Source organism: Leptosomus discolor, chromosome 7 (genome assembly GCF_034619465.1).
Source record: "Leptosomus discolor isolate bLepDis1 chromosome 7, bLepDis1.hap2, whole genome shotgun sequence".
Lineage (NCBI taxonomy): Eukaryota > Metazoa > Chordata > Aves > Leptosomiformes > Leptosomidae > Leptosomus > Leptosomus discolor.
The window spans coordinates 30920350-30991805 of NC_141397.1; the positions used below are offsets into that span (position 1 = coordinate 30920350).

The 71456-nt window shown below is 42.6% G+C and overlaps 3 protein-coding genes and 1 long non-coding RNA gene across 6 annotated transcripts; 2 read left to right on the forward strand and 2 right to left on the reverse strand.

The window, feature by feature from the left end:
- The first annotated feature begins 30980 nt into the window (after nt 1-30980).
- On the forward strand, nt 30981-33247 carry LOC147415099 (uncharacterized). The gene is made up of 3 exons (XR_015183566.1): nt 30981-31010; nt 31235-31498; nt 33194-33247. It is a non-coding gene; the product is annotated as an uncharacterized LOC147415099 (long non-coding RNA).
- A 4290-nt stretch (nt 33248-37537) lies between these two features.
- C7H7orf25 (chromosome 7 C7orf25 homolog) lies at nt 37538-40539 on the reverse strand. 3 transcript variants are annotated; one of them, XM_009956779.2, is made up of 2 exons: nt 40511-40539; nt 37538-39102 (listed from the first exon to the last, which is right to left on the reverse strand). In XM_009956779.2, exon 2 carries the CDS (start codon nt 39084-39086, stop codon nt 37818-37820), a length of 1269 nt encoding a protein of 422 aa, XP_009955081.1. In that variant the 5' UTR covers nt 39087-39102; nt 40511-40539; the 3' UTR covers nt 37538-37817. The 3 variants fall into 3 exon arrangements, with proteins under 3 accessions (XP_009955081.1, XP_086324297.1, XP_086324296.1); XM_086468171.1 differs by lacking the exon at nt 40511-40539 and adding an exon at nt 40400-40489; XM_086468170.1 differs by lacking the exon at nt 40511-40539 and adding an exon at nt 40437-40461.
- Nucleotides 40540-44911: 4372 nt separating this feature from the next.
- Nucleotides 44912-51248, reverse strand: PSMA2 (proteasome 20S subunit alpha 2). Its single transcript, XM_009958339.2, has 8 exons — nt 51202-51248; nt 48839-48915; nt 48094-48226; nt 47564-47686; nt 47076-47157; nt 45913-45986; nt 45399-45456; nt 44912-45316 (listed from the first exon to the last, which is right to left on the reverse strand). The coding sequence occupies exons 1-8, from the start codon at nt 51240-51242 to the stop codon at nt 45200-45202; spliced, it is 705 nt and encodes a 234-aa protein (XP_009956641.1). The 5' UTR covers nt 51243-51248; the 3' UTR covers nt 44912-45199.
- A 402-nt stretch (nt 51249-51650) lies between these two features.
- MRPL32 (mitochondrial ribosomal protein L32) lies at nt 51651-53454 on the forward strand. Its single transcript, XM_009958338.2, has 3 exons — nt 51651-51774; nt 52048-52229; nt 52810-53454. The coding sequence occupies exons 1-3, from the start codon at nt 51651-51653 to the stop codon at nt 53062-53064; spliced, it is 561 nt and encodes a 186-aa protein (XP_009956640.1). The 3' UTR covers nt 53065-53454.
- The last annotated feature ends 18002 nt before the right edge of the window (nt 53455-71456 follow it).

Below are 71456 nucleotides of genomic sequence, written 5' to 3' on the forward strand. Positions count from 1 at the left end.
AGAGGAATTACAGCTGCCTTATTCATTAGTAGTGGCAAGGGCTCATTTTCTCAAAAAACATCTTGACAATTAAATCTACTGGAAAAATATACTTACCTTCCTGTAAAATATTACCTTATACATTTCCATGAATTAATCCACCTTGTGAGGGTTAGAGACCTTACTCTGAAGGCACTATTGTTTTAAATCAAGGGCTTTCAGTCTGTGCTTGATGGACTTATACTCTATGAAACCCAAGACAGTTGACTAAAGTTATTTCATGTGTGCTGCTCAGCCATCTATAGATGCAAAAGTTTATCATGGGAAACATGTGAATCTGATAACCAGAAGAGTAAAACCTACTGATTTATGCCATCAACTGGAAGTGTTAGTACAACTTACAAATCAATACAATCACATTAGTCCCTGCCACATCAGCGATAGTTATTCGGTAAAACAGACAGTACAGCCTCCATCAAGTCATTCCAGCATCACCATCTTGTGTGTTAATACTACATGAGAACAGGATATCAGGAAATGGGGAAGAGAGACAAAATGGCAATGAAAGGCAGCGTCCTGTAGAGGATGTCCTCTCCGACCACATCTCAGCTGTTACCAGAACTGGGGAAGAAGGTAGCAGAAGAAAAAAAGCAGTAGGAACCACAGCCCACATGCTTCAAGGAAGAAGCATTCCCATTTCATTCATTAAGTGAATGGTGATCTGTCAAGTTTGTTATCTTACTAAACTGCAGCTATTTTGTTACCTTCATCTCCTGCTCCCTTCCCTAACCCTGTTTTTGCTGGCTTTCATCCACATGTCACAGTGGTTACACCAGGAGTGCTCCTGACACTGACTCTCCCCTTTACCCACTGAGCATCTATGCTGTAGAGCATCATGGACCTGCCTGTCTCAAAGGGGATCTACGGGAACAACCCTAGGAGCAGCAACACGTAATACCTGCCTTGCTAAAAAGACTCTTTCAAAGCCAAATACAACCAAACAACTGCCTGAAGTATTAGCACAACCTTAGAGAGTTTCTACTAAAGAGAAGAGAAAGAATACCTCTTCTTGGCAGTCTGGCTTGTTATTCATACAGTCACATCGAAGGGATACAGTGCAGTCCCTTGCACTAGCTAGTCTGCACTCACAGCTTCTTCCAGAAGTGCATGACCACGTTAAGCAGAGATCCAACACAGGCTGTAACACTCATCTGAACTCAGTAATTATGGTAGGTCTTCCCACACTCTCCTGGTACTGCAGTACGTTATACAGTACAAGCACACCAGGACATCCCCTACCTCACAGGGCAAATTCTGCTGCTGGACCTGGACTGGTAGATCCCAGCATGCTCAAAAGAACTGTGCCAGTGAGGAATTTAAACTTTGTTATATCTGTTTTCTCCAAATCTCAGTTTGAGAACAATTCCCTGTTTTCATTTCAGAGTGGTGCATGTTCCACACAAAACCTGTCGCCTTCTTGCATCTCTTGAAGCTGGAAGAAGCATTATTTACACCAAACAGACAAGCCTTGGGCATTTTACATCCCCTCCATTTCAGCGTGAAGTTCCTGTTAAATAGTGCAGATCCTATTTGGGGCTGGACAAGTTTCTCCCTGCAACTAGCTGCTGAACAATGGCACTTCTCCCAGTTCAACTCAAAAAACAAAGCCAGTGCAGGAGTCACCCAGAAACACACTTGAATTCCACAAAGCCCTTCCCTGACAGATAGGGGACCCAGAGGCTCACAAAGGAAATATCAACTACTCAGTCCCAAATTTTTATACATGTATTTGCATCTCGTATTAACAACATCCAAAAGAAATTTCCAATCATTCCGAGGGCTGTATTTCTTAAACAAAAAACAGAGAAAAGGAAAGAGAATATAAAATACGAAGCGATTGTTAGCCTACAGATAAGTACCCTGGGCAGAGCTGTTTCCCCACGAAAAAAACTTCACCTTTAAATACCATTGTTTCTATGCATCTGTCATTTGGATGCTTGGAGGGAAAAGCTTAATAGAAAACTGACTGAAGTTTGCCCCTTTTGCCTCACAGTGAACAAAAAATATCACTGCCTGTTATCTTTCATGTCTGGCTAGTCACAGGCATACAAGCATCAGGAAATAAATGCAATAAATCATGAAGTTGGCTTAAAACCCACCTGATTCCTAAATTCCAAGCACAGTAAAGGCAAGTAGGATTGTCTGGATATTTCTATTTTCAATTCTTGTTCTTTTGACCTCTAGAGTTCTTCACTTCTCACATTGTTCTCCGCAAAGCTGAGGACTAACCATTTCTTTAGCAGATCTGGACGTCTAAAAGGCCAGTTTCCTATGGGTGCAAGAGCTGCACTACCACTCAGTTAAGCTGATACAACTATTTCTATTTCCAGGGTTGCACATTTTTGCGTTACAGAGACCTGTGATCCTGCAAAGATTTGTTATAAACCCCCTGTGCACTTCCAAGTGCTCTAAATGGTTTGACTGAATTTCTCATCGGGGATTTCTTACAGGGCATAAATTCAGCCTCTGCAGAGGCAGTGTCAGGGAGCAGCATGAGCAGGGCTGTGCCATGAGCAGAGACAAGCCAGGAGCCACCAGCGACCCAGCACAGGCCATGCCTTCACCAGCAGGGTCTGAACACAGGGCAGAGCCAGGTGGTCATAGCAATGAATCCTACCAGCAAGGCGAATCAGCCAGTTCCAAGATCCATCGAGCAGACAAGGGCAAGATGTAGGACTGGAGACAGGACTACAGCATGGGTCCATCCAGCAGACAAGGTCAGAGACAGACATGCCCCCAGCACAGCTCAGGCAAGGACTGGGTGCCAAGCCCTGAGCTGACGCAGGGCTGCTGGGCAGAGGGTGGAAGCTGGTCAGGGCCGGTAAGGCTCATTAGTGAAAAGGACCCTGGCAGCCATGGGCTTTGGGGGAAAAGGTCAGGCACAGTCCTGACCTCATGAAATAAAATGCTGCTGTTGACTTCCATGAGGTCAGGATCCACCCAGTGTCTGTCTTTTCGAGGTCCTGTGGCATGCACCTCAAAGGCCCTTGGGTCACATATCAAATAAATAGGTAAGAGCGATGAAAGTTAACCAAAGCCATGCAACACTCAAAACACCGCATAGTCACAGCTGTTAAGAATATTAGCACCGTATCAACCACAAACAAAATTAAAATTGCCATCGTGTTTCTGGCCAGCACTGGAAGGTTTTGAAGCTTTTTTTCTCAGGCTAGCTGCCAATAGTGCCATAGGACCGCTAACACACTGCCATTTCATTTCAAGGCTAATATTGAAATATAGTAAAAATCTGCATTTATACAGAGCTGTAAAGGCCAAAGAAAAGATTCCTCTGGCTTTTGGCAAGTTTTGGATCCAGTAGCATAGGCATCATCTTCATGTGCGAGAGCGATGTTGCCCTCTGCTGGGTAACCCACGGCCAGAGCAGAGCCCTTGCTCTTGAGCAGCTCAGCAGACTCGAGCAGAAGCAGCCCGCATTTTTTGATACTAGAATCTTTGCAAATACCAGGTGATTTAGCTTTGCTGCACCCCGAGGAGGGAGTAGACTGTTAGCTTCTTTTTAGAAGTGAAGAGACAGGAAGGATGCAGTTTCAGTTCTCATCTGTTTGTAGAATATGGCCTGTTGACTTCCAGTGTAGAATCAGCCCCATCCAACTTTTCCAAGGTCATGTAGAAAATCTGTAGGACAGTTAAATCAAAAGAAAAACAAACAAAGACAGAAACTACATGTTTCATGACTCTCAAGTTTTAACCACAAGATTGAAAGAAAAAGCATCCCTCAAATATTTACATTTAGTCCTTAAAACCTCTAGACACCAATTATTTATTGCTGGCTATGTCTACATTAATTTTCACCTATATTCATTTATTTCTTTTTCCTCCTTTCATGGAATCAGATTTAATTTTTCTTAAGTAACAGATAAATTACTAGTGTCTATATTATCAGCACCCTATTAAGAGCAGGAATACAACTCGATGCCACTGGGACATTGTAACATTCCTATCTCATCAGCGATCAGACTAAGGTCTAGGGAGTGAAATTTATCAAATTCCATTGTACAGTGTATCGGGAAGGATGATAAACATGATTAAAATTCATTTCACCAACACAGTTGCTTATATGTATTTGATGTCCTTTTCCTTGGAATGGTTAGACAAATTGCACAGTTCCCTAAAATGAAATTCAGTCTTAGATTGTGTACAATGTGCCCTGATAATACAAATCAATATTTTGACAAAACACATTTTTGCCTGAAGATGAAGTATAATGTGTAATGAAACACATTTAAGTACTTTATAATTTATCCTGAGAGCACAATGCATTTGACCAAATGTCATACATCATTCCATGGAAAACTAGGTGGAATATATAATCTATATTCCTTTAAGAAGCGACTGCATTGAGACAGTGCACAATTAAACACTCAATATTCAGAAAGCATTTCAAATTAAGGATCTCTGTGCAACCTCTTAAAGATAATGCATCGTTCTACACAATTTAACTCCAAGATCACAGTTTTTTCTCAAACGCAGTATCACGTTCTCTAATTACTTTCATTTTTAAGATAGAGTACATTATCTTCTGTGTGTCAACTTGCTTTTGCCATGGACCTCACAAAGCTTGTTTACACATATGGTATAAGGGGAGCCAAAAACCCCAAAAAACTTCTGCAGACCTTTCACGTGCTGTGTGACTCTTGCCCTATATCTGTAAGAAATGAGATTGTTTCCTCTGGCATTTCCATGTCATAGGCCCATTTGACTATTAGCTCTCCAAGAGCCCTCCTCCTGCAGAGCATATAGCAAGAATTTCACAGGCAGCAGTGGCACAGACAGAAATTTAAAAGTTGGTAATTTAACATATGCCAGTTCCTAAATCCAGTGCGGCCCAAAGGCATCAAGAAAATTTAGGAGCCTGATTCCTTCTCCATCATTTTCAGGCAGATATGACAACCTACATATCTTAATGGGTCTTGGCATCTTGGGCTTGATGGACTTGATGATCTTAGAAGTCTTTTGTAACCTTAATGGTTCTATGATTCTATGATCTGGTACTATCTGCATGGTCAGGTACATACAGGAGTAGCGATTTAGCCTTGGACTGAAGTATGAGCCAGAGGAGGTAGTATTTAATAGAAGACTCAGTAACTCACCAGACAAGACTCACCGAATCACGAAATAAAACAAGCCATGTATTTTGCTTATTAAGGTTTGCTCCATGTAATAACATGTCTTATTGCAGTCTCATTTACTGCTCTCCTGGCCCAAACAGCCTGGCCTTTAGTCTTTACAAGGAGTTTATCAGAATTCAAGACCTAAGTTCCCAGACCATGATCATTACACATAAGTTGTTTTCATCGAGGCCAAGACACAAGCCTGTTCAGGCAGTACACAAAGATCTGTTGCTAAAACATTTCCCACTTGAAATGTAATTGTTCTCCAGTTAGGAAGTAATCACTGAAAAGCAAAATCCTACAGATGACGCACTGAGTTTTATGTTCACAGAAGGTTAGTATATTTTCCATCCACAGCGGAACTGTTTGTAATTTATAGGCAAAAATTCAGCCCTGGTGTAAGCAAGTGCAATTCTTATGGATCTCAATAGGAGATGCACTCATTTATAGTGGGGCTAGTTTGGGCGTTGTGTCTGTTTAGTACTAGAATGAATAATATTACAAGACAGGGCATAGGTTCAGTGTGTGTTGAAAGCTTTTGCATGTGAATATTAAAATAGCCTGTCTCCACAATACCAACTATTTTGGGCTGGAGAACACATGTGCCAATCTAAGTTGCATAATGCTTTGCATATCTCAGGGTTCTCTGCTCTGAATAGTTCCATACTGAATGGCTGCTTAATCTCTCTGGTACAGTTACTGTATAGATCCTGTACCTAACAGCACGATGCAGCACTTTGCTCAATAGATGAGCCCTGTATTCACTCTCAAAAGCACAAGCCAGCCTGTAGGAGAGACTGAGGCAGAGCTTTGCTTGAAGAGCCCAGGGGCTTACGCTATTTTGGTATGAGTTTAAAGAAAAACAGTCCTTTTTTTTTCCCTTTTTTTTTTTTTTTAATACACATTTGGTTTTCATTTGTTTGAAACAGTTTTGTAGCCTAATAAAAAGACGTACAGTTTCATAAAAGGAAGTTAACTGGTTGTCTTTGAGCAGTAGGAGACTTTTTCATTTATTACTGAGTTATTTTAAGGGCAGTAACTGCAAGTCAGCCCATAAGCTCTGTTACAGAACTTACTTGATTTAGGATTTTTTTTAGTTACACTATTTTTTATTAAAAAATCCAAATGTCAGTGTGAAAATACTGGATCTGTAGCCTTTCTTATTACACTGCTCTGGCCCAGAAGGTGGAGCACAGCTTGTGGACTGGCTTGTAAGCCATCACATTGTCCACTGCCTATCTGCCTCCTGGCTGGCAGCAAACGTACCCAACAGGAACAGAGGTTCAGGGTGCTGGTGTTCCCATTCGAGCTCTCCTTCCAGCAGCAGGAAGGTATCTAATTTACCAATACGCTTTCATCTTCCAGCAGAAAGAAATCTGACAGCCTGATCTCACCTTCTAGCACTCCAACCCAGGGGGAAGGCAATTGGACTGTCTAACCTTGTGCTTTGGCAGGGGGACAGGAAGGGAAGTAACCTGTCCACTACTGCCTTCCCACTGATAATGTACGGACCTCAGGATGGCCATAACTTACCCAATTAGCCACAGTGCCTGCCATCCTTCAAGTATACTCAGAAGACTTTTCTGAAATGGATGATCACAGCTCAGGAGTAAAACACATGCATTTTTGTAAAGCTCAAGGAAACACACATATACTGTGCTCTAAGAAAGTTTGCATTACTGTTCTTCCTCAAGACAGCACGAACAAGCCACTGTGTGTAGGCATAAAACACTGGCAGCTACCATTCACCTCGTAGGTATTACAAAGAATAACAAATATATTGGAAGTTTAATTTCCAAGAACGTAGTCTATTCCTTCCTTTTTTAATTAGACTTTTCCATACAATGTACACTATCTCAATAAATTCACTTTACAGTTATGACTAGAGTGGCTATTCAGTGTTGAGCTGTATTAATTCAACCGTGCATCAAGAGACAGATTAAGATGAGGACACAGCCCAGATAAGTAGAGTAACAGCCCTGGGAAGGTATATGAAAAGCTGAATGCTTTGCTCAAACCATAAGGAAGAGAAAGAGGAGAGAAAAAAGCAGAAGAGAGAAAAAGAAAAGAGCAAAAAGAGAAGAGAGAAAAAGAAAATAAAAGAGGAAAGGGAGAAGAGAGAAAAAGATAATAAGAGAGGAAAAAGAAAAGAGAAAAAAGACAAAGTCGCCCAGGGTCTCTTTAATGGGGGGTTTAGCCATCGAATCCACAGTCATGGATCTTTTTGCCCCTGCCTAATATAATGCATCTTTTGGTGCTGCTTTCTCAAATCCTGTCCTATCATGCAGTGTCACTGTCATATCTTCTCTCGGTGGCATTCAAGAAAGCTGAAGAGATTTATCTCCTAAGCAAAACTCATGCCTTTGAATCACACTGGAGTTGAGTTTGGAGGAGCACTGTAGTAATGGCGTAAAATTATACAAATCTGGAGCTACTCTCAGCTATACCTAGATTTAAAAAAAAAAAAAAAACAACAAAAAAAAACACACCCAAAAACAAACAAACAAACAAACAAAAACCCCAAACAATGGGGTTTTGAAGTCTAAATTTTACCCTGGACTATGTGAAGCAGGGGAGAAGGTCAGAAAGGACAGCACAGAGACACTTTAGACAAGAAATTGAAGAGCTGTTTGCCTTAGTTTTGACTGACAATTTTTTTTTTTTTGAGAAGTTACTTTAGCTAAGTAAAGGGGCAGAAGGCATATGAAACTCATACCCAAAATCTGTGACCTCCATTGAGTGAACAAGCAACTATAAGGCAGATTATCCTTGATACTTCTGTGGAAAGAAAAAAAAAAAAAAAGTAAAAACATGAGTGACAGGACTCTTAGTTGGTTACCAGAGGGGTGGACCCCAAACCTACTCCAACTTGCCCACTACACCAAGGGTGATAGGACAAGGAGTAGACTCTAGAGAACTGCAAATGAGTATCAGCCGAGCGCCAAAATCTCAGCAGCTGGATATTGATACAAGTAGGGCAATTAGCACTTCTGGCCATTTGGGGCTGTTATGGGCAGGTTAAAAAGTGAGCACAGCAGACATGACAAATAGCACACACAATATCCAAAAAGGTCATTTGGCTTCAGGGTACTACAGATGGGTCTTGCTCAGAGCTAATTACTCATCATGTGGATCTGAGGGAGATTCCTGTATAAACATTGTCTGTTATACTGAAGGGCCTGCTCCTTGTCCCATCAAAGACAACTGCCAACTTCACTTGTCTTCAGCCAAACAAGGACAAGGACTTTGATAGCTGCAGGCACAGGAAGGCTTTGCTGTGAGTGAAAATCAGGACTTGCTGTATGATATACTGAGCATTGGACAAAAAGATACTTTGTTTTGCAGGATAATGGAAGCCCTTCTTTTATAAGGAACCAGTTCCATATCCGAATATCCAGCCAGAGTTTTAAAAAAAACCTCACACATGCATGTCAGCTATTGAATGTTATTGTTTAAAGCTAGAAACTGTGAGCTGTTAGTCTTTAAAGAATAGGCAGACAGGCAAGAAATTCCACCCAGTGATTTATAAGCAGGTAGAAGAGAAAGTGGAAACTTCTGTGAATCTTGGTCGCCATCCAGTTCAGAGCCTTATTTTGATGGAGGGCTCCCTCTTCTGGATTTTGATTGAAGCGTATTTCCTGAAGTCCAAAGCAGTCTATTTTTTCCAATGCAGCTCAACGGTGTTTTCAACTACAAAACCCATCAGGGAGAGAGCCTCTATGTGCTCTCATAGTCCAACAGTCCCTCTGCCGCACACACGGCAGGGATCTGGGCTCTGGGCAGCACGTCCAACTGCGCCTGCCCCACAGACCTGCTCGAGGTACTGGGAGCTGGCACTGAGGTTTTATTTTTTAATTTGCACATTCAAGTTAACAGCTGCCCGTGGCACAAGGGTGAGGGTTTACTCTAGCTTATGATTCTTTATTTTTCTTGCTTTCTAAATGCAAGTTTTGGAGAATTAAGAAATAGCCTTAGTTGTGACAATTCCTGGGAACTCTACTTCTGGACAAGAATGCCTTCAAGTTAAGCAGCTCAAAAAGAAAAATATCTATTTGGCTGGAAGTTCTCCAGTGACATGAAAAATAGCCTTTTAGTCCCTTATACAAATCAAAATAGCCTTACACGAAAAATCCTCCCTAATCTGTGGGGAATTTCCTGCCCCACAGGAATTCCTTCTGAAAACAGACACTTCCTGAACGGCAGGTGGGACTGCTAGAAACTGAAACTGCAGCTTTGAGTAATTTACATTTCTTAAAGAGAACAACCTTTTCAGGCAGAAACCTGCTTCAGTGAAGATTTTCCTTTGATACAGCCAGAGTTTAATACCCCAGTGCAAATACATCTATAAGACTATGCTACAAACTGTTATCGTGGCCAGAGGGGAACTGATGATTTCACAATAGGATAGGAATGCAAGCAAAACTGAGTTTTGCTGAAAACGAAATAATAGTAATAATAATACATATTGCTTTGTGGCCTGAGAGTCACATCTCTCTGATTTTAGAAAACGAACACAACCATGCGTTTTGTTCAAACGGAATAATAATCCAATTTGAAGGAAATTGTTTAAATTTAGCAACAAGGATGTGACAAAAGCTATACATTCCTTTATCAGAAAATCATACGCTGTTCTTCCAGATATATGGCAGATCTTTGCCTTCTAATGTTGCTACTGCCCACAAGAGAGCATTCACCTAGACCAACTATTCCTTGGCTTTTTTTTTTTTTCCCCCTGCAGATTAGCAAATAGCAAGCAGCCCTGTCAACATTTGGGGCCTATGAGATCCACAGGCCACTCACAGTGAGCTCCCAGACCCACCTGCAGGCCCTCAGACCTCAGTGTGGGAACCACCAACTGGAAACACCCCAGCTGATGCCAGGTGCCTCCCTGCCCTAGGTGCTCTGCAGCCCCATCGAAAGAAAGTGTGCCAGCCCCAACAGTTTGTCATTCAACGAGAGGAAATGTGTAAAAGGTATGAGGAAAAACAGAAGCAAAGTGAGCTGCTTAATGCCAAGCAGCAGACTGGCTGGAAAGCCAGGAACAGAGCCCAGGCTTCTTGGGAACAAGCTCAGTGCTCTCCGAAGAGCCACAGCCCTTAAACTGAGGCTACGCTCACAGAAGAGGTCATAAAAAAGCATCCACTGGAACACAGCTACTTCAAGCTTGCGCAGAAATTGATGCTTGGGGTAAGAGTCCCCACAATTTCTATCACTACAAAAAAATACAGCCAAGAACTATAAGCTGAGTTCCCAACTTCTAACTAATGTCATCACTATTAATAAAGATGTTCCTAGCTCAATTTTCCCTCTTCTGCTGAGCTGGACAGCTATAACTCTGGAAGGACTTGCCCTGTAGGTTTGGGGGTGTGAGGGGTGTTGTATGCTTTTTTATTCCTATTGTCATAACAACGTGGAAGGAGAAAAGTTGTGCTGTACACTCAATTCCTATTGCTTAGCTTTGCCAGGAGAAAGATCACAGCAAATCTGACCAGCATTATAAGAACGTGGCTCTTGATTCTGAGAGAATAATAAAACAAACAAACAAAGCACCCTACTGTTTTCTTACTACAGTGCTGCAAATAAATAAATAAGTTCATTTTCAGACTCATATAACTTGGTGGTGTTACAACAGACTGTTTTTGAGAAAACAAAAGAAGTTTTTAGTTTCTCCCAGTGCACCCTAATTTATCTTCAGTAAGGCTTTGTGTTCATCTTTCCTTGGAACAGAGTTGCACAATGTTCACTTTGGGGCTTTGGGCTGCAGTCCTGCCGTGTTTTAAGAGTATCTTCCTGGGATATGTGGATCCTGCAGTTGGCTCCCTCCAGAGCAATGACAACTGTAACCATTTGACAAGCTCTGTGACACACAGTATTTAAAAAAAAATCCTATTAAAAACAATAGAACAAACTAAATGGGCACCAGTCACATGTTCGACTCTTCCCACAGAGGAAATCTGAGAGGACAGTCTGCATTTGCTTTCTCACAGAATGCCTGCCTCCATCTGTATCTCAGGTCAGCCTGTCGGCTGGCAATGCCTGGTGACACACAGCACGCAATAGGAATCAAGGCAGTTCTTAACATTCAGCAGTCTTCTCTGCTGGTAACTCCAACTTCTGACCAAACTGAGTTTGTGAAAAAAAAATATTATTTTCAAAAATAACACCCATCCCAGATCATCCCTCTGGGAAGATATTATGCTGCTTTCCTCCTGCGCTTCCACACAAATGGCCAAAGCACTGACATGGGAAAATCCCATACCATATTCATTAGATTGTTACCACTCAGGGTTATCATCATCATTATTCCCAAGACAAACATAGGAACTCCACCCTGTCACACCTGTAAAAACCTCATTCAGGAATACAGTGTGGGGATTTTGCTGGAAAAATGCTACAGGCTGGCAAAAAGGCCCTATTAGCTGCAAGAACACCTGTTGAGCTGTCCCTCATTCCTTCCAAGGTTCCCATTAGCTGTAAGAACACATGCCAAGGGTAGGTTGTTTTTCCTTCTTAATCTCTTCACATATCCTCCTGCTTCCCTACGGCTGTTACGGATGTTCATTCCCACACCTGCCCTTGGGTGGGCTCTTGCTTATTCCTGTACCATCCTTGTAATACTTTTTTCAATTCTTCTGTTGTACCCTCCTATGACAACCCTTACCAACAGTTCCTAATTTCCCATGCTTCAACCTGACTTTCCCCACTGTCTTTCGTTGGACCTCAGCCACCACAGAACTCACTTAGCAATTTGCCTCCAATATAGCAAAGAACACTGAAGGACAAAAAGCCACGAACTATTGCGTGATCTCCAGGAGGGGGGAAATAAAGGCACACAAAACCACAATGAGGTTTGTTACAATTCCTAAGAGAGATTCTTTAGCTCACCGTTATAGAAACTTGAAACAAAGAATTCACACAGTCCATGGACAAAACGCAGGCAGAGAAGAAATAGCCAGAGTCACAAAACGTAACATTTTGGAGACATGTGCATTTTCCATTTCAGACATCAGCATTAGAAAGCACTGGGCAGAAATCTCAATAGCAGGGTAGAACATGGAAACGTGCTTTCATTACAGGAGTACCTCTAATTCTGGAGATAAGGGCTAGCTCCTTCATCCCTGCTGTGATCTTGGCGTTGCAAAACCCTTCTGCTGCCTGAAGCAATTGAACTAGTTTCAAAAAAAGAAATACATGCTCTCTTTTTCTTACAGCTGATGTATTGGTGCAGTTGACTAATGGATGAATCCAGCATTCAGCGCCAGACTGATCCCAGAAGAGGTGGCTAACCTCTCTCATTGGGTATGAGAAGTTTCCCTTACTTTGCTCATATTTGTGTACATTAAGAATGAGTTCAGCTAGGGACCTCAGCATGCTCAATAGTAGCTAACAAGATCGGACTTACTGTTTTCAACCCTTGCCTGGTGGTGCTACACTTTAATTCCCGTTATAATGGAAAGAAAGCAAAATTTCCTAAGCAAGATGTGAGATGGAGAAGGCTCACCAGAACATTAATCGCCAGTAGTCACCCTTAATTTCCTTAAGGTGGCCTGCATCAGTTCTACTAACCATAGAAAATCTTGAGACTTAGTCCCTGAAACTGTTCCTAGCCACTCTGCTGCTTTTTGCCACCCTGCAGAAAGCCCTTTGGGACACCTAGGCCAGGCCAGCTCCTCTGAGCTATGTATCAATATCCCTGATCACCTCAGAGTCAGGCTTTGAGGTGCGAGTATGACAGCACTTAGAACAGACATTTACTCTTTACTGTCTCATTTCCCCTGTAGGCAGTTACCCACTTATTTCAATAGAAAGCTTTTTTCTTAATGGGTTAAATGAGGAAGTCACGTCAACAGTACATGGTATAGTAAATAAAGCAGAAAAACTCTCTGACTTCCATTTTTCTTCATCATCTCCACGTTTTGTGGTTTTCAGCTTTAAAACCAGCTCATGGGAGTGCTTCTGGACATCTGTCATGCACCCAGACATCTATCATTATGTCTATCATACACATAAAACTACATTCAAATATTACTGTGGACATTGCATAGTCAACTACTCCATCTTTAGAAAGTGGCAGATCTACGATTTTCCTGTGCAATGTTTATACCGGTCCTCTGAGCCACATGACCATATAACAGAGCACATGATGGACTGCTGAACTAGAGAATGGCTACTTGGTTTTACCATTATTATTCAGTTTGTGATGTTAAAAGCACACCTTTCCCCCTGCTGACCTAAGCACAGAATTATGGATCCTAATAGGCTTTTCTAGTACTCATCACTCCTTTGTGGGAGTCCTCCAGCACATCATGAACTTACATAAAATACTTGCAACGTGCGTGTTCATCTCAGTTCCACAGCTGAGAAATAGGGAGATGTAGAAAATGTGTAAGTTATCACACAGATCCAGAGTTGTGAGTACTGGATACAAAGCACAGACCCCTTTCAATCCAAACACTTCTTTAGATGTGCTTTCTGTGCGTTTGAGGGCTTTCTGCAGATCAGCCTTCAAAGGTACCTTTGGCCAAGGCAAGGAAAGAACCTTAGTTTGAGACAGATTCAGCTGTGTAGTCATGACATCAAATTGTTGTCTTCCTCATGTTCCTGACAGTTGCTGCAACAAATTCAACAAATTTCATACAGGTTGCAAACAACAAAATTATTATTCACACCCCCTGCTTCCCATCATGTAAAAAAATGAGGTCAATATCCCACAGTAAAAATAATGTGTATCATGTATTTAAATGATTGCATTACAATCAGAAGTCAAAGTGAAGTTGCAAGTATAAATTCTGACATCTCATAACTTCTGACTTTGCAAACATATTAATATTTTCTGAACACACTTTTCTATTTATAACTTTACTACAAAATGAGCAAGGCAAGAATGCCAAAGCTCCCTTATGTAGCACCATACCAGTGCTTGTAAGAGCACAAAATCCAGATGCCTCACAAGCCACTCTCACTTGAGCTACCTAAGGGAGAGAGCAGCAGTAAGGAATCACCTCCTGCTAGTGCTTTGGGAGAATGAGAATGTGAGTTTCTCAGCCATTTCCAAAAGTCAAAGGTAGGAGTTCTGGGTTCTGCCCTGGATGCTAATCCAAGAGTTCACAGACCTCCTACCTGGGGTCTCCCACCATCCAAGTTCAGCTCTTCCACAGAGTTACGTCCAACCTCTCAGTCCTTTCCGAGATGGGGACATAAATTATTTTTCTGGGGGTGGAGGTCTGGTCTTTGCCAATCCATGCCCTCCTCTTTGACATTTTTCCCAGTTCTGATTCAAATTTCTCCTCCAAACCCTCAGCCAGTTGCTCTCAGTTCACTTCCCTGGACCTCCAGTAGGTGAAATCAAAAGATGGATACAAAAGACGTAGCAGTGAATCTCTGACTTGAGAACAAAGTTGCTTAATTCTGCCCACATAACGATGAATAGTCTTTCAAGAGGAGAGCAACAGCAAAGGTAAAGGCTGTGATTTGGGCACCTTCTGGACAGCCAAAGAGGGAATGAACTGGAGACCAAAAAACCACAGTAGAAAGTTTCTGATAAACCTGAACAGGGAAGGACAGAAAGTCTCCACTGCTTTGGATGAATCAGATGCTTACACATCAGATACAATCCATGAGTGCCCCAGGGTATCACCCTAACGTTTATCATTTTTAGGTTATTAATCACAGAATTTGTCTCCAGAAAGCCCCTAAAGCTGTATTTCCCAGATACAAGGCCTCTGATCCACATGGGTCTAAAGCAGCTGTTTGTAAAGGGCAACTCTACAGAAGCAGCATGTCTACCATGTTGAATGCAAATCAACAAGACCAAGAAAACAGTCTTATTCTGAAACCTACCCCTCACTCATATTTGCTTGATGGAGCACACAATTTGACAGTGCAGCTACAGCAACTTCATGGCTGGCTACTGTCCTTTTGTCAGATACTGTCTCTGTCCTACCTGTGTGCTCCCACCATCTCATTGGCACTGGCAGCCTTCTGTCTGTTTAGTTCCCTGAACAGTTTCAATAGAGGATCAGACAGCCTTGCACTAAGGCGAGAGTAGAAACATGCCTGTGATGATGGGAAACAGGGGAAACAGGACTGCCCGACTTGGGAGCACCTTTTTATTGCATCTGCTTACAAACATGCTATCAGACCCAACCCTGAGTTCCATTACAGTGCCTGAGTGCTTAGCATCTATTTTGTGAAACCAATAATGTAGGATTATTTCAAACTATATTTTATAGATATTTAAAATGGGGCTTTTAGAGATCTAGTAGAATGCAAACTGTTTAAACTGATTAAAACACCCCAAGGAGTCCTATGTCTAAACCTTCTATGTCTACTTCCTAAATGGTTACCACGCTTAGCCTCCCCAGAGGTCAGCACAGTATCAGAAATAAGAAGAAAAATTAAATCCTTGTTTGACTGTTCTGTGTATACAGTGGACTTCATCGAGAAATGCTGGAACAACCTTATTGTTGGTAAATTTTCACAGAAAAAAATGCAGAGCTTTTTTATGTAATATGAAAAAGATTGAAGGGATGGTGCCATAATTCCCACTATATGATATTCTAGAGGAAGCAACATTTTTAAAGCATTTGTTTGTAGTTCAAATTAATTTGTTTGAATTAATAGTGCCTATACTGTCCTGTTTACCCAACTTAAGTGTCCTTTTCTGTTAAAATACTGGTGCCATTAACACATAATCAAGACCTGTCACGGAGTCAGATCCTGAAGACCTTATTCCTCTGTTTTGTTCACATTCAGGGATATTTCCCAATGAATTTTTCAAATTCCAAGAATTTCATTGGAGCATAATTGCAGCAAATTATGTAACAAATTCCCCTCTAGCCATGTTAGGAAAAGGTTTAGTAAAACTAGAACAGTATCCACGGTTTGGCTCAAAAAGAACAGGTCCAAGTATAGGCAAGAAAGTCTTCCTATAGAGCTGCAAGGAAAAAAAAATAAAATTTAAAATTAAATCTAAGAGTTTAGCCAATTAAACATTTGTGTGACAAACCTGACTTCATGGGGGACTCCAGATCTCCCACCGATGTCAGTGAAGCAGGCAAAGCTGCTAGGCTGGGACCCTCCAGAAGCAAATGCTGTGCACAATTTTTGCTTCAGTATTCATTTGTTCTACAAATCTGTTGAAAACGTCTGGAGTTCTACATTTCCCCTGGTACTTCTGAGGAGGAAAAAAAGGGATTCATATTTTTCCAGCACAGACAGGAATCATAGGATTTTAATCATATAAAGCAATTGATGCTGTACAAAAAATTGTATAAATCAGGGAAACACACAACCTACACACCACCTCCAAGTGCAAGCTACAGCTAGCCATGGTACTTCGCCCCTGGTAAAGAGGCTCCTAACACACCGGAGCAGGTGTAGTCAGGACTGCCAAGTTTGAACTTAAGTGTCAGCCCTGAGCCCTGACACATTGACTCATCGTGTTACAGAAAGGATCATCCTTATAAACAGCTTTAGACTGTCTTTTATGTACATGTGACCAAGTGTAATGGAGTGTCAGTAGAGCAAATGCAAACAGCACAGTCTTCCATTAAAGCAATCACATACCCAGACACAACATCAAGGACTCCGAGACCTCATGTGAATCTGAGAGTCCCTGGAGAATTTGGGTTTGACGAGAAACACATAAATATTATAATCTGTGACAGATACAATCTTGCTCCAATGTTTTCCACTTTATTTTAAAGGAAAGATACCTATTTTGTTCAGCCCCACAGTCTGGAAGTTACAAAGATAAAAGGACCTCTCAGCATGAGCAAACTGCAAAACATATTTGAAAATAAATTCGTAATGACAATTGGCATTAAAGAATTTATTTTCAAATACATTTTGCAGCCTGTTCATGCTGAGGGGTGCTTTTATCTTTTGAACTGGATGCTGCTAGGCTGAGTAGAGATGGAGTTTCCTCTTAACTCTTTCAGTACCTCATAAACAGCAGAAGCCATCAGGATTTTCTTACAAAGTACTTATACCTGCATTAGACAAACATTGCATTACAGGGGCTCAGTTTTTAGTCCCAAGAAAAGCAGCAGATAACCACAGCTCTCCTGGCTGATCATCTGACACCTACTTTTAAGTCAAAGAATATTTCTTCCTTTATATAGTCCCTTAATGTTTTTTCTCAACAGAAATCCCGATTGCTGTGCTAACAGTACCTTTCTGGTTAGCCACAAATCACAGCTTTACCTACCAAGTAGCAGGCATGCTGCGTAGGACCAGAATTTCCTGTCTCCCGGGTGGGAGTCAGCATCTTGAGTTACAAGTGGCTCCTTTGTTGACAAGGGTAAGGCAAGCTCTGCCTCCATTTCTGGCATCCGTTCTGCTTTGTGTGCCTCCATCTTCATTACAGCTCAGTTGCTTTTAAGGTCACAAGATAAAGCCAGATCACTGCTGAACAGTATAGTCCATCCTCCACACCTTGGCATTCCTACAGCCACTACTATCCTTTCCCCTTGGGCATTTGCACAGCTGCACAATCAGCTAGGATGAGAAACAAATCCAGCAGAAATCAACTGCTTTGTTTTGAGTTCTTTTTCAGCAAAATAGTTTCCCTGACTTGTCTGACTGCATAGACAGACAAATGTCACAGAGGCAAAAGTTAGAGGGTGGGAAAAAGAAGTCAAGCATAGGAATGTGCCAGAAAGCTATTTGCAGCATTGTATATTTACGCTGGATTTAAAAAGTAACTGCATAACTGCAGGCTAAAATACAGGTGTAATAGGAGCTTCAATATCAAATTCTAAGAGCCTAAAGAAAGTTGTGATGGGAAGGAATATACATTACCTAGGAGTATGAACCACCTAGAGGCTTGTGGTGATGCAAACCCACCCACTATTTCCATTCCTGGCCTCATGCTGTTAAACGAGGAAACTGCATGTAACCAAACAATGGAGAACAAGAATGGCCTAGAGAGAGACAGATGCTTCTCGATGTCATTGGAGTTTAGATCAGGCTGTAAAATGCAATGCTGCCTCTGTGAAAACATTTCTTTTCCTCTGTCGGCAGGATGAGGAGAAAGGGAAATCATCTGAAGATAGGATGTAAGTAGTAAAAATTACAAGAGGAAGTAATTTTGAAATACTCATTTTTGCCCAGTTTGCTCTGTCTCGGGGGGGGGGGGGGGGGGGGGGAAGTACTGGAAGGAGTACTTTGGATCACTGCATCCAGCTCCCAGTTATCCCCATCAGATCACATAATCCCTTTCATACACTATCCAGTCTCATCTTAAAAAAATTTTTTTCTTTTGGTTCACTATTCCCCTCTGAAGGCTATTTCAACGTTGTCCTCCCTTTTGTAGTCTAAATGTACATAAAGCTTTCTGTCCCTGAGCCAGCACCTGAAACAGCTCTTCAACTGCAGCATTTACCCTCCTGATATGTTTATGCATGGCAAAACAGGTCACCTCCTGCCTTGTATTTGTTAGGCTGAACAAGCCAACCTCTCCTAGTCCTTTCTCACAAGATGGACTCCTCAGTCCCGTGATTTACCAGGACAATCAGGAACTGAGGGAGCTGGGCTAGGAGGGCTGTAAGTCAGCAGCAGGTTAGCTGCGTGCTTAGGCAGAAAGGCTCTTCCAGGGAGCCAACGGGGTGCAGGCTGGCAGGAAACCACAGAGGCTGCCCAGCCTCTCTCCCTGGTTTCTGTCAAACATTTTGACACAGTAACACAGCAACGTTGGATGTTTCAGTGCTGGCAAGTTAATATTTTCCAGCAGGAAAGTATTCCACCCCAAAAATTCAACTGGCTCCACAAAATTTTAATAACATCTTCATCCCAAAGGGAAGTCAGATAAGAGGGAGTGACATTTATGAGCTCTACAACTCCCCTCTCTACTGACGGTAGGCAAATAGTAACAGACACATTTAAAGAATCAAGACTGATACAACCAATACCTACATTTAAGGCAGGAACAAGCAACAGCAATCTCATTGAAAACCTTATGACTATCCAGACCAAAGCTAGAGTCAAACAGACAGACCTCAACACTGTACAGAACCTATTATTGCCTTAGCATGGCCTTTTTGGTAAATATCCCAAGAGATGATCATTGACTTCTTTACTGAAACATCCCTCCTCTCCCCAAATAAAAAATAATCTTTCTTGAAATACAGTGCAAATCACGGCAGTGATTTGAAGATGGATGACCTGCATCTTACAAGAACACCCTGACAAGAATTCTCTCACTCATGTGCTGACAGTGGCAAAGGTTCAAAGTGATCCTATTCTTCCGACGGGCTCACTATGGATTAACAAGGTTTCACAAAACACACGTTGAACGTGTGCAAGCCATCCCTTTGACTGGTTAAACATCCTTCATACCCATCCAGACCTGCATTCACAAAGATAAACAGCACTTACCATAACTAACTTACCATTACTTACCAAACTGAGCAGGATCCATGGATATTCAAAAGAATAATCAAGATGCTAAAGAAAGCTCTTGCTTGATCCATCCACAGCTGCTGTGCTCAAGGGCTGTTGATATGGAAAACTCACCAAGAGTGATACCAACGATGAAGTTATGAAGTTGGTGCAGAGGCATGTACCAAAAAGGTATTCATGGAGAACCAAAAATGCTGGATGAACCCAATTTACTGCTGTGATATTTGCCTCAAGAGGAGCATTCTAGAAGGGGAGGAAGATGACTTCTTTGCTCATGTAAGATTAAAAAAGGCAGAAAATATGAGCTCTGGCACTCCTCATAGGTGCTCATATTGAAGTTGATAACACAGCTGCCACTAGCTTTAGTAATATTGATTCCTAAAAAAGGGAAAACAATTCATAGTAGAGCATGTTTCCTTGGTATAAGAAAGATCCTCCTGTACATTAAATCTATGATGTTATTATGCTACTCACAAACCATTTTTAAAGCACACAGTTTATTTCTGAGCAACACTTCTGTTTATTCCTCTCATGAGTTGAAATTGTATTCTTGCAGGCAATGTTGCTGTGCTGTGTTAATAATTCCAGCACTTGGTGTGTCATACAAAAGCTTAAAAATGACGGAGAGCTGCAGAAACTTGAAACATTTTGAAGAAGTGACAGAAGAAAATAATAAAATAATTTTGCTTTGCATCTTCCACATTTGACTGCAATGTGTTCTCCATGGGTTCTGCAGAAGAGCTGACGTGCCTCTGCTAAGCACTCTCCCATTTTCTCAGAACCTGCTGGAATTAAGATACTACAGTGAACACCCTTTAAAAAGCAGGTGAGCTCTGGTATCTGTGGCACTATGGCACTTGTTTTTTCATAGATCCTTCCCTAAATGAAGCACTCCATTTTAGAAAGGCTGTGGGAAGCCATGAAGTTATGGGGTCAAATATGCTGCTTGGTAAGCCAAAGATCTCAACAGTTGAATAAGGTCACATTATCTCTGAGCAAGCATTTTTGCCCTCTGGCAGAAAGCTGAGAGCCTGACACTTTACAGATAAGAAAATACTTCTATCTACTCCATCCTGGCAAAGTTCAGGTGAGCTCCTTCCCTCCTGACCTCTTTCAGATGACTCTCTGTGGAAGGGAGACTAAAGCTGTCTTATGAAATAGTGACAAACATGCATTTAGAAAACAGTGACAGGAGAAACAGACACAGAAAGGGAAGGCTGAAAGGACATCATGCCATTGGGACATGAAAGGATGTGGAACAAGAGTACAAAGTAGAGCATGGAAATTACTGTGTTGATAAAAGCAGGAAAAATACCCAAGCCTGCACCTCCTACTAAACACACTACCAAATCAATGCATCAGCTAATCCCATTTGTCTGTCTTTCCCCAGCAGGTTACCACTGCAAACTGCACATCTGCTTTGCTGGCCTGTACTTTCCTGCCTGCTCTCAAATGCCAGTCCCTGGCACCGTCAGTAACTATGGACAAGGCTGAGGTGGCATGAGAGTTTCCACTAAAACAATGTGGCTTAGGGGGAAGCCCCTAGTGCATTTTGGAGCTGTAACCCTGCAATCCACAGCTCTGATGCTGCCAGGCCCACTAGTGCCAGAACCTGCACAGGGGCTCTTCTGAGACAGCATTATTGTATCTGGCCTAAAACCACCATCAGCTCCATTTGGACTAATTACTGCCAATTTGTCCTTACAGAGACAAAGAAAAACTACAACCCATCATTTCAATTTATGTCTTTCCAGTGAGATATGGAGCAACAAGATGAGATGAGATGAGGTGACCAAGCAGCTCACTGCCACTGACATGACTCTGTTCTCAACTGTGTGCTGCCAACTGCTTCCCTACATCAGTTCCAGTCTCATCTGACCTCCACTGAAGTGTTTTAATTCTTCAGTCTAGCAGGAAAAGAAAGTTTTCTGCCACATCAGCAAGTTGAATCAGCTCCCCAGGAGGCCGTTAAGCACCATTGGTAACAGAAAAGAAAGCACAGGGGCACAGAGCAGATAAGGAGAATGAATCAAGGCTGTCTTTTTGGGTGACGTCTCTGTTTTGTTAATTAAGCTGGTTGAATGATCTTTTATTATTTTCCCAGGTTCAATCCATGGAAGGCACAACCCAATCCCATTTAAATTGTATCAAATTACACCTCTCAAACTTAAATAGGAGCTTCTGTAAAGGCTTTTATATCACTTCAGAGATAGGAATTCAAATTTCCATCCAAATCCACATAGCCAAAATTAGAGTACCTCCCAATAAAGGGCAGGAATAGTAAAGAATCACATGCTTGGTCTTTTCTTCACTCCTTCGGTTGGTACAATTAACAGGAAGTCAAAGTGAAGTGCTTAAGCAATCTGGTAGCTTTCTACAGAAGAAACAAGGGCTGCACAGCTTCATACTCTTCCCAGCTTACCATGTTCTTGTACACTGAAAAACTGAGCAGAAAAGGCAAGGTATAAACCATCTTCTCTGTCCTTACAGCTTTAGAGAAGGTGTCTCTTATTTATCTACAGTATTTTCATTACATTCATCTACTAACATTACATTATGTTACATTACCTAATGACTAGGTGTTACAGTACCCTGTTGTTAAACAGATGGCACACAATTCTCTTTGGAAGTTGCACAAACCACTTCTAGATGACTATTTAAGTAAAACAGAATTAGATCATTCTCTTCTATGTACTGAAGAGGCTCAAAGCTGCCTTATTTGAGCAGCTGGATATTCTCCTTACACAGTGGACCTCTGGGTTGATTTAGCCAGCTCTGAAATGTCCTTAGAAATGAAGACACATAAAACAGGTGACTTCTGACAGCTTTTCTGCAAAGGTCATTTCTCCACCTCGCTATTGGCTGTGCATCATGGGTTAATTTCTCAACTTTTAATTAATTTTTCCATCATTAGCTCATGGAAATCACTGTCATCAGATTTTAATAAGGCTAAAAGTGTAATAGGATTCCAAAAGCATTTAATGCTATTGGAGAGAATGAGACAACCCAAATAACGCCTACAACGACCAGAAACAAGCATGGGATTTGGGCCTTGCCAAACACCTCATTAATGACAACTAGAAAGAAGGGCTCTCTGTGGGCAAATTGTCCAGTAACAGCTTACTACATGGCTTCTTTATCCTCCCTGTGATAAAAGTGGACCTCAACTTTGCACAAGGCTCAAGTGAGGACAGCAGGACCTGTTTCAACTTTACCATTCCCAAGTTATTCTACATTGAACTGTAGGCCTACAAAGAACACACCCCCAAAACACATCAATTCTTTCTGACCTACCACAGGTATCTTAACTTTCCATAACATCTTTCTCTTTCTCATGATCTCCTTCATCTCCTCTTCATGGCTCCCCACACCCTCATCTCTGGAAAAACTGAGATAAATACTTTCTTTTGAGACATCCCTGAGAGGCAGCAGGTTACCACTCATTCAGTCTTGTAGTCTTTCTGTGCCTCAGTATCCCCAGCTGTGAAGTGATAAAAACTTATTCAGCTTCCTAAATTATATTGGACTTCTGAGGAAAAAAAGTGGCTGAGTCTCCAGTAGTGCTGAAAGTCTGGCCTAAATCACAAACCATGATTTCAGTTATATTTAGAACTTCTGATATGTAACTCTGCATACCCTTATCTATACACAAAAGATCTTGACTTTATATTTTTTCCCAGATTCTCCAGAAAAGGCCAAGATTTGCCTCATTACAACCCAAAATAACAACAACATAAAATAAGCTCCACGAAGCTTGCTGGAACATTAAGCACTAAGTACAGTCCACAAAACTCTTCTTCTTCCTGCGGAATTTGGCTCTGAAGAAACAGAATCTTTGACTTTCCTTTTCTCCCAAGCTAATCTCCATGAAAGAGAAGAAAACTCTTTGCAAAATACAAATAAAGTTCCTGAAGGGACACTACTACAGATGCTTTTCCCAAAACAAATAGTTGCACCTGACACAAGATGCCCTAGGGCAGTTACAACCCTCAGCTCACAAGGAAAGAATGAAATAGTCTTAGCATCCTTCACCTTTCCTGAAAATCTGGTCCTTGCTGCTAACAAAAAAATAGCTTGTTTTTAAAACAGCAGTTTCGGTCTCCTGTTGTGCAATCTTATCTCACAAGTCTTTAGCACTGAGTCTACTTCTGTAAATTAAACAATTTCCCAAATGATCTCCTTTGGTAAGATCGTAAAACTAAAAGTAATTCTGCCTAAAAAGTATTCTGCAGCACCTTAAAAAAAAAAAAAACCCAAAAAACACGACCCCCAAACCACAACAGTATAAGAATTTGCTTATTGTTCAAACAGCAATGAAAATAACCAGCCACATTTGGGTTTAAGTGTTCTGCAGCTGTTTCAGATAGGATCAACATCTTTCCCTCCCACACTACTCCAACAAAGGGTACCAGTCAACATGTTTATCATAACCCAGTCCCACCAAGGATGCATCTAGTCTAGTGCCCTGTTTACAAAGGTGGCCATAAGCTGATGCCCAGAGAAAAGTAACAATTTAGAAGTCTTTAATTTATATGCACATAAAAACACGTAATACGTCAGCCTCTAACTAATACTCTCTTGCTTTTTTCTCCAGCTATTTGTGAAGGTTATCAAAAGCCTGGCTTGATAGTGGTACCTAATGGGAGGACGAGAGACACAGGCAAAAGTCAAAACAAGGGAAGTTCAGACTGAATATAAGGAAACACTTTTTCACCATGAGGAGTGTCAAGCACTGAAGCAGGTTGCTCAGAGAGGTTGTGCAGGCTCTGTCCTTGGGGGCTTTCAAAATCGAACTGGATAAAGCTCTGAGTAAACTGGTATGAGCTAGGTGGCCCTGCTTTCAGCAGGATATTGGACTAGAGACTTCTCAAGATCCCTTCCGAGATGAATTATCCTTTAATCCCATTTTTCATTTGAGGATCTCTTGGGCTGGATGTTGCATTTAGTTACCCTCAGTTTTACCTTAATATGCAGCCTTCTCTTGAGCCTGCATAAACTTCTGACAACTAGTTCCTCCACCATCTGACAAACAATGTCCCTTGCTTTGATCCTAGCTCCACTGAGCTTCATTTCATGACCCCAGCTTGCTTTCAGGTGAAAGAAATATAAAAAACACCAGCTAGGGAAGAAAAGAACCACATTTTAAAAAATCACTTTAGTATCATTTATTCACAATATTCTTAGTACATGAAAACCTTTTCAATAAATACCCTGCACAACACTTGCCTATTTGGAGGTGAGAGGGAAAGGAGGCTACATATCACAATTGCAGCACAACTCACTGCAGTTACCATTACTTGCTGTCAAAACCTCTTAGCACTGTGCCTACCTGCACAGCTCACCTTTGGAATACTTGCACTGGATTGTTAAAATGCAAAGTAAGTTTTCACCTCCAGCCATTGCATAGGCACAGAAGTGTAAGAAGAAAGAATTGCTTGTCTCACACCTACTGGAGTTCCAGGTGCCAGTCTCAGCCTCAATCAAGGCATCTGGACCGAATGGGTACAGAGAATGAGTGAAGTTGTCCCTCCACAGAGATAGTATAAGACAGCACCATCACAAGCTATCCTGCTTCAGGGATTAGCAAACAGTCTCAGTCACTACCAGATTTCTATCAGGTGTCCTTCAAAACTCTAATTCGGTTAAGGCAGAGTTCACTTATATTCTCCTGATTAAAGATGCCTCGTGGATACTTGCACAGCTTTCCATCTTCTGCACACGAGTGAGACAAACAGTCTATGAAGTTTGTACAAATGTGCCCGTCATGCTGTAATCTCCTGCATTTTAACAGTGAGATCAAACATCTTCCACCACCTCACAGTGGAAGGCGGCGATCCACCTCCATAGTGATAAAGTCATATATGCTTCTCCCTAGAAGTCCAGTATCAATACATAATCTGGAAAATTAAGACTCAAGAGAACACAAGGCTAAGAAGAACCACTGGATAATTGTAACTAGGGTTATTTTTAATCCATCAGCTTTTTAAATACCAGTAAATCCAGTGATTAATTTTGTTTTGGCATCAAGACACGGTCTCTAGTTATGCTTCTGTCCATGCCATTAGTTACTGCTTTAGGACCTAGCATTTTTTTTTCCCCTATGAAACTATAAACTGCAAGTTACTCCTGTATCCTTCTTTTTGATAAAATAAACAGATCAGGCATCTGAAAGGATTGTGCTCTTCATAGGGAGGGATTTTTCCTAGCAGTAAACATTATGGTTTATTTCTTTACCCTCTCTAATTCAGTTATATTCTGTAATGGATGTTAATATTTTGACTGAGGTCACGTTCAGGAATTTGCAGAAGGAAACAGCTGGAGAAAGACCGTTTCCCAGGATGCAGCCTCCACTGCTTAAGTATGGCTTTTATTCCTTTATTGTGTACATGTAACTTGCCTTGTTGGCTGGGGCCTATTGAAAAAAAATGTCGCTAAATGAAATAAACCTGTAACACACCTCTGTCCTCACCATTATTTATTCTTTAGCAATCTGATCTCATTTCATAGAATTATAGAATGGCTTCAGTTGGAAGGGACCTTAAAGACCACCTAGTTCCAACCCCCTGCCATGGGCAGGGACACCTTCCACTAGACCAGGTTGCTCCAAGCCCCATCCAGCCTGGCCTTGAACACTGCCAGGGAGGGGGCAGCCACAGCTTCTCTGGGCAACCTGCGCCAATGCCTCACCACCCTCACAGTGAAGAACTTCTTCCTAATATCTAATCTAAATCTACCCCTTTTCAGTTTGAAATTGTTACCCCTTGTCCTATCACTCCACTCCATGATCAAGAGTCCCTCCCCAGCTTTCCTGCAGGCCCCCTTTAAGCACTGGAAGGCTGCTCTAAGGGCTCCCTGGAGCCTTCTCTTCTCCAGGCTGAACAACCCCAACTCTCTCAGCCTGTCCTCTCAGGGGAGGTGCTCCAGCTCCCTGATAATCTTCGTGGCCTCCTCTGGACCTGCTCAAGCAGGACCATATCCTTCTTATGCTGGGAGCCCCAGAGTTGAACGCAGAACTGCAGGTGGGGTCTGAGGAGAGCAGAGCAGAGGGGGAGAATCACCTCCCTTGACCTGCTGGCCACACTGCTGATGCAGCCCAGGATGTGATTGACCTCCTGGGCTGCGAGCGCACATTGCCAGCTCATGTCCAGTTTTTCATCCACAAACACCCCCAAGCCCTTCTCTGCAGGGCTGCTCTCGATCCAGTCATCACTCAGCCTGTATCTGTGTTTGGGATTACCCTGACCCAGGGGCAGGACCTTGCACTTGGCCTTGTTGAACTTCATGAGGTTCACACAGACCCACCTCTCCAGCCTGTCAAGGTCCCTCTGGTACGGCCTCCCTTCCCTCCAGCATGTCGACTGCACCATACAGCTTGGTGTCGTTGGCAAACTTGCTGAGGGTGCACTGGATGCCCCTGTCTGTGTTGCTAACAAAGATGCTGAACAGCACCAGTCCAAATACTGACCCTTGAGGAACGCCACTCATGACTGGTCTCCACTCGGACATCAAGCCGTTGACCATGATTCTGAGTGCAACCATCCAGCCAATTCCTGATCTACCGTGTGGTCCAACTGTCAAATCCATGTCTCTCCAATTTAGAGACAAGGATGTCATGCAGGACAGTGTCAAATGCTTTGCACAAGTCCGGGTAGATGATGTCAGTTGCTCTTCCGTTATCTACCAACACTGTAACCCCATTGTAGAAGGCCACCAAATTTGTCAGGCATGATTTGCCCTTGGTGAAGCTATGTTGGCTGTCACCAATCACCTCCCAATTTTCCATGTGCCCTAGCACATTTTCCAGGAGGATCCACTCCACGATTTTGCTGCGCACAGAGGTGAGACTGGCCTGTAGTTCCCCAGGTCTTTTTTTTTTTATTTTTAACTTTTTAAATACAGGGGTTTTGTTTCCTCTTTTCCAGTCAGCGGGAACCTCACCAGATTGCCACGACTTCTCAGATATGATGGATGGTGGCTCAGCAACTTCATCCACCAGTCTTCTCAGGACCCACGGATGCATCTCATCAGGTCCCATGGACTTGTGCACCTTCAGGTTCCTTAGATGGTCTCAAACCTGATCTTCTCCTCCCATGGGCAGTTCTTCATTCTCCCAGTCCCTGCCTTTGCCTTCTGCTACTTCAGCAGTGTACCTGGAGCACTTGCCAGTGAAGACTGAGGCAAAAAAGTCATTGAGTACCTCAGCCTTCTCCATATCACATCTGACCAGGTCTCCTGTTTCCTTCCGGAGAGGGTCCACAATATCCCTTGTCTTCCTTTTATCACCAATGTACCTATAGAAGCTTTTCTTGTTGCCCTTGATGTCCCTGGCCAGATTTAATTCTATCAGGCTTTGGCTTTCCTAATCTGATCTCTGGCTGCTCGGACAATTTCTCTATATTCCTCCCAGGCTACCTGCCCTTGCTTCCACCCTCTATAGGCTTCCTTGTCATGTTTGAGTTTGTCCAGGAGTTCCTTGTTCATCCATGCAGGCCTCCTGGCATTTTTGCCTGACTTCAAGCTCAGGAGTGATGCATCCTGATGAAGAGGGAGGAGGTGATCCTTGAAGATTAACCAGCTTTCTTGGTCCCCTCTTCCCTCCAGGTTTTTATCCCATGGTACTCATCCAAGGAGGTCCCTGAAGAGGCCAAACTCTGCTCTCCTGAAGTCCAGGGTAGCAAGCTTGCTGTGCACCCTCCTCACTGCCCTAAGGATCTTGAACTCCACCATCTCATGGTCACTGCAGCCAAGGCTTCCCTTGAGCTTCACATTCCCCACCAGCCCCTCCTTGTTGGTGAGAACAAGGTCCAGCATAGCTCCACTCCTCTCCTCATTGGCTCCTCTATCACTTGGAGAAGGAAGTTATCATCAATGCATTCCAGGAACCTCCTGGATTGCTTATGCCCTGCTGTATTGTCCCTCCAACAGACATCAGGGTGGCTGAAGTCCCCCATGAGGACCAGGACTTGTGAACGTGAGGCTGCTCCTACCTGTCTATAGAGGGCCTCATCTGCTCGGTCTCTCTGGTTGGGTGGACTGTAGCAGACCCCCACTATAATGTCACCTGTCCCTGCCCTCCCTTTAGTCCTGACCATAAGCTCTCAGTTGGCTTCTCATCCATCCCCAAGCAGAGCTCCATGCACTCCAGCTGGTCACTGATATAGAGGGTGATACCCTCTCCTTGCCTGTCCTTCATGAAGAGCCTGTATCCTTCCACTCCAACACTCCAGTCATAGGAGACATCCCACCATGTCTCCGTGATGCCAATAAGATAATTTGTTGATTCTTTCAGCAATGTTAACTCGTTAACTGTATTTACTTTTGGATCACTGAAGATGTTGAATACTGACAGGCTCTGTACTAATTAAAAAAAAAAAAAAACCAACAAAAACCACAAAACACCCCCAAAAGCAAACCCCAAAAAAACCACTCCAAAATAAATGCCCAAAACAGTAAGAACTCCTACTCAAAATTTACCCCTTGATTACTACTTTTTGAGATTTCTCCTTAACAACTCTTAACAATATGACTGGCAGCAGTGAAAAACCAGTGAATTTAACCTTGTCTCAAGACAACTAACCAACCTGCAACCCTGACTTAAAATGCTTAAATTCACTGCTTCCAATTCATTAGAAACTGTAACAATGAAAGAAGCAGAAGAGATCTGGGAAGAGCAAGATGGGCAACCCTGCTCAGTAAGCCTTGTGAGAAGGGAAGATAAACACTTTAGAAACATATTTGGGATCCAGAGGGAGTAACATGACAATTCCTCTTTCCTTGCACAGTTATAATTCAGTAGGAGTAACAGAATCTACAGCATCAGGTTCACCACCTCATGAAAACAACTGTGTGTTAGAAAAACATTTTCAATAATGAAAAACAAGAGTTCTTAGTCTATACTGATGAACCTTGCTCATTGCAGCTAGTTATTGGCAGATTTCTGACCTGTGCATCATGCTGTTACCTCTTATAGGTAAGTCAGCAACAAATTGTTCCATTCACATTTGAAAAAAAGTTGTTACACATCAACCTTCAATTGAAACTAGTAACACAGGAGAAATCTCCAGCAGCAGTCATATATCTGTAGGTGTTCATGGGCATCAGCTTTTCTTTTTCACTTCAAGAAAAAAAAAAAAATCCTTCTGTTGCACCATAAAAAGCTTGATTAGAAGAATAATGCCTCAGGGTAACCCCAAAGGTAGAAGCAACTTGAAAGAAACACTGTGCTGAAAAACCAAGTTGATGCAATATTAAATAAGCAAAATCAGGGAAACGGAGGGGAAAAAAATATCTGAGAGCACCAAATTCTGAATTCTTTTACATAGATTTGACATTAACCTAATTCTGCTAATTATTGCAGAATTGGTAGTTATAGCAATTACACCACTCACTCATACAAATGTAATATACAGAACCAGGACCACGGGTCTGTATCTGCATCACAGGGAGGTGCACATACAGACCTGAGGTGCACTGCTCCCCCGGCAGACCCCGAAACACAACTAACCTGGCTGCATTTGCCACAACCTCCAAGTGTCTTGCCATGACCCTCTTCCCTGGTTAGCGGTGAGCAGTGATGGGGAAGGTCATGAGGAGCTGCATCCATGCAAACAGAGCACCTTTTCTGCATTAGAAACGGCCCTTGGAAAAACACTTGTGCTTTGCTGATTAAACCACACAAAGGAGCTGGCTCCTCTCTGGAGATTCATGTGGTTCTGTCCAAACTTTTCAAATGCATCACTTTGGGGCCGAGACATCACAGGCTAGATACACACACGCACAAACACACATTTTCAACAATGAAAAAGGAAGGTTTCCCAATGAAATGCTCACCCAGCCTTGAGCAAAACATCACGGTTCTTTCACACTGTTATTAATTCCTTACAACACAGAAGCCAGCTGCACATTTTTTAGTCACACCTCACCTTTCACCTGTTACCGTGAGGCATGTTCAATTTGTCAAATGTCATATCAAAGGATTTTTTAAGATCCTCATTCAAAACCAACAGGATCAATTGCCTTGAGAAACCAGCATTGCCAGAGGCATGCAGTGACGCCACTATCGGTGCTGCTGCAGGCTGGGCCACCACTGCCCCACCTCTCTGCCCCCAATGTCCTTTACTGCTTGCAGTAAAGGTTATCTCACCCTTTAGCAAGGGGCAGGAACTGACTGATTACAGTCCCTGACAGGTCCTAAACTCATTTGGAGAATGTAATTTGGATGTTGTTTTTTGCAACCTGTTATTTTCAGGAAGATGCCAAAGCACACAGAGGTATGATCTTGCCTTTAAATACCCAGGGCTTTCTGTCTGCTACATACTTCAAGTTTCGCTGCAAACTTTCGTGCTCAACGTGGCATTTAGGTAACCATGCTGAAAAAGATGACAATCCTTTCAGCACTGCTGGCTCTGATTCTGGTCGATCTGCTAAAGGCACAAGGTGAGTTAAAAACATATTGGCAAATCAATCTTTGTCAATTTGAAATAAGATTCACACGCCAGAGTGTACTTATTCCCAGATTTTTTTTCCCCCCTCCTCAAACTCCTACTTGGGCTCTCTGATCCATAAAAGAAACTATGTACATGTTTAGATACCCCTAGAAGTAATTTGGCTTTTCAAACCATCCTCCTCACCCGTGTAAAACCCTTTCATCTCATTTGTAGGTATCCCTCTTACCCCTGTGCTTGAGGCAACAAGCATGGAGCAAAGCAGAGGTCCCAGCATGCAACCAAGCACAGAGCTCCCCCTGGACTACAGCAGAGACCCATACAAGGAGGAGGGTACAGAGCAAGTTGGGATCACTGGAGTGCAAGGCAGTGAACAGGCCACTTGGGAGCTGAGCGGAGAGTCAAGTACTGAATCTACCCCTAAGCCAAGTGTGGAGCCAAGCAAAGAACCAACCCAGGAGTCAACCACTTAAATATCTGGTAAGACCCATTTTGTCTTTGATTGTCCTTGTTATTGTAATCTCAATTTTATAACTCCAGTGCTCCTACCTTTCCTGCACTAATGGGGCAAGACGTAAAAAACCCTGCTGGAAACAGATTACAAGGAAAAGCAGTAGATTTGTCATGCCAGAGATCTAGCCACCTTTTGCTCCTCTCCTCCTTTGAAAAATTGCTAGTAACAGAGAGGAAGGTGAGACTCCTTACAACAAATTGTGTTATTGGGGATGAGTGCATTTCACAGCTGTATGTGAAGTAAGGAGGTCACACCGCCCCTCTCCGTCAGAGGTTTCTCTTGTGGGTTTAGTTAATGCTGACTTATAATGTGCATTCTTAATGTGGAAAAAAAACCCCACAAAAAAACAAAATCAGATTTATATTGTGGAGTTTCATTGAAATGAAGGCCTATGGTCTGCCTAGGTGACATTTCACTTCAGTGAACCTCATCTCCATAAAGATTATCCCCTACAGAAGAAAAACCTGAAGAGGAGGGAGAAATTCAGTGACTACAAACCAGCAGGTCTGTCATATCATCCATCCATGTGGAGCTCTCACCTGCAAGGAGCCTGTATGATATATCACCCACAGATCGCATCTTGAACAGTATTACATTTGAAGGCTCTACCCTTTGTCCCTTAGAGCTATCAGCAGCTTCTCCAGAGCTCACAGCAGGGCACAGAGCATGGAAGGGAATACACCAAAGAACTACTTCTCCCCCATTCTCACCAATTCCTGCCATGCTTCTAGCCTGGCTAGCAAGACAATCTGACACTGAATTAACCTTACATATTCTTTTACTCTTGTTTGCATCAGCAGCCTCATCTTTTGAGAGTGCTCTCCCTTGAAAACATCTCCTTTGAAGTGTTTTTGCGTTGTTTCTCCCACTTACTTCAACAGCATTTACAACTATGTCCGTGCTAGGAAAACGGAAAATTATAGTATCATGTCCAGTGTGGTTTTAGAAAATGGACCAAACTCTGAAATTAGCATTACTAGCATTACTACTACCAATGTAACAAGGAAGCACAAGGAATTTCCTGAGCTCCCTGTAAACGATCACCTTCAATACTGGCACCACCAGGGCAGTGTTGAGACTGCAAATGCTTCAGTAAATGGATGGGATGAACCTCAGCCAAAGAAAAAAACCAACCCAACACCAAACAAAAACCAAAAAAACTATCAAGCACTCATGCTACTACAGTGTAGGTACCTACACTGCAGTGTAAACTTCTACACCCTGTATCTCCATGTTTCTCATCACCACAGTGAGCTGCTTCATCACGCGCTCAGCCTCATTAATGAATAAAGGGACAGAGCTTCATCATCAGAAGTTGTTAATTCTTCTTTTGGTTTTCTTTTGTTTGTTGGTTGTTTTTGTCATTTTCTAGGGCTTTTGGGGCTTGGTTTGGGTTTGTTGGTTTTTTTTTTTTTTTTTTTAAGAGACTAATGTCTTATGTAAGACATATATAAGGATCTTTTAAATAGAAGGACCTTCTGAACAATGAAGGCTTGTTTGTTTGTTTGCTTGTTTGCTTGTTCTTTACAAGTTTACATAGGAACAATCTTAATTTCCATGGTGTTCATAGGAAACAATTTGCAAAGCCCCGAAGTCTCAAATCCAAGCAGTTCTGTCACTCAGTGTAGTAGTTTTACATTCATGCTCTGCTCTTGCTCTAGAATAAACTGCAACATTAAATGTTGATGGAAAAGCAACAGCCACATGTACCTACAGAGCTGATTTCACCACGAAAGAACATACACGCAGTGCCTGCAGCAACCTGGACAGCAGAGCTACTCCTAAAACTACAGCTTGCAGGAAAACTGTAACTATAGCCTTCAGTTCAAGAACCCCATCTAATTCTTGATTATTTTACCATGTTAATTAGACAACAACTGACCTGTGCTGTTTTGCTTGCATAATAACCTAAAATAAAGACTGTCATTGCAACTACATGCTTTGTCATTATTATAAATCCTTTCCTTGCTCCACTTTAACAAAAAAAGATTCCAGGGTATTTTTTTCTAGGTCTCTTCTATCTCTATGTTACTTCAAACAACTGATGCTTGTGTTTTCTTCTTTTACTACTGTTGTGACCAAGCCTATATTCAGTTTTCAGGAACTAGGATCAGGGGTGTGAAAGTATTTTCAGATGGGCTCCAGGAGACTTCAGCAGACTGCTTTAAGTCTGCTGAGGGTATCATCAGGGGAGGGGGACAATTTGAAACACAAATCACTATTTAGCCCATTAACCTACCAAAGAATAAGTTTTACACAGCTGCGGTTGCAACACACAAAACTGCCTCTAAGTGTTTTCACGGCTTGCAGGTACAATGACAAACAAGTCATTTATCTGCACATTATGTCAGCCAGAAAAAACAGTAAGTAAAGAACATACACAACCATGTCCAAAAGTAAGCTTGCTTGTGACACAACTGTGGAAGACAAATTAGAAACACAAATGTATTAACAATTTAACTTACCTATTTATTTCTCGTATAATATCCAAGTGCTTTCTACTGCCTGGCATCAACCACAGCATTCCTTGTTTGGTATTTTGGCTGTTGGAGCAAAGAGAGCAGGCTGAGTGCTGCAGAGAACAGAGATGCTGCCTCTCCTCGGAGACTACAGAACCATACAAAGATAATGTAAAATAAATTAAAAGCACCAGAAGAGCAAGGCTCTCCAAAACAGTTTAGAGATCCATCTTTGCCAATGAACTTAATGATGAAAAATTTCATGGAAAAAAACAAACAAAATCTACTGCAGCAAGTGAGATGTCAGTATCCTCAAGTGCCTGGTATAGTGTAGACAAAGCAGTTGTGTGGTATTGGAAGAAAGAATAAGCAGTCTTGGATTTCCATTTTTTTCAACTTAATTTCAAACATAATTTGGAATCTTCTAATTGCTCATTTGTAAAGTCATACGTAAGTCCAACGTCTAACCCCCCATTTGTAAAATTAAGTACAAGCTATCTAAACGCACTAAACCAGAACACTAGTTCATAGATGTAGAACACCAGTATCTTGGAAGGCAACACAAAAGCCACCAAATATTACAATCAAAACACATTTTGGTTTCAAGCCAGCATTCAGTTTCAGGTTTCATCTTATAAAGCAATTCTTACAGTCTGCCAGCATTGCACTTCTGTTTGACCAACAAGCCAGTAAACCATTGAAAGTGAAAACTGCTTTTAAAAAAAACAAACATCAAACAAAACACCCCACCCAACCAAAAAAGAACACACACATTCTGAGCTTTTTATTGCACCACATAAATACCCAAAATAACAATAAAAACTCCTCAAGTTGCACAGTGTCGCGCAGATAATTTCTAGAGTTTTGTACTCCTAAAATACTGCTCATACAATTGCTAGAAAATGGTAAGAGAAAGAAACTGGATTCAGTAACAAATACTGTGTTGGGCAAAAATGACTGGTAATGAAGAAAATCACCACATGATGGCTCCAGATACAGAGGCTTTTAAACGGAGTTGCATTTAATGTTCATACAAAATGATCACTAGCTAGTCAGCTAGCTCTGCAGCAGCAGGAATAAAGAAATAACAGCAGAGAGCTCACCCGCTTCTAATCTAGGCAAGTCAGAGGTTACTTGCTTTTCACTACTTTCTCTGGGTCACCTACCACGTAAGAATGCAGGTCTCTGCCCTCTCATCTGTGGTCTGGGAAAACCTCTTTAGAGGGTGCCCAAGAGGATATTCAAGAGTACCGAATGGGATACAGCAAGGAAAATGATGGAAACCGACTTCTTAGAGCCACAGCAAGAAGTGGAATGAAGCAGCCATCTCCCATTTACTCATTTAAAATGCCCATCAGGGTAGCAAGGCTGCAAGCAAATTAGAAGTAACTTGAATACAAAGGATTAGCTCTCTGAAGGCCACCATGAATTACCATGCATAACTGCACTGTTTGCAAGCACTTCACTTTAAGTATGTCCCGTAAGATTGTAAACCAGACTAATCAGTGATAAATAGAAAGCTGTTTGTTGGGGACCTCAGCTTTTAAAGCTCAGAGTTCCCAACAAAAAGAACTCCTCTCTCCCAGGTTGTTTGTTCATAAATCATTCACTAGAAGGTTTCTTGTACCTTTCAGGACTTCTGATACCAAGCAGAAACACAGTTTTGAGACACACAGTTCGTTCTTGCTCTCCGCAGACATTCTCTCACACCTCTACTCCCACATCACAGGATGGACTGAGGAAAGACATTGCATGGATGTCCAAAGAGCTCTCACAGCAGAAATGAAAGACACCCTCTCTTCCAGCTCTTTATAGCACTGTAACACTTCATGAAAATCCATGGTTGTGCTCTGGTAAATTCACCCCACCACAATAAAGCACTATTTCCCTAAGCTCCTGTACGAAGAAGCTTGCACTGTTAACTACTAAGGCAGTCTTTCTGCAGCATAGCCAACGTATTATTTCTATTGTTTCATTGTGTTGGTCCTCTGTCCTTTCAGGAGAATTAATGGATGCAGTGAGGATGCATCCTGCCATGAGGTTTCATTACGCCACATTAGACTGTAGGAACCAGCTAGATGTTTTGTTAGAACAAGTCGCCAAGGGAGACCTGTGAAACTGGCAGGTAGAAGACTGGATGCTGAAGCAGCAAAAACCAAAATACCAGCTCCATCCATCTTAACTAAACCCCATGAACTACCTCAGTGACCAGGAGAAATGAGAGGCAAGTGGAAAGGAGACCACCCTCTGCATTGTTAAAAGTTCCAGGTAAAGATAAGCAGCATGTGGATACTGGTGACAACTCCTAACAGGTTACTCTACGGGCACAGTAATAGAGCAGAGTAAGAGTCATACCAACAAAAAGTGCGCTTTTGCTCCTTACTCGGATGGAAGAGGCATGCACAGTGGTTTTGCTGGCATGCCAGTATCTCTACACCAGTGCTGGAATATACCAAAGTACTGGAGACAGAAAGAAATAGGTAGAGACTATGGCTAAGGGCAGCACTGCAGCTACTGTAGGAAGAAATTTAGAGTGGAGTGGCAAGAGGCATGGGAATGTTCTTTGTCTGAACTATAAGCTGCATAATAACACTATCTTGCTGAACAGCCTATAAAATATTCAGTGGATATCTCTTTCCCTGACCTGATAAAATGTATAGCTCGGGGCCAAGAGGTTCATTCTGACATATCAAAATTTTCCACTAGGAACCTGATGCAAATTAGTACCAAAGAGCAAGTGCTCTCATTACAGCATACAGAAAAACATTAGAAAGACTTCTAAAACAGCAACTCTCTCCTGGAGAGAGAGGAAAAAAAGAAATAGTAGTTTATTCTAAACTTTGAGTAAAACCAGCCATTATAACATGAGTGAAAAAGCATCTCTCTACTACAGGGTAAACTAGCATTTAACAACATACCCCCCAAACCTCCTCCTCCACCACACCCTCAGACCTCAGTGAGGCTTTGTTTCAGCTAATCCACAAGCAACAAAGCCGAATTCAAAGTTCACCGTGAGTCTTCAGCAGAGAGCTTGCTAGTATCAAAAGTTACCTGGGTGCTGGCTCAGTTTAGGAGGATTCTGTGATCCAAAGCCTCAAGCTTGTTTTGCACCCAGCAAGACTTCGCACTTGGGCTAAGAGAAGAGGGAAGCAGATTTGCCCTCCTTGGTCTGCTACCCCTGGCTGCACAGTCTGGCCCAAGAGTCACAACACATTAGTGCCAATAAACTTCAGTTTCAACCAATTTTTCAGGGAATTTTAAAGCTGTTGCCCAACTCAGTCTAACATGCCATACATACAGAGGTTCCCTTCAGTAAAGGAGGAAGGCTGAAGTTCATTTCTATTCATGGCTACTAGTCATGTCTTCAGGAAACAGCGCACACACACAAAAACGCATAGGTCTCTACACAAGGTACCTTGGAACCAACAAGGAATTCAGTTGGACAGGATATAGGAAAGTTCAACAGAAGTCAAGTCTGAAGTCCATCTAAGGTGCTGAATTTAATCTCTCTGAAAAGGACAAAAATGACAAGGGCACAAAGGCAACTGTGCTTTAACTGAACTTTTTAATAGGGGTGGATACAATGAATATACTGTACACCAGTTAATTCTCACTGAAATCTTATTACCTTAGTGAATAAATTAACGGTCAGCTGAACAAAAAAAGCAAGAACTGAGTAAGGACATTGCAAATTGTTGAGGAACCCTTCCACTGCTACATTACTGTTTTCACTGATACACACCCAAAAATGGATGATGATGACTCATTTCTCCAACGCCTCCACTGCAGCACCCGCAATATTTCAATGACTACTTCATTCAATGACTTACAGTCCATCATCAGGCGGGCAGCTCTTGGGTAAAGGTGTGGCAACAGATTCTTTGCTTTCTGTCAGTGCTCGCGGCTGATGGACAAAAACACTGAACTTGACACCTTGGTTTGCCGCTGCCCTCACAAAACCACTATTTGCAGTCATAGTGATGGCTTTTAAAGTGTCTCCTGTCCCAAAAATGGTAAGAGAACGGCTGTTGATTTTTGAACTAGCCACTAGTCCTAAGGCACGGTCAGATGGCTGATCTGGCACCACGTTAATTCTTTTAACAAGCAAGGCAGCTCGCTCCTTCTCCCCTGGTCCTCCCAACGTTTCCAAGATGGACTGAAAATCCCTGACAGCTGAATGACAGGCAAAGAGCTCTTTCCCCTCCATGAACTCCTCCAGCTGAGGCAGGACTCTCTCCTTCCTTTCTTGAGCTGCTTGCTCTGTTAGCACTTTTTCCTTGAAGATGAAGTAGCAGCCACCATAGCTCAGAGCAGAGACGTAAGTTATTAAGGTTGTGATGTCCAGGTTAACTCTATTGCACACGTTTACTTTGATCTGGGTAGGAAAAGCAATGCTGGCCACTAAATTCTCCCGGTCTACTCTGGTCACCTGCAGGAGTTCAGGGCCTTCTTCATCTGATTCACTGGCACTTAGGTGCTGGTTTTCTGTAGATGGCTCTGCCAGCGAGTTCACAGCCACAATGTCTCCTCGCACAGATATTCCCATCTCCTTGAGCCTCTCCGCCATAGGGCTGGACACGCTGTTGTAGAATGCAAAGATTATGTGGGGATTGCTGTACTCCACTGGCTGCTGATGGCTTGCTTGCAGGAAGTCCTCTGCCTGCTCAATGACGCTTTTGTCACCATACTGGCCTCTGCCCAGCCAGATGTTATGCAGGGCCTCAGCCTTCCGACCGATGGCCTTCACCCACGTGTGACCTCCATTTGCGACAACATCCACCACCAGTGTCTGTTTGTCTCCAAACCTGTCCTCATACGCAAAGACATGGAGGACACTGACAACGTCCTCCAGGTTCTCTGCTGACTGAATAATGGCTTGGAGGTGGGTAAGGTTTGTACTCTGCAGATGGGATTCTTTAATGGCCACCTTCCCCGCCTCTACCTTGCGTAAGAAGTTTAGCTCGGCCTTCAGTTTGCCACATAGTTTTGCCCCACCTTCTATTCTCCTTTTCTGGGACTTGGAAAGGGCTTCTGCTCTCTTGATCAATTCTTTGGCAACAGCAATTCTTTCACAAAGCAGCGACTCCACAGACATGCTGGAAACATTATTCCTACCAAGTGAAAGCAAAAGAGAAGATTGTTATTGCATGGTCAAGAATAAAGACAGTTGAAAGAGGTCTTTCCAACAGCATACACCGCAGCTTTGCAGCAGACTTAGTGCAACAGCTACCAGTATTGTAAAGCACAAGCATCAGGAACCTCAGCCCAAGTGACACCAAAGAGTTCAACTTCTCTCCTTCGTCTCTGGGGATCCCACCTACAGCATCAGAAGACCTCAGTTCTCAGCAAGGGATAATAGCAGCATTCCAGTCTCCAAACACACCTTGCAAGTTTGTGGTTCCTCCCCCCTGCATGTGAGCCCTTCACTGCGCTAGTCGTTTAGAGAGATCTCAACTCTCACAGCCCATTTGCAGAAGTTGCCATCCAGAGCAAAATCAGAAACCCTGTTAACACCCTAAACCAACCTTGCCTCTCCCTCTCACCACAGTTACCATTAAAATATAAAAGCTACCCACCATGCTTACAGACATGCATAAAAAACTGTGAAGTCTGGCTCCCAGCAGAGGAAGCCCATTGTATTTTACAATTTTGCAATTAAGCACACACAGCTCTGTCCTCTCCAGCTTCCAATTTACACTGCTCAGCTCGGTGAACGAGCCCCTAATAGTCTCCTGACAACATTTCAACATTACATAGCATCGTGACAGATTAGGATTCATAATTCTAGAGCCAGGATGATCTAGGAATCTCTATGTTTTCTAGTTCTACTTGAGAGTTATTGTTGCGTCCAAGTAAGTCTATTCCTTTGCATCCAAGTTACTTTAGTATGTCTCCCTGAGGAAAGTATGATAGGAATTATTTAACTGAATGTGCGCTGCTTTGAAAAATGTAGGATTCAGTATCACAGCAAACAATACCATTTTTTATGACAGGCAGTAAATAACCACTATGAATAGAGAAATTAATCGACTTTTACTCCCAGCTACAAGTACAAACACACACTCCCATAATTCTTACCTAAGCTGCACATTGAAGCAAACCGCTATTAAAGAGCAAGACAAATGCAGCTTCAGCTAAAAAAGAGCAACAGGGTACGGCCTGGGTCCTACACCAGGCTCTGTCGGTGCAACTATGGAGCCTGGCTTCAAGCATCTGAAATCACCCTTGCATTATGCACAAGTTCCAATACAGCCAGCATTAACTGCTACTGGCCCACTCAATATCCAACATCACGGAAACCTCCCCCTTCTCAACCAAAGGGCCTACTGCCTTCCGATGTGACCTTCCGACTCTCTTCAGGCCCAGAAGAGGCCAGTGAAATCAGTCCTTCCCCCCCCTAGCCCTCACCATTGCCGCAGGCTTACAGCAATGAGTAAATCCTCACAGTTACTACTTCGGCCCCTCTCATCACGGCAGCTCCAACTCCTGCAAACATAGACGCTTCAAGATGAAACTTACTTCAAGCTTCCTAGTGAAGAGCCTACAAACCCAACTACTTTTCCAGCACAACTGCGAGGCGGCCTCTCTACCAACAAGGGCTCAGGAGACAAACGACTCCTTAAAACGAGGGGGCGGGGCGAAAGAACCCACAACCCCTCACACAAACGCCCGCTGCCACACGCAGCCCGAAAGGCCGCACCACAGGGTCGGCTCGGCCCGCCGCGCATGCGCAGACAGCCTGCCATTTGAGGGCGCCCCTCAGGGCCCGCCCCGCCTTTCGCCCCGCTCCGCCATCACGTGAGAGTGGCACCGGGGAGGTCGCGGCGCCATCTTGGGTGAGGGCAGGGTGCCCTCCGCTCTTGCCCCCGGCGGCGCCCGGGGAGCCTCAGCGCCGGCCCCGGCCGCGCCCCCCGGCCTCGCCCTCAGCCGACGCACCTTCCCCAGCGCGGTGAGCGGCGGGGCGCGGGCCCCTGCCACCCCTCTTGCCTCCAGTCATTACCGGGGCGCGGCAAGCCCGGCCCCGCCTCGCCTCTCCGGAGGCTCCCGGGTCCCGCTCCCCCTCCGTCGTCGCCCTCCCCCGGCGCCCGCAGCCCGTACTCACAGCCCGACAGCCACAGCCTTTGCCCCGGGCAGCGGCGGGAAGCGGCTCGGCCCGGCGTGGCGCGGCTCGGCCCGGCCCAGCACCTCCCCCGGGGCCGCCGGGCGGGGACAGCCGCCGCACCCGCCTCGCCGGCCCCAGCCCTCCCGGCCTGGCTCTTTTCCGGCGCGCCTGCTGTCGGAGTCGCGGCATGAACACGTGTTTTATCTCCAAAAGCCTCTGTTGAAGGAGCAAAGACACTACATTACGTCAGAGAGAAGTCAGCTTGGGCTTGAACCTCAGCGAGGAAGAAGCGGCCACGGCTCAAGGCATGGTGCGTCCATGACGTTCAGGTAACAAAAACGGGCCTCATTAAACCATTTGGTGCTATATGTGAGCAAATTGTCCTCCTTGCTTGCTCCGAGGTGCTGCCTGCTTCCAAGCTGTAGACATCACCGTGGCCTCTAGCCTCTCCCCCTGCTGCAGCAATTACTCCCTAACAGCACGGGAGAGGCTTGCCTTCTTTCCTCCTACTGATGGCCGGTTCCTACAGTAATTGTCTTGTCTAAACGATTTCACAAGACCTGCAAAGCAATAGTAAGCCTGAGCAAGTTGTAAGGGCCTTACTGCACCTGTATCTCCTTTCACCTTGGAACCTACTTAAAAGTCACAACCTCATGAAATGGTGATGCTGTTCTCAGATACCGATCCTGCTAGTTAAATAAAGCCCAAAGTAGATTCTCTGTTCTCATCGGTGTCACAGTGTCCCAAGTTCCTCAGAGCAGATCATCTTCCAGGACATGCAAATCAAGAACACTGCCTACTTTAAGTGACCAGTGTCTTTTTCTTCTTTCAAATGACTACATTAGGAACAAGACTAATGAAGCAGACTCATGCTTCACGGTCAGTTTAAATAATCAAGCTTGTAATTTGTCATTTCCCACAAAAAAAAACAGTGGTTGACCACTTTATCCCCCTTTGATCCCACTTTATGCAGTGAGTTGTTTTGTAAAATGTAAACAAAGCTAATAGCATATAAATAAAAAAATGGCACTTTTGGAAAACGACAATTACCATATAATGTGCTACTCCTTGCACTAGTATCTCTCACTCCTGAAATGATTTTATTATTTGATAAATACATCTCAAAATTACTATTTCTTTAAATTCCATGGATTTTGAATGGAAAATGATGTAAATTAGTTCCCTGCAGTTTAAAGGTTCCCTTTAAACACTAGATAAAATTTAGTTACTATTCTAAACATGCAGTCATCTAAGAACGGCAATGATTTTCTCCACTGTAGGATTAAGCAATTTAAAAAAAACAACCCCACACTCCAAATCACACCATCGCTGTTAGAACAGCGTAATATCAAGGTCTGTCTGCCTACCATAAAAAGAATTATCTAATACTCTAAATAAAGCCTGAATTCAAAATGCATATTCTTTCCAAATTACACCAAGTCCCATGAACTTTGATTCTCTGTAGGGATTAAGTGTCTCAGGGAGCTTTAGGACTCAGTTCTCAATGGTGTAAAAAACCATTTCTTAACTACCAACTTGGTGGCTCATCAAAACGGATAACCAACAACAAACTGTTAGACTATGGCACAGACCTACCCTTCTTGTTTCACGCAAAGCATGGAGCAATTAAGTATTACCACAGAAATGATGACAGGAGCTACAAGATCATCCCTCAGAGACAGCCCGAGGAAAGCACTCTCAAAAGAAACTTACAACTGATCATAATTTTGAAGCTTTTTATCGTAAAAAGAGACTAGGTGTCAATGGATGGTGCTATGATAGGCTAAGGACAGCATTCCTCTCTTTCTCAAGGCACACTTCTATTTTTTTCTCAAAAGAAAAAGGTGCCACCATTTAATAATAATCACATTACACATTATTTTAGCAATTCAAACAGTTTACATTCCTAAAAGCACTGAGGCAACCAGGTACCAGAGGACATTTAGAACATCTGGCAAATGTACTAACATCTGTGTGCTAACAGTTGTCTGTCCTCTTAACGAGGTGGAGGGAAGCAGGCAAAAACCCCCTCAACATTTATACCAATTACCAGGTATCCGAAAGGCAGCACTTTCTCAGAGCACAATAGTTTCCGTACAATGCACAGAACAGTTACTACATTTAAATCACTAAACCACAGGAAAAGATGGAAGATACTATTTTTTCACTTCCCTTCACCACCTGTAAAAAATGAGTAAAATTCTAGAGATCAAAGTTGTTCAAGTATTAAGAAAACCCAAAACAAACCCAAACCAAAACCCAAACCACCCCCCCAAACCCCAAACCATTTTTTTGTTTGCTTCATTCTAACCACCTAGGGAGCGGGATAGCAGGATTTATTTGAAATTGCTTTGGTTTCAACAGCCCCCCATAGGGTGTTCTTTGCTAATCAGCTCTTTCTAGTAGAGGAGGCATCTAAGCTACTGCAGTTCGTGCCAACCCTTTTCTGATGTACCTAGCTGCAGTTTTCCATATACAAAATTCCTTTAAATACTCATACAGCATTAAAAACTGACCGAATGCCTATGAATATTCAAGTAGCATTCTGCTTTTCCAAATGATTCAGCAAGCTTAAAGATCTAGAAACATGAAGTCTCCAGTTTGAGTTCCTAGTTGTTCGTTTTCTCTAGAAGAAACAGAGCATGGATTGGTTTTCAGAGTAAAGTACTCAAAAAGTGATCTGGACTAAGTCTTAATGAACCGTTTGGACACAGCTTTTATTTCTGACATTAGGAAGTAAGACTGCATTCATGGCATGCTTCAGAAATTCTTACGTACCTAATGAGAACATAAAACATCAGAAGACACACACGAAAGAACAGACCAACTCGCTCATGCACTGCTTATACTCACTCACTTTGTGTTCTCTTCTGTAGTCAGGGACAGCTAACATGTAACCTGCCAGCCTGCTCCCACATGTGCTCAGCCTTACGGACAGCAGTGACCCAGCTGTCACTCCCAGTTCCTTATCAACATTTTAACAATCATACTGCTTTAAAAAAATAGAATGTGCGAACAGTAATTTAAATGGCTGCAGACCAGACTATTCCTGCTGAAAAAGTACATGTATTTATCCTGTTTCTTTTGCAGTAAATATTGTTGCTATAGAACCTGAGCAACTCTACACATGTAACAAATGTATTGATACACACACCCCCCCACACAATAACAACCAAGCATTTCGTTCTGCATCTGTAAAAGCTGCGATGCATAAATTAAGTGCTCTTTTCATTACTGCACCTTTAGGGTTATCTTGCAAGTTGGAAAATACTTTAGCACACTTCAAGGGATAAAGTAATTACATTACATATTCTCATTTTGCTTTGTAACTCTTGTTGATTTCTATTGATGGTGATAACTCTTACTGAAAACTAAATGCATTGATTACTTCCATTATTTCTAACAATATTTCAGGGTTGAAAATCGCAATTTCTAGGGCCACAAAAATAACCCAAGTAATAGAGAACAAGTTCTTGAGACATGAAGACTGAGAGGGTCAAGAGCAGAGATGCTCAAGTAGATGACTGTTCACACCTGAAAGGGAAGACTGTTCTGCCTCTTTGTTGAAAGTACATGATCTTTCACATGAGAGAAAATAATTTTTGGAAGTTCATTAACTTTTAAACAACACTCCAAAGTGAAAAAATTACCCTGTCCACTCAAAATTTAAATCCTTTAAAAGAAGGTCTAACATCATGGTTCATTATGGCCGTATGTGGACAAATTGTTTCCTCAACGATAATGATGCTGAAATCTTGCCTTTATGCAGATAAACAAGCTGTGATTAAAAAGACACAGAGGCACCTTCCCCCAAAACCGTAGCCTTCAAGTTTTATTCCTTAGCCTTTTTCAAGCTGTCATTATAACTTTACATTTTGTACAATATTTTGTGTACAAAGATTCCACGTATCAAGGGAAGGAATCACCTGTAATAAGATTCCACATATTACAATATTAGGACTGTTGCCTTTGCACCCATGATATTTAAAAAAATCTCTCAGACAAACCATGTAGAAATAAGTATGCAAAAACTGCAAAGAAAAACATTTAAGTGGCCAAAATCGAAAAGACCTTTATGTGAATCACACAGTCTTGCTTGGTTTTTACTAGGCTATTGCAGCCAAGTAGTCCTTAACCTCAGTCGGAGTGAGCCTCCTAAAACCAGCTTCATTACAGATGCCAACTTCAATGTTGTCTTCTGTCATTTGCCCTTCAAAGCTCTCCTAGTAAAGAAAATACAGTTCAGTGAATCATATCAATGATGTCATAACAGTAAGAAATTTATTTCTTAACTATTTGGCTAACCTTTAGTGTTAAGATAGCTGTATGAATGGCATCTTCAAGCTCCAAATCTTCATTGTATCTGTAAACAGAAGTTTGCGTATTTCAGCATGGGATGAAGGTCTTTCCAAATCCTTATAATCCTGGAGTCTCTAAAAACCCAAACACTACTAAAATCTTCATGTTTCTCATACAAATATTATTTGTAAGCACTGTCATAGTAATAGTCAAAGTAGTTACTTGTAAAAAAAAAAAAACCACTACATTTCCCACTGATGCCGTGTAAAACGGTATTTCTGCAATTATGTCGCATATAACGTTTACTGCACTGAACTAACTCTCCATAAACACAAAAGTTGGAGTTTAAAAAAAGCAATTTTCCTGTGCATGTGTAGATAAGTAAACTGGAAGCATCCTAACTTAAGTATTTTAAAACTTTGTTCTGATAAGCTAAAAGCATCCATTTTTTATCTGTCTGTTTCACAAGGAACCGAACAAAGCAGATAGTGTCCTTTCAGACAAGTATCAAACACAGTACCTCTTCTCAAGGAAAGTTTTCCCATTGACGTAATTTTTTCCCATTGCTGTTGCTTTCCACGCAAAGTAAGCTCCCTGTAAAAGGAACAGTCTATTGAATTGTTTTGTGTAACTTAGTTAAACATTACACATTCCATTATTTGGTAGAAAGTACAGAAGTGATTACAAAAATCATGAATGTTCTGAGAATACAGAAGACTATTTTGGATCCCATTCAGACTAATTTGATATGGAAACACAGGCTGTGAAAATGTACAAAACATTTTTATAGGGCCCTGCCTATTTGCATCTTCCCACCACTTTGAAAGATGCGTTTAGTAAGTCGTGAGCATTGTTTTGATTTGGCATTCCTTAAACAGAAATAGTACGTTTGCCCTTGAGAATGAATACAGTCAGATCTTTCCTGAGGTTCTCTCCATATAGTCTCCTTTTTTTAAGTAACATAAACAACTCATCTGATTTATCATCTGATTTATCTTAGCTACTAACAGGGTATTCAGCCATACTTCTATTCCCTCCTCTGACATGAAGACCCTCAGCAGTTCGATGCCTCAATCAAGCTGCCTTACACAAGACACCCGCATTTTGCTTTTTACATTGGAGCTTCAGGTAGTAATTCAGACTTCTGAAACTTATCAACGACCATGACAGTGACCATGTTTTTTGTTTGATGTAAAGCGTTACAACTCATGCATCAGAGGGTAGTTTTTCAGAAGTGCAGTGCAAACACAGCAAAAAAATCACTTAAATTAACTACTGTCATTACATTCTAAAGCCTATGCATTATACTCCACAATGCAAGAGATTTTGGCCTAACTTCCACCCAGTTTAGGGAACAACTATTTGAGCAGCATAAGCACTCAAATTTTTTTTTTTCCCTGTACCTACTGCAGAATGCCACTCCTGTCTAGGTGGGAAGGCATGAAAAGGAATGGTGATCTCCCTCAAAACCAGCTGCCATCCGCCAAGCAGTACAGGCACACATAGGCACAGGTGATCCAGGCTTGCTCCAACCAAAATTGGCTCGTTCTGACTTCTGAAGTTATGTTAAGAGATCTTTTGTTCTACCTCTTCATTCTTCTCATCACAGAAAGTACTTCATGAGCACACAAAGTTTTCAATGTTTTATAAAAGCAGTAAAGTTTACCAATGTAGGATACTTACGGATGGATCTGACTGAAATAAATATGGCCGCCCTTCGTTCCAGCCACATATTAGCAGTGACACACCAAACGGACGAACACCACTACAGGCAAAAAACAAACAAACAACTATAAATATCACAGTTGATATGCGATATTTATTCAGTGAAAACCAGACCAAATTATTTTGGATGAGTTAACCTTCCCCCAAACACTTCCCATGAGCCCAGAGCAGTGATCAGGAATGACTAGTGAAACAACAGTACAAAACCAAAAGCATGCTGCTGCCTTCTCTGACATGTTTGCTTGCAAGAAGATCTGAAGACCCTACCTCACCCGCTACCAGCCAGTGCTCCTCCCGCTGGCCCATGTTCTGCGGGCATTCTCCACTGAAAAGCTAACTGCCTTTTTGACACAAAAAATTCAGTTACCAGGTAATTGTTATGTTATTCCATACATTTAAACAACATACTCTTTCTAAGGAACTTCCAAACTCAGAAAATCACGTACCCGGATTGCGTGTATTCCTGCATCACAGAAGCAATTCTCTGTACTAGCTGAGCTGTTGGAATGGGCTCATGATAAACCAAGTAATATTGCTGGGCCAGCTTCCGAGCTCTGTGCACAAGTACTCTAAAAACAACAACAAAATCAGTACGTCACAGATATTCCAACTAGTTGTTACAACTCAACTGAAAACTTGTAATAAATACTATGCTAATGAGTTATACATCTGGCATAACACCAACGTGAGAAAACACAGGCTGTGCGGGGTTATCTTTATCAACTTGAAAAAATACTTGAACTGAAGCTAAGGTTGAAGTACACTGCTGCTCATTCCCTACCCATTCTTTAGACAGAAGGTTGCATGACAAGGTATTGAATATATTAAGAAAAACTTGAGGTGAATTTCACACATAGTGCAATACAATATAATATTATGCCACATACTTAGAAAGAAGCAGCTAACTGCTGTCTGTTTCTTAGATTTCTTTTATGAAAACGTGTCTCAATGGCGACCAAACAAGATTTTTTAATACCTGTAATCTGGACCCATACCGCTGTACACTAAACCTATATGTTTGGTAATTGGTTCTACTTTGTGGACGCTCCTTTCATCATAAAGAATGGATTTCTGCTTCTTCTCAGTTGCCAACACCACTCCGTTTGCAGCTGGAAAGGAACAAGGTTTTATTTTTTTTTAATATTAAACTAAAATTATGAAAAGCAGTCGAAATACAGAACAAGTTTATTGGACTGTAAAGAATTTTGCTCCTCCCTTTTTTAAAAGCCCTTCAAGTCTACAATCACATTAAACAGAGATACTTGGATGAATCTATCCAACACACACATTTCCCATTTTAAATAATCATACAGTTCCCATAACCCCATCCTAACGATTCTGAAGCACAAAAGAGTAATTAAGCAATCGAAGTAACTTCTTGTGTAATTTCTCTATATAGGGACACACAGGTGGACTTATTCACCCAGGAGACAAGAACACATCTACCAGCTCAGTGTCTCCAAAATCACCCAAGCACTTTTCTTCTCCTAGCATGGAGCTCTATGCTCTCTTCCTTCTTTATACAACAATTATTGAGTTGCAGGGGGGAAAAAAAAGGAAATATTACACACACTAAAACATGTGAAAATCAACTGAAAGAAAAACAAAATGTGTAATAGAAGGCAAGAGAGACCTAACATGTAGTTCAAATTATTTTAATTCTCTCAAATGATACTCAGAATCCCGAATCCTTCACTAAAGTGGTTATTTTCTGGGCATACCTTTAATCCCAACCGATGGAGCTCCCGCAGCCACTGCAGCCAAAGCATATTCAATCTGAACAAGCTTTCCAGAAGGACTGAAAAGGAAAACACAAAAGCAAGCCTAACATAATTCTGATATGCTCAAATCTTCCCCACAACAATCTGATGCTAACTTGCCTTTTTAAGCCTCTTTACATCTAGCATCAGCATATTCTAACCAGAATCAAAAAAACCAAACCAAACCCACAAGTCTGAAGATTCATAACAGCTCCTAAAAGATCTGGAGTGGTTCAGCACAGAACTCACTGCTGCACAGTGCTACTGGGACACTCACACAGCACCTGCCAACCACCCTGACGAAAGCTGATGTGTCTCAGATAGGGAGCAGTGACTGGGATGCACGTTAAAGAAGGACAAGTCCGTTCTCCAACTTTATACCTTCTTAAACAAGTTTTCCACTCAGCAGGAAAAATCTTCAGAGTGCGCCATGACTTTCTACTGAGATGACATTACACATGAGGTTTGCAAAAGTTTTCAAGACACTGATGTTCACTGCCGAAATGTACGAGCAAAACACAGCTCCTCTTTTTGACTGCTAAGGACACATCAGCTCAATGGCACAGTATAGAAACAGCTCCCACTCCATCCCCGGCTATTCCTGCATTTTGTTTCAATGCTCCGTGTCTCTCTGGCAACAGACGCAGCATCACCAGAACAGAGCAGGAGGTGTCAGGCTGACAAAGTAACGCATGCAGAATGAGGGGGATTGAGTGGTCCATTCTCAACCCCCAGGGAAAAGGACAGCACAGAGCCAGTCACTCACTGGACAAGGGATTTTGCAAGTGGGATCTGTTCTCTGGGCTGTATTTCAGACGCTGCTGGTTTAAGATGCAGAAGTAGAATAGAAAATTACATAACTCAGTGGTTAGATGAATCAGAGGAAACGAAGCAAGTAATAATCATTAGTACAATTATTTATACACTGAATGAACAGGATATAAAGGTAACAAAGTAATAATTCTAGCTTCTCCACTACAAAATACTAACAAACCAGAACAATAGTTTCCTAGGCCAGCAATTAAAATATACAGAACATTAGCAAAATATTTTAAAAGTAAGCACAAACTAAAATAAACAAGGAACAGGTGAATGATGGAAAGTGTAAGTAAGTGTATTCTTTTCTGTGCGAGTATAAAAATCAAAAGGCTTCAAGTTTTAGAGCGTGTAGTGCTTCTGTACAGTACACAAAAAGTTTGTAACTCCTTAGGAAACTCCTTCCAAGAGCTAATAAAGAATTCAACCCACTTAAGTAAAGCAGGCATGTTTGGCTGCATCCATCCACTGAGATTCTTTTCCCAGTTTTAGACTGTGAACAATTGCAAGAAGCCTTTAGTAACCCACTTTGCAGTTACACAGCATTACTCTCCTCTGAGATTAAGGGGGCAGAGGGACACTTTACCAAAAGCAGCACAAAGATTCTCACATACAGTTTTTCTCTTTATATGTATAACATAACTCTGAATACCTTAATAGTTTCGTCAAAAAAAAAAAATACTGGAAAGTAATTTCCTTTACTCTGAATTAATCTTAAATGTCCGTATTAGGGCAAGACTTTGATAGATACCACTCCAGTAGCTCATTCATTCTGTGCATGCAGTCATCCCACTTCTAGGCTGTGCACAACGCAAAGCGCGAGGAGCGCACCGCCTGCAAAGGGCGGCAGAAGGGACATAAACTATTTAAAGCCCATCTGAAAGCTTCTTTCATTCCCACATCCACAAAGTTTGTTCTGAAGCGAGCCCTCAAGACGCGATAGCTCAGCTATCACCACGCTTTTCCAGTTAGCTCGCAATTACTGCCCAGCCTAAAGCGTGTGCGTGGACCCCAAGTTCGCCGAAGCGTTTCACCACGCGCTTGCTATAAGGCACCACCAGCGGCGAGACAAACCTTAGGCTGACCCCGCAGTGACTGTGACTTACAGCACCGTCAGAGGACAGAGGCAGCGACTGCACTCGGGCCCGAAGTGAGCTACAGAGACCAGGCGGGACGCGGGACTCTCAACGCAGCACCCGCCGCTACCCCCCCGCTGCGCCTGCAGCCCTTCAGCTCACGAAGGCTCCCAGCCGCTGTGTGCCCCCCTCACGCGAAGGCGAAGCCGCCTGATGCCCGTCGCTTCCCCCACTCCCGCCCATTCTGCCCGGGCCGAGGCACCGCCGCCCCTCAGCGCTCGCAGGCCGGGGACGCGATGACTCTGCAAAGTCCCCGCTCCGTCCCGCCCCGCCGCCGGACGGCCGCTCTGCCTAGGCTTTGCGCCGACCGCGCCCTCGCCCACCGGTCTGCCCGCCGAGAGCCCAGGCCTGCAGCCCCCCTCCCGCGAGTACCTGAACGTAGTGAGGGAGAAGCTGTAGCCGCGTTCCGCCATTTTGGAGCAAACCCCTCCACTCCACTCACCAGCTCCCTCTGCGCAGGCGCAGTCGCTCCTCCCGCTTCCTGCACGAGGACACAGCGAGCGCGCTGATTGGCGAGAACGTGGAGGAGAGCGGAGCGTGCCGGGAGTAGCTCGTGGTCCGCGAAGGACGCCATTGGCGAATAGACGCGCCGTGAGGCATGCTGGGAGCTGGAGTCCGTGAGAGCCCAGCTCACTGCCCCCCCCCGGTTGCGAGAGGGATGCTGGGACGTGAAGTCCTGGTCTTCGTCCCTGTTAGGCCGTGACGTGCTCGGGGTACTCGGTTTCCCAGAAGGCTCAGCGACAGGCGCGCATGCGCAGTGCGCCCTCGGGCGAGCGACCGCTTTCCCCTCCTCTGAGGCTTCGGTCGGGATCTGTGGCAGTATGGCGGCTCTGGTGGTTGTCTTCTCTCCGCTGCCGCGGCTTCGTAGTCTCCTTCAGCGCTGCTGGGGGCGGCTGGAGCGCGGCTTCTTGTCGGGTTTCTCCGTGGGCCAGAGCCCGCCCTGGGGTAGGTGCCGGCCTGCTCCCCTCCCGGCTGAAGGAGAAGGCGGCATTGGGGCTGGGCGGCTCGTTTTAACCGGTGAAGGGCGCAGGGAGAGGACAGGAGCAGGAGAGCGCGCAGGCCCGGGAACAGGGAGGGAAGGGGGCGCGGGGCGCTGCTGGCCGGTCCCACCTCCTCTTTTGGGGTGACGGGAGCGTCCGTGTCGTGTATCTTCGGCTGCTCGCGAAAATGGGGCTGGGCTGTAATGACTTACTTTTTTTTTTTTTTTCTTTCGTTCAGGGCCAGCACTAGCTGTCCAAGCTCCAGCTTTCTTTCCAGAGCCACCAAGCGACACTAGAGAAAGCAACGAGGCGCCCAGCCTCTTAGATAGCATCTTGTGGATGGCGGCGCCAAAGAAGAGGCGCACCATTGAGGTGAACCGCTGCAGGCGAAGAAATCCCAATAAGCTTATAAAAGTGAAGGTAATCACCAAATGTCCGCCTTATTCACTGCAAGTAATTTTGTTAATGGCAAACCAGCGTGCTGGCGTAAGATTTACACCAATCATTTTTCATCTTGCTTATTTTAGAGAATTGTTATAGTCGTTAATACTGACTGAGAAAGCTTTCTGGAATTTGTTTACAAAGCTTAAAAGACATTGTAATCTTCAAAATACTTTTTAACAGGTTCATTTCTCATGTGAGACAGTGGTCTGTGGTTAAATAAACAGTTACAGTTTAGGTGCAAGCCAACAAAATGTGAATTTTAGCTAAACAGCTGGTATAACTGGAAAAGATTCTGTGCATCTAATTGAGCTGATAGGTCTTTAGTTTTCCAAACATTAATAGGCATAATGATTTGGGTGTTGACTTCATAGGCTATTTTTGGTAGTAAGCATTTGACATAGCGGTGCATTACAGAAAAATTACTTTACATGGAAAAATAAATTCTGAAAAGGCAATTGAATTTCTCTGGTATTTCATTTAACATTTTTGGTAGTTTGTGTTTTTTTCTTTTGTTGCTGCTGTTCAAGTTACAAAATTTTCCACTGTCTTTTTTTAGAGGAACATAGATGTTTGTCCTGAGTGTGGAAACTTGAAACAGAAACACGTCCTTTGTGGCTATTGTTATGCAAAGGTCAAAGCAGAAACTCGACTGATACGGATGGAAATACATAAAAAGGAAGGAGGACCATTTAATGCTCCAACCATAGAGACTGTCATCCTTTACGATGGAGAAAAGCCCACAGAAAAAGACGAAGGCAAGCGGATCATTGAAAGAGCCAGGAAGCGTCCGTCTTGGTTTGTTCAAAATTGATGCTATAGAACTAATGCTAACGAAAACAGTTGCTACAGCAAGAAAGATCATGATTTTCAAGAATGTTTTCCTCATTTTGTTCACTCAATGTTCGTACAGAAAACCTGTGAACTTTTGGGAAGCCAGCTTGAATTGCATGTTGTGCCATATGGCATTGCAGGCAGGTGTTGCTTCTATAGCGTGCAGGGGAAAATGCTTCTCAGTGATGCATCACAGCAGTCAGCAATTAAGGAGAAACCAGGATCTGTGTTGGGTTTGGATGTCTGCGGGCAGTACACTGAATAATTTGTATGCTAATGTTCTACACTGGTTTTGTAAATACCTTTTTTTTAACAAGGGGAAAAAAACCTTAGAGATGTAAAATAAAGTTCGTTAAGTTTCCCAGGGAAACCTGCTTTCTCTATTTGATTAAGACTCTTTTGAATTTTAGGTTGGGATTTCAAGATACAAATAGTGCTGTTTGATATGGCTCAGCCAGTCTAATAGCTGTTTGCTGCTGAAAAATGCAAGCCTGCCCCTAACCCTGGCTAGTTTGCCCCTGTGTTTCCTTGGCACTTCAGTGTAGCTGCTCCTGTGCTGTCCTGATTGAGGGGGTTAAGCTGACAGAGAACTGGTCCTGGCTTTCTACAGCTTGGGTTTTAGTGGGTACCTCCCTGCAGCTTGGCTCGTGTCAGGGTCAGAAAAGTGGCAACATGGACAGTGGGAATATGAAAGTGGAGGACACAGGACCACACTTCCCAGAGTAGCCTTCATTTGTACGTGGCTGAGCCAATTCTGCCCACCTAAGGAGCGGGCTCGTGTGGGCTGTAACGCTTCACTTCTGCTTTCCTCGCTCTGGTTTCCATGTTCTGAAACATAACTGGTAGGAACAGATGTTAGCAGAGAAGTTACACTTGCTCCGTAGTCTAAGGGAATAATGAAAGCTCATAACTGTGAATGAATGCTGTGTAGTTGACAGTATCCAGGCAAACAACATAAGTTCTTTTCGATCTGTCCAGGCAGGATTTCCTCTGGTCGTATCTGTTTTTCAGTTATTCAGAGCTGAAGCCAATAAAAGGTGGCAAGCAGGATGCAGAGTGGAAGGCTTGCTTTTGACAGAGCTACATGAGATGAGAGTGACATATTGGAGGTGAGATTAGCCAGGCAGTAAGACAGATCCATTGTCCCAAGGGAAGGGTGTGTATGTACCTTAGGGAGAGGCGGGGGTTTCTTGATTCTTTTTCCACATATTATAGGACCAATTACACCTTACTGTGTTAGTTGCTTTTTATATATTTATTTTTTTGACAAAAGTTTTGTAGAGAAATAAGCTGAATTAGCCTGGGATGCTGAGAGTCATGGGTTAATTTCTCAGAAACACAGAGGTAATATTTAAAAAAAAAAAAAAAAAAGACTGACTTTTCTCTAAAGATGAGAGAGGACGTGTGGTTTCTGCTAATGGAGTAACAAGTGGCAATGTATTGCATTGGTTTATTGAATTACAGCATCAGTGAAGCAATGAAGAAGCTTTACAGATAGAGTTCTTATGAAATATGAGTGAAGTTAGGCTGTGAAATACTAGACCTTTTAAGATGCTGGGTCACAGTCAGGTAATGATTCATCTCGCAGCCATACTGCTTGTGTTAGTGCAACCCAGCCAAGAAGAGGTGCTGGATAATGTTTCATAGTGGTTTCTGAGTAATGTGGGAGGGGAAAATCATTAAAATATCTGCTATTCCTGATCTCTAAAAGAAAACATAGGAAAAGCTGACAAATACTGAAGATTTTTGTGTGCAATTGATACAGTAGCAGTTAATTTTCCAAAAAAGAAGTTATCTTCAGTGAGAGTCAGAACAGTTTAGTTTGAATGACTTTTCCTTTAAAAGAGGAGTAAAGGAAAGCACACTTTCATAGCTTCGGTTTATTAAACTGACAACATGAAGCTCCATTACTTTTTAAAAAAATAAAAATGAAAAAAACATTCCAGAATTCCTCTAAAACACGTGACATAGGCTGACGCTTGAAATAAGCCCTGGGCTTATGTGATTTTGACAGAAATGGGAATTGCAATAGTGGTAATATATAAACACACTTTTTGAAACAATGTAAATTAAAACTAACAAAGAGCTGGTCGTTACAAGCGCTGTACTCCGGAATCCATTTAAAAACAAAAAAATTATACTCCTCAGGAATGTCACTTCGATACGTTGGGAACTTGCTAGTAGTTGAAAAAGACATTCCTCTTTGTCTGCAAATTTCACGTGCTTAAGTACATGTTATGTTGGACTATGGTTTTCTTCTATAACGATTTTATGTAAATATTGTTTTATTTTATGTTTTAGAAAGGACCAGGAAGATGATGTAATGTCTTAAAATACAAGAATGCAAGTGACTGAGTGATTTTGTACCATACTAAGATCTGCAGAGACAAGTGGTCTCTGCCAGTGATCAGTTATGATATCCATAGAGGTTGATAAACCAAGTTTCTCCTGAATGTCCCATTTAGCAAGGAAATGTTAATAAAAGGTTTGTGCACAGTCCTCATCTGTTCTGTCGAACACACTATGGCAGCAGGAGCTGGCAGTTGATATAAAACATGCTTCTTTGAAGCACTAGGTGGCGGAGTGTAGCTTTCTGGTAGGTGCAAGACAAAAGCCGAAGATCACTGGTGAGCTAGGAAACAGTGTCAGGTTCAAGAAATTTGCACCTGTGTAAGCAAAAGATCTGCAAAAAGTCTGAATTTGCCAAGTACGAAGAAAGTACACTAGTTGTTATGAGACATAAACTAATCTATCGTAATTCATTGTTCTGACTAAATTCAATTAGGTCTGTACTGAGTGCTAATGTGCTGGCTTTTGTGCATACTTAGGCACTTTGCTCTTTGCTGGGTGAACTATTTGAAGTTGCAGTTGTACATGTCATTTTTCCCTGACAAGATAGTGGAGCTGCTCTTACACCTCTTAATTACAGATGGCTTTCTTGTATGCCTAGTATAGTCAGTCAGTCGACATTTTATTTAGGCAGCTAGAAATTCCTGCAAATAATAGGTCTGGTGGGATTCCAATGAATTTCAAGGTATAACCGCCTTGAATATGTAGAGTCATAAGGATCAATTTTCAAACAGCAGACATAACGTGGAAAGAAGAGAAAACCGATGTGGTGTTTAAATGAATAGTAGTTGCTCAGAAGGGAGTAGAAAATTGTGTGCTCCATCAAAGTTTTAAAATGTTTTGGAAGCACAAGATGGTAATGGTGCCTGTCTCTTTAGAACTTACTTATTAATTAGTATTCATAGAATCACAGAAGGGTTTGGGTTGGAAGGGACCTTTTAAGACCACCTAGTTCCAACCCCCTGCCATGGGCAGGGACACCTTCCACTAGACCAGGTTGCTCCGAGCCCCACCCAGCCTGGCCTTGAACACTGCCAGGGAGGGGGCAGCCACAGCTTCTCTGGGCAGCCTGTGCCAGTGTCTCAATTCAAGATATTGGCAAAAATCCTTCTTTTACCTTGCATGACTGCATTGTGAGGATCAGTAAATGCAAGTTGTTTCCTAATAATTTGCCTAACTGTTAACCTGCCAAAGACTTGAAGAATAGGACCAAGTGGGAGGGAAATTAGTGAAAGGAATGAGAAGGAAGCAGGCTGTGCAGCAGTGGTGGATCTAGTTTTGCCTGCTCCATGTATATTCCTAGGAAATTCTGTTGGAGTGTAATTCAAGGCAGAATTTGGTCCAATGTGCTGAAGCCCTGGACGTACGGATGTATTCTTTCAAACATCTTATATTTTGGTTTCCTCTGATTGAGGACAATGTACATATTTAGAAGAATGTGTAGGATACATTTCATATTGAATGTACTGGATAAACGTCTGAAGAGCAAAACTGAAACTGCTCTGGAGTAGAAGACCTGAAACAAAAGCTTTTGTTGAGTTGTCAGTGTATGATATTTGACAGGAATTTCTCTAAAGCCTCACTTCTGGATCATGTGAAATATTTTTAAAAAAAAAAAAAAAAACCAACAGATTTTCTTGGTTCTGAAATGGTTGGTCAAAGATGAAGAAGCAAAGATTTGGAAAATCACTAGGCAGAAAACCAATCTTAAATTATTATTTGCTTAAGTGTCATACCTTTTAAACCAATCCTAGTGTGTTCTGATCAAATACACAAGCATCTGATGGTTTCCCTTGGTTTCCCTTGGTTTCCCTTGGTTTCCCTTGGTTTCCCTTGGTTTCCCTTGGTTTCCCTTGGTTTCCCTTGGTTTCCCGAAAAGGCACAGACTCTCCACTATACAAGGTGCTTCTGATGGAGTTGTTCTCACCACACAAGCATCTAGAAATGTTCTGTCTGACATGCCCTGGGTATAAGCTTGATTAATCCTTTATGCATCCTAAATTTGAGACCAGCACACAAGGCTCAAGAGGAATAGGCACATTAAACGCAGTGTGTGTCATGGTGTAGGAAGGACAACTTCCACAGCTGACACAGCTTTTATGTCCACTCCCAAGGTATAGTAATGCTGTTTCTGTTCCCAGCCCCATCACACAGGCCCATCGGCTTGTCTAGCAATATGGCTTACAGCTCTATTTTCCCTTATGCTGTAGCTCTAGAGCGCATTATGCGAAATACTTGCAATGGAACTAGGGATTTTGAACAGGCTATTGGAAAGATGTGTGTTTCATTTTATAATCTGGGATTAATATTAAATACAAAGAATAGTGGTTTTAAAGGGGCTATATTGAATCGCTTAAGGCTCAAAATTGACAGACCAGTCCTGTAGGAAAGGTTTGTTCTAAATGTGTTGAGTTCAGACGTTCCTACTCATTTGTCTTTTGCCTGTTCCTACCCAGTTATAATCAGATCAAGGAAAGCATCTAAGGTGTTTTGAAGAATAACATCAGGATTTGATTGGATGCAAGATGTCTTACGCGATTCTGTCAATCTTAAACGGGATAAGTGATACCTTGATCCTCAAGAAGCTGTTGATTTCAGTAGGGTTGCTTTTAAGGGAATTGTAATTCCAAATGACTGAAAGCCAGGCTGTAAAGCATCAATGCTGTGACATTACAAAGTCACTTAATGAGATCATGAAAGTGTTTTTTAATTGAAATCAAGGAAATAAAAATTAAGCCTGTCTGTTACCAGCAGCCATCACGATGCATTACTTGAGCCCGTGAGTCCCACTCTGCCATAGTCTTTGGATGAGGTCAGTTATGAACAAAGAATGTTATCTTTTAGGAGTTCAGGAGAATGCTGAGACGTTTGAATTTCTCTTGCCCCAAATGAGGCCTCCTCAGATATTTTTGTCCAGCACAGAGTAGATTACCACAAAGTTACTATGACAAAGGAATGGAGGAAGCATTGAGGACCAAGGAAGTACAGTCATTGGAAAGTATGTAGAAGTAAGAGGCATCCTGTTGCTGTGTATGTAACACGAGGAGTACAATAGGAGTTACTGCAGGAAACATACCTACATTGAGCAAATGAGTGAATGAATAACTGCAAAGTACTCGTGCGTGTGGCACTGGAGAAGTGGCTGCCATAGCAAATACCACTCCGTCACACATCACTTTCATGTTAGCAGTTTATATTGGAAGCCAACCGGCACGATTCCTACTTGACAGGTGGCAAACTGAGGTGCAGGAAAAGCAAGTGAATTCCTCAAAATTGCTCCCTCAGTCAGTGGCAGAGGGAGGAACTGAGGCTGTTTGGAGATTATCAGACTTGTATTCTCTGCTGTGTCACAGGTTAGGGTATAATAACAATTATCACTTGCAGTGGCTCTTAATCTAGCTAACTTTGGTTTTGATCAAGTAAACTGCTGCAAAGATACTATGTACCTGAACATTCGTTAGGACATAGTCCCATGAGGGCCTTTATCCAGAGCTCTTCAGATAAACTGGAAATCTGGTTTATTACTAAATGTTGCTTTCTTTTTTTCCCCTTTCACTTGAGAACAGGAGGTAAAGCCATGCTGTGCAGTGGGGTTATTCATAACTGTATGGCTCAGGTGGACACCAATGGCAGGATCTGTCCCCAGGAATTTTTTGAATTGAATCTAAAAATAAGTGTAGTCCTGTAAGTAAAAGATTTCTCCTCCACAGATTAGATTCCTTTGGTCCAGGAATAAGGTGCCTTCTTTATGTGCTATATATGAGACATTCTGTCTAACAGCAAAAAAAAACCCAGCCCAAACAATACAAGCAATTAAATTGTTTGGAAAAAAGCCCAGAATGTAAGGTCCAGAGATCATTCACCAGCAAAACCAGCAGTACCAATGTGCAAAGCATTGGTTTAGATTACTTCTCAAAGAAAACATTTTTCCTCTGAGAGACTTCATGTTGAAAAATATGAAGGGAGTTTGCGATCATTTTTTCTCATTTTTCCAATCAGAGAGGTACCTTGATTTCAAGCCACTAGAGTGTATGTTCCTCATCCTGCTGATCTGGCAGATGCTGGGATCCCTGAGTCTGTTGCTTGGATTGTATGACTATCAGATTCAACAGGCAACCAATTGAGAATAGGGAGTCTTGATCAAAAGTAATTAAATTCTTTTCAGTTTAGTGATATTATAATGACCTGATTGCAATAACTGTATCTTCCCAAGAGCGTAAGCATTTGCTTTGTTAACATGATTTTCAGGAATGCTCTCTGTATCAGGAACATAGCACTTGAAGGAGGAAAATAAAAAGGACTCCATATCCTTCTTTGACAGATCTTATAGCCGCATTTGAGTCTGAGAATTTAAGCAAGATTACTTTATTTCCAAAGATCAAGCTGAAATGGAAAAGTGATGACCACTCATAAATATGTTTCACTGAGTTTTCCCAGCCTATAGAGGTAAAAAAAATTAAAAAATCAAAGTTCCTTGCTGAATTCAAAGCTGTAAAGAGCATTGTCAGGCAGGCTGCTTTTTGTGCATACTATATCCATGTCCCAACAAAGTTCCTCTTATGTGTCTGCAGTCGGTGTTAATCATGACCACAAGCAGATCTCATTAGTACTACAAGCAGCAGAAAAAGCCATAAGAAAAATGTGCGTTACAAGGCGCCTACTTCAACAGTAAAATCCAGAGTTACTTTGGTCAAGTAATAGACGTTGACATTTCACCACTGAGCATCTTCCCTTAAGTGCCTGCTATAAGCCATGCTCCTTAGTGGGTACAATGCCAATTACTAGAGGAAATAGCCCCTGTCTCTCTGTGCCTCTCTTCTCTCTCTGCAAAATGGGGATAATACCAATTTCATGACACTGCCATGGAGCTCTGTCAGAAACCTTTTTTTCCTAAGCTGTCTACATAGGTTCTGAAGATCACCAGAGTACAGTCAGGGGCATATTCGACAGAAAAGCCAGGTGCACACAGAAGTCTACTTTACTGGTGGATTGGGCATCGCTTGCAAAGCCTGTTTTCAAAATGGTGGACACTGGGTTGTGGTGCCCTTTTCAGCTTCTGAGAAAGGCTGGAGGTGTCCCCTATATAGAAATAACCATGCTTACAGTCCATTTCTCAGGCTCTTCACACTCTTGCCACTAGGTGCGGTGTGCTCATTACAGAAAAGCATCTCTTGCTGCTTTCTGGACTACCCCACACGGCATCACTGCCCTGCCACAGCAGCTCTGCACTGACAGTCTCAGAGGAGTAGTTGTGGAAAATAATTGTTCCCGCTGATGGCTGGGGAACAACAAGCAGGTACAAAGCCTCATGGAGATGGCACAAACCACATCTTGGTTTGGCTGTATGCAGTCAGCTGCAGCAGGCCTGTGGGCGGTCTGTGTGTTTTCCTGGTTGTGCCACGCACTGTGGCCCCTAAATGCTAAGGAGCAGATTCTGCCACACCTGGTGGTCAAAGGAAGCATGGGCTATCCAACCTTTTCAGGTCCTGAGGAGATAGGAGGGAGCAGAGGCAGTCCCTAGCTGAGGGCAGTTGAACCTTGCAGTGCCTTTTTTCCACCCATCAACCACCACTATCCACAGTGGGCTTTGATTACACATGGCATAAAGGTTCTTGGCTCTGTGCTGAGATCAGGACGGAGTGCAGCAGGAAGCAATTCTCCCTCATCCACTCTTGCTGCCCTTACTGGAGAGAGGTTTATGAACTTAAGCTGTTTGAAGTGTACCGTAGTTCTTCCATCAATGAAATAGAAGTATGAGGATTGTTTGACAGGCCAAGCATCAACCTTTAGTCTTGTTCCTGCTGCAGGAACTGCCAGCCATCGTTTTCTATGGACTGCTTGGTGCTCTGCTTTCCTGGACTCCATCCACAACGCAATTCTTGCTGCAGTGCCTGAGTATTTAGACATTTACATTACAATTTGGGCATGGTAGACTTCCCTGTGCTGCTTACCCCGCTGCCAAATATGCATAGCTTTGGCCTGTCTTGTGATTTCCCAATCCAATAATTTATTTTTCCCATTTAAAATTTTAAGAAAACACTAAGTGTTGGGCACCTTTCCTGAAAGAATATTTTACATTTTATACAGCCCAATTTTCTTAGTACCCTCCTCCTGTTTTCTGCATATGGCCTCGGGGCTAATCTCACCTTTGGTAAACTACTGATCTAAGCAGTGTACATGGGGATAAACACAGTTCCATATTTCCAGCCAACCTGCTTCTGGGCTCTGCATTAGTCCCTCTGGATTTTGCAATAGATTAATTTATGCAGGGCAGAAGTTAAGTAGTATTCTCAGGCTTCCTCCATTTTAAGTTTGAAATCCTGAACTGGCACAGTTCCTGCTCTCTTCCTCAGTCATTTTCCAGTAAAGCAAAATACTGAGCCAAAGCTCAATAACTGGTGAACAACTTGGTGCAAATTACTTTCAGCATTCACTCCCCAAGGTAGTCCATAAACATGGAGGACTCTCTGTACCTTGTTGACAACTTCTTTCCAGTTTGTATTTTCATTTAAAGAAAAGGACATTGTCTCTCGTGAAGTTCAGCTCCTACAGAAGAATGCTTTGTGTCTGCACAGCTCCGACGGCAGCAATACGTAATGCTAATAACAAAGAAGAGCTCGTGCTGAGGAGCATCCTCCATTTGCCGACCCAGAGATACGTGTATCTGATTTTTTCCATTTCTGGTCAGCTGGAAAGACAGTGGCAGTGTATAGAATTTGAGGTCTGATGCATCACTCATTATGCTGAGACTAATATGGCTTTATATCTTATTTTAGCTACAAAGGAAGTCCCGAGGCCATGGGGGATTATCAGAAAAGCAGCAATATGGAAATGTGTGTGGAGGGGGAAGGGGAATGAACAGCTGGAGAGTACTCAGTGCTGGTACTCTATAGGGAATGCAGAGATCTCGTCATAAATGCTGAGATCTTGTCATAATTGCATTGCTCTCATAGGGTCCTGCAAAGGGAACATAGGTTGTTGATTGTGGACCACCGCCAGTTGTGGATTTTATATCCCATAATGACTGGCATGGTTTTGATTCTCTTGCCATGTAGTGTGTTTGGCTGCAAAAGTTAATTTATGCGCTGGTTTTCTTGAAGCCACCAGAAAGCCACATCTTGTAATTAATTAGTTTTTAAATATTGTATCAGGACATGAGAAGTGCTTTAATTAGCTCACCACTTTCCTTGAGGGGTAAGCTTTTTTCTACTACTTATTCACACATATTTCATGTATTCCTCTAAGTAGGGGAAAATTGTCTTAAAATATTAAGAACTGTTATTGGCTGAACAAGTTCTCTAACAGAGAAATTAATTACTTCATTGCCTTGTTCAGAAATTCTTTTCAAGTGGATGACCTTGTCGCAACTTAATAACCAGAAATGTGGATCAATATGGGAAGCATATATGCAAATTTAGCAGCTGAAAGAAAGCTTCAATAAGGATAGCTAATTATATGGTTAAAAAGTGCCGTTTTACTTTCTCTGTGCCATTTCATGTATAATCCCAAATCTGTTCTCCCTCTTGCTTTCCACATTGCCTTGTCTCAGTGAAGCTACCAGCTTTGTTTCAGTATTCCCTTATCCATGACCCATCTGTTAGATGTTCCTTCTTCCCACATTTTCTTCTAAGAATTTCTCTTTTTCATCTTTAGCTATTGTATGAAACGCTTATCTTTACCCCCACTGAATTCGGAGATACCTTATGCCTTTCCCTAGCTCCTGAAAACAAACCTTTCCTTGTTCTTCTGAGGTCTCTCCATGAAGTGTGTTTGGGACCTGATATTTCCATTCAGCATATAAAAGGGCAGTCAGTTTACTGGGGAAGCCACAAGGATGCCCAAGGACTTTGTTCAGGACAGGTGATGGGAAGTGTTAATAAGAAGGGAAAACACAAAGGCAGAGAGGGAGGGAGGGAAGCAGAGAGGGAAGAAGTGAAATCCTGTGTGTTCGGGGATGTGAGATGAGGCTCAGATAGAGAATCACTCCAGGATGCGCTCTCCCAGACACTGTGTGTGCCCGACCCTAGCTGCTTTCCTAGAGCGCTCTGTCTCACGTGCTCAGTTGTGGGTTTTCCACTCTTCTACTTAATAATTTAACTAGGAAGACTGAGCAACTACTAACTGAATTATTGAAGGTGTAATTAAACTAGCGAGAGTTGAGGGGAGCATGTGAGCATTTTCTTAGCAAAAAAAAATCTGTTTTACTATGAAATGATATGTCACAGCTGAGTTCAGTTACTACCTAGGACCTGCTCCCGCTCCCTCCATTAAATATCTGATGCACCAGCACAGTATTTGTGAATATGGATAGTGAGTCTTCAGCAAAACCACCCAGCTGTTTGGAAGATGACCAACTTCTGACGCTACAGGGAAAAACCCCTCTCATCTTCCACTTCTTTATCTTCTGCAGTAGCAGTAGTCAGCTCCTGTTTAAAGGCAAAGTCATGCCCCTGCATACAGCTCTGGGTAAATGTTGAGCTATTGTATGCACAAATTTAGCAGCCTCTGTACTGCAAAGATTAATATAGACAGTGAAACAGCTTCCTGGTTGCCTGGAGTTCCTCTAAGGTAGAGATAAGGAGCTCACAATTTTGTCCTACACGTGGCAGAATTCTTCGGGGTTGTGACTTTAGTTATGACAAAGAGATAATTCAGCTCTGTATGATTAGGCCTGATAATGAAGCAAAGGTTATTTTAGGTGGGCTTTCTTTTTGTAAGACTTTGGCTAATCTTGACTGTCTTGCTGTAGCCTCAGAAGGCGTAATCCAGCTGTGGAAATCAGGTTTGACAGGATTTTATTTAGTTTAATAAATGCGTGCTTTAATCCTGGGATTTAATCATTCCACAGCTGAGAGCTATGTTGTGACGAAGTTGTGATGGGTGCTTCTGTTGTTCAAGTTATTCCAGCTCCTATGGGACAAAATCTTAAACTAAAATATGTATGTTTTCTTGCTTCACCTCCTTAAATTTGAGTTTATGACTATAGTTAACAGGAGATGACATTTCCCAGGCAGTTACTTTTCTTTCCTCTACATCATATTTTGCTCCTTATCTGGTTTCAGTTGAATCTTCTTGATTTTGCCATCTTTTTTCCTCAGGAAGAGTAACAAATATTATATTAATAAGGTAATATTGGTATAACCTTTCTTTTGCAAAACCTTGGGCCAGAGAAGCAGAACGAGGACCATCCGTTCTGCCTCCACTTGCTCCTGCACAGAAGTAGCCTTCTCTCTGCCAGTGTGATTGAAGCAGAGTCCAAGTAGCGTTTGATCTGGTATCACAGTGTGGCTAGTCCAAGTCAGTCTAGCCCCTAGTTTTATTTAATAGCCAAAGAAATCCCTATGTTGGGCCGAGCCCATGGGGAAACCTGTAGTCATGGGAGGAAGGCAGAAGTGAAAAGATATGGAGAAGATGAGAGAACTTAATGAAACAATATACTTTGGAATTTAAAAGAAACAGTCTAAGCACATTAAAATAAACAGTAACGTATCTTCACAGGCATAGACTGCTTTGAAAATCTCAGTTATATTCTCCAGTTGTCTATTTTGGTTTTTTGTTTGTTCTGACTTAACTTTTTTGAACAATTTATGACATCTGAGCATCCAGCAGATTGTTTATGTCCAGTCCATATCCTCTTGGGAAAGTGGTGAAGTTAGTTTGTTGAGCGATTATCCCATGGCCTGAGACACACCAGTAGTACAGTTTGGTAATGAAAAAACAAGTGTTGCCAGAGACAGTTAAAAGGCAGGTGAAATATGATTTAGTTGTGATTGTGAGTTGGTAAGGAACAGGACAGGTAACATAAGGAAAAGCTAAGCTTCCTCCTCGCCCCACCCAGGGTATATATAAACAAACATCATATTGTCTATGATAGCAATGGTTCTGTGAACTTCTTTAAACAGGGAATAAAGTGGAAAACTTAAACTCATATGAGATTCCTTAGATCATTTCTGACCAATTGGCAGAGCTGAAATTGCCACTGCAGAGGAAATCTTACCCACAAAAGTCTTGAAAGCAAATATTCTCAGTGCTTCAGGCAATTATACAGGTTTCCCAAATAAGCTATATGATTTCCTCAACTCTCTCTGTTCCAAAAGTCTCCTTCCCTGCTTCTTTTGTGATGAGCTTGTGGTCTTTATCTTTCCAACTTGAGATAAAACAGACAAGCTGCATTTACACAGGGCACTGTACTTTGTTATATTCCTGCTAGTTACTATACTGCTAACCTTCTCAAAACTAGGCTAGACTAAACTTCTTCAGTAAAATCATATATGAGTCTGAACTGAGCCAGCTGCCAAATATATTGCAGGTCAGACTGCAGCTGCCAGACTCGTGAGGAAAGCAAGCACTGGGAATAGGAAAACTTGCATTGAGTCATGAAGAATGGGTAAGCCAAAAAAGGATGCTGAACAAAATGGGGAGAATGAACAAGGAGGAGCTGAAGGCAGATACTGATAGAGACCCCAGTCACCTCCCACTGAGCCAAACCCTCATCCAGCAGCTTTACTGGTGTGCAATGGTAAAGGCTGGGAAGGTTCCCTTCTACTGTCATCGAGGCTGGGATGCAGGCACCTCAAGCATCATTGCCAAACTGCACCCTGGCAGATTTTTCAGATCTGCAGCATTTTGAGGGAGATATTTACCAGAAGCAGCAGCTCCCACTGAGAGACAAACTCGGCAGAAGGGAGAGGTGCTGTTCTCCACAGAGGCACATCACACCAGCAGCATGTCTCCCACTGAGCTTTTGTCAGCATGCTAATTCGGGAAAGAAAGATGTGGTCTGGCACACCAGCCCTGCAAGTTACTGAACCCTTGATGAAACTACTGCCAGCTGTAATGAGAAAAGCTTCAGAACTTTTTCTTTTTACCCGCTTTGCAACAATCCCACAGTCACAGCTCCAGATCACATTGTGCCTCTTCTGATCTGTGCTGTGCCTCTAAGACGGAGAACTCTGCCTGTTGCAAAGTCTACCAGCAGGCCTCCAGCTGCTTCCTCTCCTTGCAGACACTTGCTATGTTGTCAGCTTTGGTTGTCCTTAGTCTCTTAGCCCAATTGGACAATTGGGTAGAAAAAGCTAATAACCGCTGTTTGTGATTTTGTAGGTTATACTGCTTGATGCCAGCTTTTGTCTCCATCTCTCCCAGTGCCTCCTCAGTGCTGCTTTTGCATTCTGCAGACCATGAAGTGAGTAAGATGTGGTGTGGATGACCACCTCAAATGCAAGAGGAGAAGTCACTTGACTGGCCCCCACAGGCTTGAGAGATGTCTGTTCTAGAGACCTGTTAGAAAACAAACAAGAAAATATGTTTAGATAAGTGGGTACTTTCAACCTGAAGCTACAAACTGATGTCTGAGAGTTAGGGGATACTGTCTTCCGCCCCCAGGGGAAAAAAAGGAACAGAAATAGATCCCACAGCCAATGTGACTTTCACATCTACTAGAAACCATTTGCTCAGGACAAAGATAATAACATCCATTTTTAAATTATTCTCTCCATGAATGAGGAGAGAAAGCAGACTCTTTTCACTCAATTTCAAATATCCATGGTGGTCTTTCTGCTGTGTCCATTTTGTGGGTGCTTCCAGAAATATTCGTTTAAATGCAAACTGTATTTTCCTGGAGGAAATAGTCCAAAAGAAAACATTTGCCACTCCTCCCTTTCCCTCTTCTCTTACTCTTCTCAATGAAGATGTCTAATGAGTCAGAATATAGAACATATCCCTTCATCTCTGCTCCTCTCGTTCTTGCAGTAACATTTTCAAGTCTTAGGTCTCCACTGAGGTTTTGTTCTATTTTTAAAAAATGGAAAAAAGAAAAAATAAAACGTAGCTTCCAGCCAGCCCTCTTTCAATACACCGAGGTAGATCTCTTATCTGTTATCCAGATTCAGTGAACTTTTCCCACAGGTGCCGGAATCATGAGAACTCAGAAATGCAAAATCAAAACAACTGGGCCAGTTACTTGTACAGCTTGCATGAAAAATTGACCTTCTTTGGAAGAAGAATGAATATGTTGGGGGCAAGAAGCTGGGGGACAAAAAAAAAGAAAAAGACTTCTTTGCTCCTTGAAAATCTTGTCTAAATTTCGGATGTGCAAAGATGTGGAAATAATGTGGTTGTCTGAATATCTGGTTTAATAATTTATTGCGCCGTGTTTTGTGTTGGGAAAGCAAAAATTTTTCTGGGAGGAAAACCAGAATAATATGTGTGTATCTGCTAATTATGGGGTTTATACGAGGTCTTCTGTACTGCTGAAAAATACTGGAAAATACACAGCGGTGGTGCAGCCTCGTCCCTCATGGTCTTGGTAACAGTCCTCAGCTTGGGTTTGAGGCATTACCTTGAGGAGGGAGAAACAAGTTCATCTTCAAGGACATGCAGGTAGTAGCCTCTGCACTGAGGCAGCCAACAGAAGCACTAGTTAGCGTAATTTTGGTTATAACAGCAGATCGGCTTGGAAATAGATGGAGAACACCGCTTGTTTGCAGCTTAACCCCCTTCAAGTGATTGACTTGTTGCTGAAGCAGCTGGATGCTTTTGTGGTAAATTCCAAGGAAGGCGAAGAGATCAATGGCAGCGTGCGTGCTACCGCAATGGAGGGAAATCCCATTCTGGACTTGGGAAACTGTAGGTGTCCATCTGTCTTGTGGACAGTCTTGAGGACTGTCTTGTGTTTGTTTATAGAACTGCCAAAGCACTAAGATTTATTCAAGAACTGACCTGCTTATCAAGAATGCTGCCCAGGACAGGGGCCAGGTTAAGCCAAAATGGTGAAATCCCAGATTTGAGTTCCTACAGAATTTCTATAACTGTTTAAAAATTGGGTGTGGCAGTCTAGATGGGAAATGCACAGGGCTTAGCTTTTTTTCAAAGGGATTTTTATAGCAAGACTTCAAACTCGAAACACCCCAGATTAATTAGCTGTATGTATATCTATTAAAGTTTTGAAGATTATGCATTTACTTGTGTTGAGGCTAAAAAGAATGGGTTCCCAAGACATCTATAATTTCAGATTCCTGTAATAGCATTATGTGAAATAAAAGCGCAGATGATTCCTGAGACTCAGAAGCATTCACTGTTGCCTGAAAACAGTGTTGTAAAAAGGTATAAGCAGCACGGCATTATTAAGTGTGACTCTTGTAAAAAGGTCTGAATTGACACTTGTTACCTTCTTCTGGATTAGCACATTTTTGCAGGGTGCTCCTGATTTTTGTCTTGGTCTTGCATTTTTTTTAAAGCATTGGCCTAGAACAGCAGAAGTCAACCCAAGTGGTTCGTCTGTAACCAGCTGGGAGAGACAACGGAGCTGCCGACATAGGGCTTTGCATTTGGGGTTGTTGAGCCTGGAGAAGAGAAGGCTCTCGGGAGACCTTATAGCGGCCTTTCAATATATAAAGGCGACTTGTAAGAAAGACAGAGAGAGACTTTTTAACAAGGACTGGAGTGACAGGACAGTGGGCAGTGGTTTTGAACTTAAAGAGGGTAGATTTAGACTGGACAGAAGGAAGAAATTTTTTAGTGGGGGTGGTGAGGCACTGGTACAGGTTGCCCAGAGAAGCTGTGGCTGCCCCCTCCCTGGCAGTGTTCAAGGCCAGGTTGGATGGGGCTATCAGCAAGCTGATCTGGTGAAAGATGTCCCTGCCCGTGGCAGGGGAGTTGGACTAGATGATCTTTAAAGGTCCCTTCCAACTCAAACCGCTCTGTGTTTTTGAGATTTTGCTCACTCTACCATGGGGACCTGGGGGTGTTTTTCCTGTGCAGGTGACTAACAGAACTTGTGAAAATGTTTGTGCTTACTGGAAATAATAGGAAGTCATCTTTGGAAGGTCCTGTTCTCTGATCCCCAGGTGCTATTTTGCCCAGGCTCTCTGATGCTAAAGGAAATGTAAATTTGGTGGGCTGCAGCTGCCTCAGGACTGCTCCAGCTGAGGGGAATCCCCATATAGTATATGTTACAGCAGCTGTAGCATAGAGCAGCTGTAACTCCTGTGCCAGCGCTGTGCCGGGTTGCTGGATGGCCTATGTTCCAAATAGCCTGAAAAAAAACAACAGAAAAAATGAGCAGTGAGATTGGGAGAGGCATTCTCTAGGTTTGGTGTGGGGATCTAGGGCTGTGCTGTGCATCCGAACAGTCCTGGCTTTGAGGTGATGATGCTCCCTGGGAGTCCCCAGCCTTCAGCTCTCTGCAGGTGGGGGGACTGCCAGCATGCCAGCTGGCTTTTCTGGAGGAGATTAGAACTCCTGCAGCACCTGACAGAGGACAAATGCGCCCAGCTCCTAGCTGGAGCTTGGGGCCACCCTGCTGAGCGGTGGCCAGGCCCATGGGGACTCCATCATCAGGCACTGGTGCGTGAAGCAAATAGAAATTGTCGCTGTTTGGAAAACTATCCTGCAGAAAACAATTTACCCAATCATTCTTAACATCACAATCTTGGAAGCCAGTCTTTGCTGGAATGAAGAAAGAGGCATTCATTTAATAAATTATGAGGAGCAGCCTGACTCAATGCGCAGCTTCTTAATAGTACTTGGCAGTGCTGCTGCTTGTGATGATATCCTTAATGCGTTTGCTACTGAATAAGTAATAGATTTTCCCAATGCAATTGCACATTTTGCTCAACTTGTTTTTCTTGAATTTTCAGGCATTTGCTTTCAGATAGTAGGGTTATTTCATTGAAATGACCAGTCTTGTAGCCTATATTTCTTTTTGGTTTCTATTAATTACCATGGTGGTTTTTGTTTGCAAGAAGAATATTTACTCCCTGATCCCAAGAAGCATTTGCATAAAGTTAAGCACAAGCAAAGCTACACTGGTCCTTACAGGTGTTTATATATGTTCAAGGGCTAAGCTGGATCCTTGCGCATTAGGCTCGCTGATTTAAGAGCAACATTTTTTTGTTCTTGGAATTGTTTTTTTATGTGGAGCCAGTTCTGCTTGACTGTGTATTGCAGAGGAAATTTCAGTCCTTGTACAAATTAGGATTGCAGCATCTGTTTTCTTTTGTTCACTGCAAACAACTAGCTCTGCTTGAGCATGGCAGGAGGTCTGCTGTCTGAGTAAGCTTCACCTCAGTAGCTGGAGGAATCAGCGTTGCATCTTCTCCTTGTAGCCAACAGCTTGTTAGCTAGTGCTTTCACTTACATAGGAGACCTCAGATAAAACCTTCCTCTGTCTAAAAAACTTGACCTATTATCTTCCAAAGCCCAAGACACTGCATTAATTCCTGGAGCCTTCCAGGCCTACCGTCCGAAGTCACTGAGCAGAAGGAAGTGGTGGTGTCCTCTGCACGCTTCCTTGGCAGCAGAGAGGGATAGGTGCACGGAGAGCACACCTCCTGGTTTGAGCCTGGCAGATTCAATCAGCACATTCACAGTATTTTGTGGCTCATGATGGGGTCTAAATGTGTACTAGATACCTAGCGACTTAGTGCTGTGGGCTTTCAGACAGCAATGCAAACACTCGAGCACTGGTGTTACATGAAGACATCTGAGCCATTACCGAGTACATTAACTTGGAAGCAGCCTAGACATGCTACTGCGGCATTTCACTCTGCTTCCTCTTGGCCTTCTGGAAAAGCATCATATATTGGCCTGGGAGTCCCCACACTTTGCTGTGCACTTTCCAATTTCAAGCATACCTTACATACAGATAGGTATTATAAATAGCACACGGCATTATAGTTGCATACTATTACGTAGTTACAAGGTTAGTTGTCACTTGAGGGGTGTCTTGCGAGATACCAGCGGCAGCTCACCAGTGTATCTAAGCACCCAAAGCCCCTTGGAAAGCCAGTTTTCCTGCTTCTAAACACCTTTCATTCATTCTTCCAATATTCAGGAGAGCTCTTCAAGTGAGAAATACAGTTATTTGCACTGTACAGGCAAGAAGTTTAGTGATTGTCAAAGTCAGCTTTAAGAATCAGGAAAGTTTTGGTCCCTTGTGTAAAACCACAGAGAAAACTACTCCCTTTGATTCTGTGCTCTTGTATTACTCTTTTATGTTGGAGCTGACTGATGCCTACAAGG

Bases quoted from the DNA above. Each gene is read 5' to 3' on its own strand.
- C7H7orf25 (XM_009956779.2), bottom strand. From the start codon at position 39,086: ATGTCTGTGGAGTCGCTGCTTTGTGAAAGAATTGCTGTTGCCAAAGAA.
- PSMA2 (XM_009958339.2), bottom strand. From the start codon at position 51,242: ATGGCGGAACGCGGCTACAGCTTCTCCCTCACTACGTTCAG. The intron at 48,227-48,838 runs GTATGCCCAGAA...GTTCCTTTCCAG, and splicing joins TCCATCGGTTGGGATTAAAG to CTGCAAACGGAGTGGTGTTG. The intron at 45,317-45,398 runs GTTAGCCAAATA...TTTCTTTACTAG, and splicing joins CAGCTATCTTAACACTAAAG to GAGAGCTTTGAAGGGCAAAT.
- MRPL32 (XM_009958338.2), top strand. From the start codon at position 51,651: ATGGCGGCTCTGGTGGTTGTCTTCTCTCCGCTGCCGCGGCTTCGTAGT. The intron at 51,775-52,047 runs GTAGGTGCCGGC...TCTTTCGTTCAG, and splicing joins GGGCCAGAGCCCGCCCTGGG to GGCCAGCACTAGCTGTCCAA. The intron at 52,230-52,809 runs GTAATCACCAAA...GTCTTTTTTTAG, and splicing joins ATAAGCTTATAAAAGTGAAG to AGGAACATAGATGTTTGTCC.